This window comes from Hyalella azteca, unplaced genomic scaffold (assembly GCF_000764305.2).
Source record: "Hyalella azteca isolate HAZT.00-mixed unplaced genomic scaffold, Hazt_2.0.2 contig11647, whole genome shotgun sequence".
Classification (NCBI taxonomy): Eukaryota; Metazoa; Arthropoda; class Malacostraca; order Amphipoda; family Hyalellidae; genus Hyalella; species Hyalella azteca.
The window spans coordinates 117,646-189,734 of record NW_025941636.1 but is presented as its reverse complement, the minus strand read 5'-3'; the positions used below and the strand labels follow the sequence as shown (position 1 = coordinate 189,734).

The 72,089-nt window shown below is 38.3% G+C and overlaps 2 protein-coding genes across 3 annotated transcripts; one reads left to right on the top strand and one right to left on the bottom strand.

The window, feature by feature from the left end:
• The first annotated feature begins 17,497 nt into the window (after positions 1 to 17,497).
• LOC108668156 (disks large homolog 5) lies at positions 17,498 to 59,028 on the top strand. 2 transcript variants are annotated; one of them, XM_018155313.2, is made up of 26 exons: positions 17,498 to 17,601; positions 19,944 to 20,377; positions 25,670 to 25,784; positions 27,937 to 28,048; positions 28,680 to 28,797; positions 29,445 to 29,546; positions 37,367 to 37,531; positions 37,935 to 38,075; positions 39,867 to 40,013; positions 40,695 to 40,790; positions 41,356 to 41,537; positions 41,891 to 42,048; positions 44,624 to 44,840; positions 45,289 to 45,472; positions 45,901 to 46,025; positions 46,380 to 46,516; positions 46,857 to 47,026; positions 47,395 to 50,253; positions 50,500 to 50,738; positions 50,949 to 51,437; positions 52,070 to 52,206; positions 52,416 to 52,635; positions 52,969 to 53,145; positions 53,350 to 53,492; positions 53,898 to 54,130; positions 54,315 to 59,028. In XM_018155313.2, the coding sequence occupies exons 1-26, from the start codon at positions 17,598 to 17,600 to the stop codon at positions 54,675 to 54,677; spliced, it is 7,467 nt and encodes a 2,488-aa protein (XP_018010802.2). In that variant the 5' UTR covers positions 17,498 to 17,597; the 3' UTR covers positions 54,678 to 59,028. The 2 variants fall into 2 exon arrangements, with proteins under 2 accessions (XP_018010802.2, XP_047738895.1); XM_047882939.1 differs by lacking the exons at positions 17,498 to 17,601; positions 19,944 to 20,377; positions 25,670 to 25,784 and adding an exon at positions 25,925 to 26,485.
• A 1,060-nt stretch (positions 59,029 to 60,088) lies between these two features.
• On the bottom strand, positions 60,089 to 71,889 carry LOC108668157 (85/88 kDa calcium-independent phospholipase A2-like). The gene is made up of 17 exons (XM_018155314.2): positions 71,706 to 71,889; positions 70,894 to 70,992; positions 70,109 to 70,215; positions 69,776 to 69,870; positions 69,396 to 69,522; positions 68,791 to 68,968; positions 68,211 to 68,315; positions 67,362 to 67,502; positions 66,707 to 66,997; positions 66,132 to 66,373; positions 65,143 to 65,330; positions 63,712 to 63,862; positions 63,031 to 63,149; positions 62,672 to 62,789; positions 62,342 to 62,513; positions 61,188 to 61,283; positions 60,089 to 60,807 (listed from the first exon to the last, which is right to left on the bottom strand). The coding sequence occupies exons 2-17, from the start codon at positions 70,990 to 70,992 to the stop codon at positions 60,580 to 60,582; spliced, it is 2,457 nt and encodes an 818-aa protein (XP_018010803.1). The 5' UTR covers positions 71,706 to 71,889; the 3' UTR covers positions 60,089 to 60,579.
• Positions 71,890 to 72,089: the final 200 nt, after the last annotated feature.

The window sequence follows — 72,089 nt, the reverse complement described above, 5'->3', positions numbered from 1 at the left end:
GCCGACACTTCTATTCTATTCTAAATCAAAACGGTGAGTGCCGTGCGTGCTTGGCAAATATTCAGCATCGTTATATGCTCCATTTACAGTGAAGCCTGAATTAAGCATAGTCATAATTTCCGTGGACTTTGAGTGGTCCACACGTGTGTCTCTCATGCACTCAAATATTCAAGGCAATAAGTCTAGCTGTTCAGAACTTAGCAACAGTAATCAAAGGACAGAGTTCAGCAGACGACTTATCTTTCTCAAGAAGGAAGTCTGTGAAGTTGCGGGGTCGCTGCAGCCCATTTATCTCATCGCGAAACTGCATGCTGGGTTGACTATACAATAAAGTGTTGTACGGCTGCTGCTGCTGCTGCTGCTGCTGCTTCAAATTGAAATTTCGTGCCTATAATCTCCAAATAAGAACCAAATTTTGCTTGTGGCTGATATTATTGTATACTATTACGACTTCTCGCTGGAATAACCAAAGCAGTTTACTATCGTGACAACATGTGAGGCCAACACAAAGCATTGAGTATTTTGTCTACAAAGTGTTGCAGTTGTCATGAATTGAATCAGTGTTGTCTCGGGAGCACGGCAACTTCGTGCGCGCCATCTCGCCAAGTTTCCTATAGACGAGCGGCGCTGAAGTGCGAATGGCGACCTCATCACAGGTTATATCTCATGTCGGCCCTGGTGGCGCCAAAGCATTGAGAATATAATATACCAATAAAAAACACATTGGTATATGTTTTATACTCATAAAATATTGAAATAAAAGTATGTAAGTACATAACTTATTGCTGCGAGCCTAGAACTTTAGATTTTTTCAATGTACAGTAATATCACGGAATATTATAATCAACGCATTAAGGGAAGGAGAATAGCAAGATACCATAAGAGTTTGTCATTACCTTTAGCACATATGAGAAAATATGACTACACTAATAAAACTCGGTGGTGAAGCAGAAAAAATTAATGTGAGTTGTATTACAAATAAAAAATCAACCAGCTACATGGGCTTCGGAGTATTTAAAATAGGTATTTTAGTATCTAAAAAAATATTTAAACTAGGAGTATTTAAAATAAGATACAGCTATCCCAACAGGAATTCTTCATCCAGTTGCCTGCCCCTATACCTCTGACCAAAATCGTTGAATTTTTTATAACGTTATAAATTTTCGCAAATCCAATAATCTGGCAGAGCAGCAAAGAAATACAAATTCGTAGAATTCCCTGAGCCCGATATCAGGTAAGCGAGCCACAACCATTTCTAAAGCAAAAAATAAACTTGACTGTGGGTCGATAGGATTCTTAAGCTCTGCAGAACAACATTGCCGATTTAGAAAATATCACCACACACTCGAAAATATTATCATTGCTTCGACAAAATTACAGTGTCCCTCATTTTCGAGAGCGGAGCTCTTGAAATTATCCAGTAGAGATGATCTTTTTTATTTTTTGAGAATATGAGAGGCATTTCGAGTCAGTTAATTTTCGGTTGCGATAGCATGAATTCGATGAGTAAAGAAAACCAATTTGTGAAACATTTTGAAGCCAAAGATCAAATGATAATTCCAGTGCGGGTAAATAAAGTTATTTCATCGAAATTGTTCCAAAATTGAATTCCAGATGCAATTATTTTATTCTGAAATTCATTGTAAAATGGCCTTCATAATCATGATACACTAAGATCCATTTCTAAAATCTTACTGATTGTCATATTAATTATTTTAATCAGTAAAATACCACCTCCATTAATCTGATGAAAATTTAATCGCTCGGAATTAATTAACGATACTCAAGCTGACCCTCGACGCATCTGAAGCCTTGGATGGTTTTGATTGACGATATCAGTCGAAACAAGCTGCCTCCAGAGATTCTAGCAGTGTAAAAAACTTCCTTCTTGCTGATCGGCTCAATTATTAACCCTTTCTTGACAATGCAAAATACCACACTGCTGAAATTTATTCAGTGAAAAAATTTGCCAGGCGATGTATATGTCCCTTGGTCAAAGGGCAGCCTGAAATTAAATACGATATATTTGTCCAAGTGAACGAATGCGCCTCATACATAAATCAAAACTGACATTTTTAAAGGCAACAAGTGTACAGCTAGACGCTAAAGGGTTAATAAATTCAGAGTAATTATAAGAATTACATCCTATTTTGCAAATCTTTGTCATTGATGAAATAATCTGCATTCTCAGTGAGCACTCAAAAGATGGATTCCATTTCTCACTGAATTGGAAGAAGATAAAAATATTTCTGGTTAAGAAGAAGCAGAAATTGCACGTTTTCTGTCAAATAATTATTTGTCACGCATATTAATTGTAAACTTGTCCGTTCCTTTCACTTTACTATTTCGCTAGATAAGTGACAGCTCCCCGTATTTCGAAAAAAGCTCCTCTTTCTAGATTCCCTCCTGTGCCGTAGATTCCTTGTCGTTCTGAACAATCGGTGCGTAATTACTTCGTTCTTAAAATATATAATTATTAAAGTGGCAGTTTCCAACTCCATAAAGTTGACTGCAATCGCTTGCATCGTAAACCAGTACGCTATGCTTGTTCCAAAATAAAGCTAAAATAAATACAGTTAAACAACAGAGAATTCAAAGTACATTTCGAGTTCAGTGCTGGGCTCTTATGCAATACTTATATAATGAGGCACTCTGTTTTCCGGATAGGCTTCATAAAAAATTAACCTTGTCATCGCGCAAATCTAGAAAACTTTGGTCAATTGATTATTATACCATCAAAAGTAAGTGTGTGTATATTTCCTCCACAATACCCTATCAAAGTTGATTTCTTTCCTCTACAAAGCTGAAAATATTTTCAGTAAAGATTTGGATCAAAACCATTAATTATTCAACCAGTGCCAACTGAACTTCAAACGTGCCGATTAGTCGCCCTAATATTCGATGACGCCCTAGAAACGCGACGCTGTTAGCGTTCATTGGTTTCTTTAATTGGAAGCCATATCGGTCTGCCGCTTGACTGTCCCACGGAAGCAATATTGCACACACGTCTAAGCTTGAAATTAGGGTAAAATCTTCAATACATGGAATTCAAGAAATTTTCTTCTAATTCAGTATGATAAGTACTCACTTATCATACTGAATTAGGTTTGATAAGTAAGTCACCTGAATTAATTCTGTACAAGCTAGGCTTGCGCTGCCTGCCTACAAAGCAGTTTTATTTTGGCCGTTTCATCCTACTTTCTATTTTGGTAAGATGAAATGCAAATGGCGAGTACGCAAATTACTCGAAAGCTTATTGGAATCTTCACTTGTCATTAAAAAGTGTGAGGAAATAAATTTTATTTTTTCCTGGTCACTCGATTTCTTTTAACCACGATGTACGTACAATGTTCGCACGTAAGTACGAACATTGTACGTACGAGTACTCATGCATATACGCGCCGAGCGAGTATATACATGAGTACTCGTTCATGCATCTGGTGCTCAATTTAAATCTGCAAAATGTAATCTCGGGATTACGACGGAGATTTCTATGCGTGGAGCGAAAAAGTGGCAAGATTTGTTCTAGACGATTATATCCTGAAATCAATAGTGAAGGTTTCAAAGTTGCTGCTCTCAATTTAAATTCCTCATTAATTCAGTTTCATCTGATGCTGAATCGCGTAATATTTCCACTTTATTCTTTTTTTCTCTCATGTTTGTGTTTCATATTGTCAAATTTAAATATTAAATAGTAGCGAGAATTATCTTCAGAACTCGAGCCAAAACCTCTCATGAGTCTGTATGTGCGAGCTATGATTGAGAATTTTAATTACAAATAAACTATGCTCGTTCTTTTTCCAGATGTCGATATCATTAAATTCGTAATTTCCAGAAAACATTTATCGAGTGTAGCTGCACTTTTTGTTAGCGTCGAGCTACATCAAACATTTCACGCTGCGTCAATAAATAAAATATTTGCGCGAGAAGGTTTTTCTAACTTGGCGCTCCTTTTTTCCATATCTCAGCCACAAAATAAATTCTTAGAATATTGTCTTTCATTGTTTGCATTCAGCTCTATTGATATATTTTCACATCTGATTGTCAAGAGATTCAACAAATAAAAGTGCTACGAAGAGAACAATCGAGTCCCCCGGCCGTTGCACGCGTAATTCAATGCGACCGTATTTGCATATTACAAATGAATCGAGTAGCCTTCTCGTTCTCTTGGTTCATTTGATGAAACATCAGTGAAAGCATCCATGCGCATTGATGGAAGCCTCGTCAATGCATCTAAACCTTCTACTTGCCATTGAAATCCTAAATTAAAGCCGAAAATCCTACTTGACGTTCTGGCTGGATGACCTTAAAGCGAATTCGATATCTCGAGCGCTATGATTAAAACCTGCAAGTGTAGCCTTATTCGGATTTTGAGATCAATGATCCTGAAGGATTGGCTCCTCGTCCAATATTTCTACCCAAGACTAAATTCCATTACGAAAATGCATGGAATAAAGGCAGAGAATATTCGGCGTTATGCGAGACATGAAGTTCCATCTTGATTGAAATCTTAACCAATTAATAGTCGAGGAACTGTACATTTGTATCAATTATCTCACTACGTGCATTTTGATAAACCAATATTTCCTTGCTTAGCGCTTTGAGAATAGCCTCTTGAGAACATAGAGACCAGAATATTAATAATATATCATATTGTCTCTTGTCCTATTAGGTACACAAGTTGTTTCTCTTGTGCTATGCGAACTTTTATGTTACTTGCACTAGAAGAATTTTAATGACGAATGCAAATGTGAGGCAAAACGACCTCTTTCCGTGCAATGCGCTAATTCTGCTCTAATAATGGGAAGCTCGCGTTGCTTTTTCTGGTGTGGCATAGATGTGAGGGGAGACCATGCCGCAGGTATAGCATAGATGTGAGGGGAGAACATGCCGCAGGTGTGGCATAGATGTGAGGGGAGAACATGCCGCAGGTATGGCATAGATGTGAGGGGAGACCATGCCGCAGGTATAGCATAGATGTGAGGGGAGACCATGCAGCAGGTATGGCATAGATGTGAGGGGAGACCATGCAGCAGGTATGGCATAGATGTGAGGGGAGAACATGCCGCAGGTATGGCATAGATGTGAGGGGAGAACATGCCGCAGGTATGGCATAGATGTGAGGGGAGAACATGCCGCAGGTATGGCATAGATGTGAGGTGAGAACATGCCGCAGGTATGGCATCGATGTGAGGGGAGACCATGCAGTAGGTATGGCATAGATGTGAGGGGAGACCGCGCAGCAAGGGATGCCGCTTCTTTATCGAACTATTCATGATAATCAAAATTAAATTAGGACGGGTAATAATTCTGTGCAATTCATCCCTAAATGTTTGATGATGATGTCGAAATTGAAGATGAATTTACTTTTCTATTAATTTAACTCATTCATCAGAATATCCGGATAAAATGGACATGTTATTTTGCAGCAAATAATAGTGACATCTTTTGTTTTGGATCAAATCAATTTCAGAACAAATACTCGTTCAAGCATCAGTTTCACAATCGTTTGGATTCTGTTTTATTTGGAAATAGTTTGAAGGAAGATATCACGTATCTGTTGTCTCTATTTGGTGATCGGGCAGTTTGAGATGGTCCATTAATTACAAACGTGCTAATTGTTATTTATTTAATTACTTTATCATTCATTTCGTAACATACTGTAATAGGCTTAATTCAAACAAAACACATTTGTATTTATTGAAAGAACAGACTAGGTGTCATTTATCTGTTTTTCACTTTTTGCTGAATACCGCACAATAATTTATTTTCTGTTTCACTTTCCTAAGCGTCTTTCTGTTCCCTTTAACTTTAAACGTATTCATACTGTAGTTTAAAAGCAACATGTAGTGTTTAGAAGTATTGACAAAGAGCCATTATTTAAAAACTTTTGAATTATTCAGCACCTTTTAAATATTAATTTTACTTATATAAAATCTTTAACTCCGTTCCGATGCCAATGAGCACGGTTTTCAATTAAATTCTATAATCTAATTTCGCAGCATGGGCCCGCATATCTGTTCATTAAACTCGGGTAGCCTATTTCTTAATCTTATTAGAGTTTGCAACCCTGGCTTTACTGTAGTATCCTAGCATAATGAGACCCTCATTAATTCAATTGCATTTTGCAGTGAGACGGATGCTGCACGCAGGCCGCATAAACTGCTCTGTGTTCCCTTGTATTTCTTCCCTAATTTGCAGAGAACACAAACAAGCGGGCAACTGCCACGATAAAAGTTGCACTGTACATGACCTCTGACGCGCCCATACGTATTTAGGTTGCTGTGTTTACGCGGGTTACTGCTCGTTGACGCCTAAATGCTTCAAGAGAACACAATCCAGCTCGAGTAGACACGAATGCATCCAGTTTGTTAGGTGAGCTCATCACTGTTTAAACGAAGAGCTCTGTCGGGACACAGGACTCCTGTTCGAAACGTATTTCTTTTCTTATTATTATTATTATTTTTATCAGATTACTCGAATTAGTATCATCTCGACGAGACTTCATGGTGGCAATAAGCGATAAGCTGTTCATTATTAGATTTCCTTCCCAGCAACGTATCACAATCACAAATACGAAACATCGTTTTCGTGTACATAACAAATTCCAGGCCTTAACTTTGATGCCTGATCACTTGATGGATTCCTACAGCTCTTCACTGTTATTTTATTGTTTCTCCTTTAATAATATTCATTTCAAAGAAGACTCGCGATCATCCTCTGGGAGATGCCCTGTACTAATTACCTTCAGAAGCTCATTTGAATAGCATGCCTATGCTCGAGATTATAATTGAGTCAAGAGTCTTAATGAGATATTCGGATAATGACTATAGTGACCGTGTCGGTAACTTTAACACTGTATTACATATTGCAAGGCAATACATTTTATTGAACAGGAAAGAAATTGAGTAATATTACATTGATAATATACTTGGCATAGAATACATATATAATAGAAAAATATTATGATAAGAGAGCTTCAAATAGTTTTTTTAAGCATAGTGTTCGAATTATGGTTTGATTCAATAAATCCAGAATGCCTGTTAAATACCGAATATACTACATGCAATCCTGCACATTTCTCAACAAAATTACATTGTGGCCACAGCTCGCCAGGTTTAGGTTCTGAACCTCTGAATGCATTATAACTTGATTATTACCTTGCATTACTTTAACCTTTTATCATCAATCACAAGTTTCTTTACAGCGAAATTATGCTATGGAAAGACCGGCCACAGAACATGCCTAATTAATTAATCAAGGATCAGAGTCCAGAACTTCTTCATGTTGCAGCGGCGTATTAATATCAATGTCAGGTGGTTGGAATGATTCCTTTACTTCGTCTATATATTATTGGGTTCATTTTATATTTAAACTGACTTCCTTCAATGTCCTCCGAACATAATGGACGAATATTAATTTTATTATTTGTGACGCTGCACCTGAGCCATGCTCTTTCATGTGCAGCCATGTTGCTCTTTATTAGATGATGTTCATTTTAAATGTCGCACCTCCATTTCCAATGCTGCCAAACCTTCCTCCAACTCTACGAGTTTGATTCAATTTTGTATTGAACTTCGAGTCCATCAAAGCCTGACGAGTTTCTGATGACCACACCAGTAAAAGCAAGCAAGAAAATATTCCGTACTTGAGAAGCCTTTGATCTCTGCGATGAAGCACACATTTCAATGACGGGAACAAATTGACTCAACGTACTTCCAGGAAGGTTTTGTAGAGACGCGACTCTAGGAAGTCCTCTGCTATGAAATAAGCAGTACAATGTTGAGTAGCTGCCCTCCGCATTTTCTTTTAAACTTAAACGTTAGCGATGTACATTTTTCAGGGAGACTTCGTTATGTCTTGATTCATTACACCATGAAACTGATGCTGGACATACTTTAACTTACAGGCATTAATATGGTGACGAAGGTCATTAATCTAGCGGTATGAATGCATGAATAATCAATTATATGAATTGGAATGCAAAAAGTCTAATGCCGGAACAGTCCTTCGTTTATTATTTATTTTATCATCGTTTTTACTTAAATCAGTGATTCAAGACATTTCATAGCCCAAATATAAATTATTATTCCCATAAACTTTCTTCGCTCGTTATTTACTCAGCATGCCACCCAAGTTATTAATCAAATTGCTCATATTCTTTTTGCCGGATACCTGCTTTGCCATGAACCACGAGCTCGAAAAAATTCGCAGCGGTCTCAAAGTGCAGCTCACTTAGCGATGGGGTTCGCTAAGACGCAGGTTTTATTTAAAGGCAACTTTAAAAAACCGATGTTTTGATGATGGTGCCTCAACGTGGTAGTATAAACATTTTTTGCCATAAATAACAACTTTATTACAACTGAAATCAAGCTTTAGTGTTTCACGAGGCCAATTTGTGTAAAGAAGCATAAATGATTAAGATACGCATTACCAGACTATCTGAACGGCTGGTTCCCTCCATATTATGTGCATTATTGAGTTCAGTTTCCTTCTCTCACGCGTTTGTAGTTTTATTATAAGACATAAGGATTATAACTGCAAAGTGGAACCAGTATGGTTACGCTTTGTAGCGAAAAGTGTCATTTGCATTCGACGTTACCAGCACGCTGATTTACTGAGCTGCTGCAATTTACTGATATTATGCATAAGTGTTCGTGTGTGTTTGCTTTCGTTTGCGGAATTTTCTTCGGAAGTACGGGACTATCTCCGGAACTTACCCACTTGAATTTACCCACTTATATTATACTGAAAAAAATGAACTAACAGAGTCAATATATGAATAAATTGAAGTACATTGCACAAATGTTGAACTCATACAAGAGAGTTTAATTGAAACACAAATTTTTCTGCGAATAATCGTTTAAAAAAACCATGTCTAGCGATAGTATAAGCTTTACATTGCATCATGTTCAGCTTATACTAACTCTATCTATACCATGTTATACATTACATAATGTTTAGTTTAGTATAAGCTATACATTACATCGTATGAACTATTGGTTCATACGACTTTTATTCCAAATTTGCTCGCGGATTCCAGTATAACGGAATTACCAAAGCTACCAAAGCTCCAAGTACAAGATACTGTTGAGATCAAGTTCACGACCAGGGGCCGTATTATCAAAACTTCGTATAAGTACGCAAAATCGACTTACGAGTGGCGTGAATGCTGATATGATGTAACTCTAGAGCACGCACCCGGAGCCATCCCTGAGTGATGATTTGCAGGGCGATGGGCAGCCAATATCCTAATACAAACTTCTTGTTCGATAAATAACTTATTTGCACCGAAATCTGAAATGAGAAAATCAAGCAGCACGCTAGATGCTATGCTTATCTCAGATAGATATTTTACTCATAGCTCATTTGAAAAAGCGGATTTAATAGAATTTCACAAGCCACTCGTGTCTCAGTGAACTGTAATACAGTATGCCATAACATTTATTTTATTTGAAAAAGTATAATTTATTATTCATTCAATATAGATTACGCAAACGACTAGCTAATACATATTTTTTAAACAATCAAACGATGTACGAGATCTTTTTATGCAAAAACAAATGAGAACGGTCGAGAAAAAATATTCCAGCAAATAAATTGTAATAAATGTATGCAAATTTCTTCAGTTTTTAGCCTTTGATAGTAGGCTAATAATATTAAGAAATTATGCAGAGATTTCAATTATTTTCTCGCCAGCACATCAGTGGTGTTCTTAAGACACTCCAGCTGAAAACAACTCAAGAATTCCCGGCCGCAGCATTGCTCAAATTCACAGTCGAATTCCAGAGCAAATTCCCTACTTCATTTTTGTTGCGTGCGAGTTTGAACCGAGGCAGGATATTCACAATTGAGCGAGGCATATTATTGCCCGCAGTGCTTTGCTCCGCAATATTTTGCGATTGAGAAATGGAGGAGAGTTATATTCCAAAAAATGCCCCAGGCTTCTCAAAAGGATCTTTGTTGCTTCACTTAATATTATAAAAATCGCTTAACTCAATATAATAGGAATTGTTTCACTCAACATTATATGAGCATTGCTATACACTCAATATTGTAGGATTTGCTTCGCTCAGTATTAGAATAATTGCGTCACTCAATATTATTGGGATTGCTTTACTTAATACCATAAGTATTTCTTCACTGAATATTCTAGTTGTTGATTCACTCGCTATTATATAATTTTTTTACACATGAATTTATTTTAGTTACTAAGTTTAGATGTTATTTTCGATGCTTTACGGTCAAGATTGAACTGTTAGCAACGATGCTCATCTAATGCGAGGTTTCGAGAATTCGTCCCATGAATGCATAGGCGAAAAATTGGGCTCAGTTGTCATTTTAATACTACTGCTGGAATTACTTGATTTATAAATTCATTTGCCTCTGTATATTTTAATAATTTATATTCAATCAGGTGAAATTTTCTTCGTTGATCTACCGTGTACTGGGAGATTAAAGAGTAATCTTAAAAAAGTATTGATAGTTACTTTTTCTAATATCCTTTCCGACTGAACAATATTTATCAATGCGAGTAAAATTATCTTAAAAAGCGCATCATTTTTCCACTAATAACACCGGCAGACATGAAACACACGAGATGTTTCAATTAACGGGATTTTTTAGCTCGCTGCACGGAAAATTTTTCCTGTGTTATCGTTGCTTCCGAAAACTGCCCCGCTCGACGCTAAACCGTGAATTGATTGCGCAGTCATAAGCAGATGTTCGTAGCACAGGAGCAGCCGCTGTAGTGCGACAGATGTCGCTAAACGAAGCAGTACAGCTTTAAGAATATGCTGTACATGGGGCTAAAGTTGCTACGCTCAACCTCTGTAGCACTTATAATAATTTCTCTTCCGATCTCTGTGAAGCTTAAGTTCAGGAATTCATGGTAATGAAAAATTCGTTACGGTCCTCCTAATATTGCTTCAGGGAATTGAAGTCGCTTTTGTTATTAACTGCAAGTCAGGTGCTTAGGTGAAAGAAATAACTCTCAGTTTTATACCGCTAGGTAAAAAGAGAACGACTAGACGGGTGAATGGCAGAGTTATTGTTTCTAAGTTAGCGAACTTGTGCATCATTCAGGAAATAAAATAATAACACTTTTTGGAGTTGATTATTGCCAAAATCATATCTGCAAAGGAGTCGAGTTGTAGTTTCAGAAACGCTATTAGGAAATTATACAATTTTAGGTCATAAATAAATTCTCCGACTTTCTTCTGCATCTTAATTTTGGATGAAGTTTGTTTTGATAAATTTCGTCAAGGTTTTATTTTGGCAGTTTACTTAAATAAATATCCAAAACTATTATTTAATTTTTTATTTTGAATGTAATTTTAATTTGAATACGTGTCAGCCTGTCAATCATGTTCGAAGAACGTAAATCATTTGAAAAAGCATGCCATCGTTTCACGGTTTCCGTCCAAATAAATTAAAAAACTTGTCGGAATTTCGAAGTAAAATTTCTCAGTCATTAAATCTAACTTCGGAACTGGTAATATTTTATAGCAGGAATCAATTTCATTATGAACTTCTAAACAAAAACTCGACAACGGGTAACTTTTATTATCCTCCGGATTATCTGCAGAAGCGTTCAAGTTTAATTAAGTGGTGTCATATATATACAGTACGGGGCCCATACTTTCAAAAAAAGTTAAGAGATCGCAAGTTTATCAGCCAATCATTGACGGTCTTTCGAGCAAAATCCACCAATCATAGACAATAAAATAGATCGGAAGTACTTACGTTCACTTAGCGAGTTTTGTCAATATGGCCCCGGGTCCGGAAATCTCGGGACCGCTGGCCCGACACTTGTGTAGCTTTATTTCTGAAATATCCTGAAACTTTATGTGATGTGGGACAAAACTTTTACCATCATCGTCGGGTTAGTGATCATTTCCTGATTTAAAATGAGATTCAGTCCGTTGCTGTCCGTTTTGATGCAACGAATAATTTTTAAACCATTTATTATTCTCTATCCTCATTTCAAATTTTTGTCCTTTCTGGATATTTTTATTCAAGATATTGTCCTTTCAGTGTATATCCTCATTTCATATTTTTGTTCTTTCAGGATATTTTTTTTTAAGAAATTGTCCTTGCAGGGTACCTTTTTGTCCTCTCAGGAAATTAGATGCTATACATTGTTGATAAGCTTGTGAACAACTGCTCAAAATATTTATCTTATAATAAAGTTTGTTCGTCAAAGAATGTGAAACCAAAGATTAACTCGATTAGCTATAACACTTTCATTCAATCTTGATATCCTTTACGAATTTTCAATCATCGACCTTCATAGAAATGCACTGCCCAAAAAATGTATCGTTATTTATTGTGATGTTTGCGTATTGAAGTAATGGAATATTCAACAACTTTATCTCGTGCACGTCTGACGGAAAAAAGCAAAAGTCTGCAGAAATTAAATATATATATTAATTGAATGAACTAATGCGAACTAATGCACTATTTTTGCTTGAGGCAATCTGATGTGCAATGTCCCCCTCTTTCCGGTCACGCAAATGAAATACTTTCTTATCGACTCCAAGCTCCGGAAATAATCCGCAAAAAGCCGACGCGTTTCATCAACATCAAAAGGGCCACAGCGTTGAAACATCACCAGTTATGACAGCTCAACTGAATTCAATTAAACATGCTAGTTAAAGCAGATTGCTTCAGAGTGGCTTCTGAAAGAAAGAATAATATGAATTTCAACGTGGCTTGCAGTTTTGCTCGATATCTTCCTCGAAAGATTATATTCCCTTCCACCGTAAGAATTAAATTCTTCCAAGGTTGGCTGACGCTTGTGCAACGTTCATGAGACCTACTCACAGTTATTTCAGGTATTGGAACGAAATTCAACTTATCTTTCTAAAGGTGCAGTTTCCATTCAATTAACAATACATAAAATTGTAGCTTAGGAATTTCTTGTCTATCACAGTTATACCCCGATGCAAGTAATGCTCGATGTGCGTAATTACAAGCAATGAAATTCCTGTGGTCCTGACAAAATTTGCCAAAATTTGATTGGGGAAATGCGTTCGGCTGCGCAATGTGGCCGCTTGCTTTTCATATCTAAGCTACCAGTTCTGTTCTAAGTGTCTTTATGTGTGTGAAAGTATATTCTAATGTTTTTTTTGGGGTTTCTAATGTTTTGGGACTTCTTTTTTACGGGTTTCATTTTTTTAATTTTTCAAGTCGCTTATGTGGCTTTTGAAGTTATTAGTTAGGCTTTTACCTGTCGCTCCATTTAGCGTAGGACCCTGTTGAATTTTTGGTTTGATGGACGAAGACATGAGGCATGTGGTCACTTTCTTCAACGAATTGACTGCACATTATTGGATAACTTTACTTAGTTTATGTACGTATTAATCCTGCAGTTGCATACCTAATTCTGCGGAAGTCCCGCAAGTGCCAATTGAAAGATTCCGTATTAATAAATCATTTATACTCTAATTTCAATGGCTAGCAATTTATAAAGAATGACTCAATCTTAGACGCTTGATCTGAAAATCTATCCCATTTGTCAAGATTTCTTTTAATCGCATGCCAAAAGCCACATATTACACAAATATTCTTCAGATCTTCAAACATCGCAAAGCAACATCTCGGCTCTCAATTTTTTAATTTAGGTATTAAACTTTTCATTAACTGATTTTCAACATTATTTTCAATTTCCTTAATAGATTTCCATTCTGTCCATTCTTCCTAGCAATGCATAAATGGTTGTAGTGATAGTTAGAAATCCGCAAAGAATGAAAGTAATTGAAAATTATCTCTCCGCTCCTGAACGGTGTATGCTACCGAGTTATTAATATCATGAGCCTCATATTAAGTAGCTGCGAAGCTTCTCTGTTTTTTTCTTTTTATTGCATTTTATTAATTCATTATTCGCAGACACCAGCGCTGCTTCTACGCTAAGGAGAAAAAGTGTCAATATTATATAAAAATATTATCTTATAAATCGACAAAGAACTTTGTACGGTAATACAGGCACGAAGTAGACGCGTTTCTTAAGGCGTTGAAGAAAAAATGCTACTGTATAAAAAATTATATTTTAAGTAAATTTAATTCTTACTTTATCTTCGCAACCCGATAGGTACTGTACCTGAATTCGTCCAAATATAAACAAAGTAAGACGAGGCAAATTATATTGACGATCAATTACAATAGCTTAAACAGTTATAAAAGTTTCCTACAGTTTTGAAAGGAGCGTGCTTCGTTCTAACACTGTAATTTAAATTCATTCGTAAAATCACTCATGATTAAAAAGTTGGAACACATTTGGAGTCGAGTTCTCTTATCATCCAAACGACTAGCTTTTTCTGCCTTGTTGGCCTAGAAAGTCTCGTTGCTCATGTTTCAAAGCCACTTCTAAGCCCTTTAATCGCAGATGTGGATTTTATTTCGAAGTTTTTTCAAACTGCAGAGTAAATTTTATGAGCTTCGACCCTTGCGATTCTGAGTTTAAGTCATCGAGTCCAGAGCAAAGTTCTCGGGCGTGTTTTACAGCGAACAAAACTCGAGAGCATAAATTTCTGGGAGGTCTTAACTTTTGGTGCAATGCATTTTACGTCAACTGCTCTTCTGGTGCTGTTGGTGCTACTGCTGCTGCTCTTGTAGCTGATACTGCTGATGCTACCGCTGCTTTTTCTGCTGTGCTGCTCTTGTGCTGTAACACATTATGCTACTTCTGCTGCTGCTGCTTTTGATGCTGTAATACTGCTGCTCCTATTGCTGTTAATGATGCTCAAATTGATGCTATTGCTGCTGCTGTTACTACTGCTTTTGATGATGTTACTGCTGCCCTTGTTGCTGTTACTGCTTTCTTGTAACTGTTACTACCGCTGCTGTTGCTGCCCAACGCGCTCCCTGAAGTGCAACTCCATCACCCGCACAGCAGCATATGCTTGGGCCGTCATGGACTGAGCGAAACTCCTATTCGCTCAGTCCTTGGGCGATATAGCCAACATTTAAGGACCTCTGCCACTTTTTCGTACACATATTAAACGCTCGTGCCACGACAGTAAGGTTTTTTACTCTGCCGATTAACTCGTCGGCATAAAGTTGGAGGAGTCGTGGCGAAGATTGAGTGGGGCGACCCGGCCACTTCTTTACGCCGCGTGCCAAGCTCTTGGAGCCGGCGACCAACATCCCAAGTACGAACAAGAGTGACACGGCATACCTTATTCCCTTGAGACTCCTATACGCCTTTTAAAAGTATCAGTAATTTCAGATATTATAAATATCAAAAACAGCTTCGACGACAAAGATAATTTTATGAACCAAATGTCAGTGTATCTTCTTACGGAGGCCATGCATGGTCAACCGCAACTCCACGCAATTGTGAATGTGTAGCATTATGCGAACGATACCATACCCAATTATCATTCTGCTATGTTAAAGTTGCTGCATTTCTTGTCTTAATAATAATTTTATATTAATCGGCTGATGAAAATTTTTAATTCCCAAGTTACATAGAGATGTAATCCTGAAAATATTACAGATGCGGACTAGTTAATATACTGTATAATAATAGTTTATACGAGACCTCGGCAGAGCGGTTAATTCGATTAAGTAAACAGGTAGACACGATTGCCCGGGATGGATAATTTCGGAATCCATGTATCCCAAATGCCGTTATCCCGAATCCTATTAATAATTGTTATGAAATGGATGTCCGTTAAAGAGAGGTCCGTTCACGCGGCGTTTGAAGCGCAATTGCCGTTACAATTCCATTGAGATATTTAACGGAAATTTTCATGCTTCAATTTTTCGATTAAATTTTACTTAGGATAAAATTTAAAATTTGGCACACTTTTCAAGAGAAACGTTCATTCACAGAGGTATATATCTTTCTATCATTATATTTATGTCATAAAATTTAGAACAAATTTAAAATTATTAGTTTCAGATAAGCTGTTGCTTAGTTGAAATAAAAAGAAGTATTTATTTCCCACTTCCCCGCCCTTCCTCGTTTTGCAATGCCGCATATCTCCATCACTGGCAGTAAAATTTCCCACCCTTTTAACATTCCACGATAGCCATTGTGGATACGAGCTCGAATAATCCATTTATATATTAATATTTCCAGCACAAGGCTTCTAACAAACGTTCGCAAACAAACTCGCACTTTAAAAACAGTACATGAAAGCTACCATTACATTTTTTTAGTTATTTCAGTTATAATATCTTATAACTGAAGACGGACAAGCGCACTTTAGACGCATGCAATCGTTACGCTAGAACAGCCGCCCCGTCAGACGTGACGCACGTGACTCAGGCGATGACGAAGCGACGTGAAAGTAACGTTGTCGAGACGTGACCGCGCCTCCAGCGTCGTCAGCGCGCAGCTTGTATAGGACTAGAGTGTCAGTGTGCTAGATGTCTAGTTCAGGAGTGCTAGTGTGCTAGAGGTGTGCGTCTAGAGTTCCAGAGCGCTGAGAGTCTAGGTCTCTAGGACCTGAGTGTCAGTGAACTATAGGTGTGCGTCTATAGTTCCAGAGCACTGATAGTCTAGGACCTGCGTGTCAGTGAACTATAGGTGTGCGTCTATAGTTCCAGAGCACTGATAGTCTAGGACCTGAGTGTCAGTGAACTATAGGTGTGCGTCTAGAATTCCAGAGCCCTGATAGTCTGGCTATAGTCAGCGGGCTATAAGACTTGTAAAGTCAACGTGCAAGGAGTCTAGATCTTGGAAGTCATTTTGCTATTAGTCTAAACCTTGAGTGTCAGTTACCTAGTAACCAGGGTCTAGGGTCATTACGGTAAACGTCTAGGTCTAGATTCTCAGCTCGCTAGAAACCTCAGTTTCTAGTTTTAGTTTGCTAGTATTCTAGTTCAGTAGGTTTGGTTTACGAGTAGTCAAGGCCTAGAGTCGAGTCAGTTTGCTTTATGCTACGCTATATGCCAAGAATATCTATGCACCACATGATTTTCAATTCAGAATAATTAAAATGATGGATTTCAAGTATAAATTGTGAACTGAATTCAAGGAGGGAAACCAATTACCAAAACTCTCTAGCTCTAAACACCTAACCCCTGATTAAAATCAGGCATTGCAACAAAAAGCGATGGCGAAAAAGCGTGTGTGTTGCAGTTCACATGCAACGCCGCGGAAGTGGCCAGCGATGCAAGCGATCCGTTAAATTACGTGACGCCGCGAAGGTTGCGGCTAAACGTGCGCACGCTGGACCTCTGCAAAGCGCTTATTTCAGCCGCTCGCACATCAGGAATAAGTCACTTTCAGTCTCTGCGTGGCCACTGAGCCACTTCTTTGTGTTGTGTTGATAGCGGAGTTTGAATATTAATTAACGAATGACGTTTATTTAAAAGCCCTCGTTAAACGAGGGCAAGCTCAGTATGTATTTCATAAATCATAATGAGATCCTGACATTCAATGTTTTTTTTACATTGAAAACTCTTATTAAAATCTAAGGCTTGCTTGATGTTTCTCAAAGGATTTGTGAACTTTTTGCCAGGTGAATCCTGACTGAAAGCTTAACTATGTGGCAACACAAATCCGATAATCTATATTATGTTATTCAAGCCAATTGAGGTCACTTGAAATTTGAATGTGATTGAGCGTCTCAGTCGCCATCGAAATGAGTAAGTACGAGTATTTCACAGAGCATGGAACAGATTTTTAATCTTTTCAGTGAATTGGTAATCTATTGATCAGACAATAAATAAGTGAAATATTAGTGTAAACTATTTAATTATTAGCGTATATTATTATTACATTATAGTTTTTACTGCACTGCAAATAATGTTTTTGTGATGCCTTGAGAATTCGTTTCTAAGTTGCTGTGCCAAAATATATTTTAAAAACGCAATTTATTGAAAAAGATTAAGTTGCCGAAATTTATACAAATATTTTTGCAGTCTCTGAGTAGATGCGATGAAAAAAGGCATTCACTATTTGTAATTAATTTAGGGAAGAATTTAATCTCTATCACGTATCTCTCTCGTATTGTCGTGCCCTAATTTCTCATATTTTATGAAGAAATAATACGTTAAGTACGCCCTGAGAATATGTATGGCAGCTTTGTATTTATCTCGTAAATTCGCCATGGAAAGCCTTGAGTGAAGGCGTAACTCCTGTGGGCGTCCACCGCATGTAAATGTGATACCGTCTACGGCTGCACGCTGTCTCACGCGTCACCGTCTACGGCTGCACGCTGTCTCACCGTCACCGTCTACGGCTGCACGCTGTCTCACGCGTCACCGTCTACGGCTGCACGCTGTCTCACGCGTCACCGTCTACGGCTGCACGCTGTTTCACGCGACACCGCCTAAGCCCCAGGACTGAATAAGGCCTTGGGCGATCCTACGAGTCTAGCAGCAGATCCTTCAGCTCACTGCGTGTTGGTGTTTATCTCTGCAGCGCCAACATAATTCCATAATAATAAAGTATAATCTCATATTGACTGAAACAAAAAGTATTTGTTAAAAAAATTTCAGAGTTTCTAATTAATAACTGTTGTACAATTTTTAGCTAAGCGAACCTCGTTTTGCGGTGAAACCTCCAATTATCGTTTTGCCATTCGTTTATTATCGACTTACCTTATTCCTTTGAACTCACTGCATGAGTTGTAAAATTCATCATCAAATGAGATCGCGTAATTATCGAATTCTGCACTGAATTCCAAGCCTCTCCTAATGCAGCAAACGAGTAAATAATACGATTATCGAGAGGGGTCGTGTTTAAGTTGCAATAGAATATAGAGACTATCAGGACTTGTCTTGAGGTATATATATAAGCAGTCGAAACTAAGGAAAACTAAGTCGCAGTCCACTGCTCCCTGCCGCCCGCTCCAGCCTCTCCACACCACGGTTAGTGGTGAGATGTCACGGAGTAATAGTGCGGGATATAGAGCATTAAAGGGCTAGAGATAATCAAGTATTGAGTATGAACGTATGAGATTAAATCAAGCAGTATAGAACCCCCTTTGTTAGCAAGACAATTAGAGTGATCTCTAGTTAGAGGTTCGAGTTCATACAAATCTCCAAAGTTCTCGTGTTAAGAGGTGTTGGCTGGAGCACAGGAAATAAAACGCCTATTTTGTTTTCCGTACGTCGATAGCTTTGGAGCGGACGAGCCAGTCCCTGGTCCAGGAACTAGATTTAGGACCGTAACCCTGCCTGTCGGAGACCAACACTGCCCAATGTCCGTTCAGCGCCTCATGAACTGAAATGATCACTTCCTCCAATAACGTAGCTTCCAACAATTTTGGTACATCACGTCATCAACTTTAAGCCACACAAGCCCAAACATGCCTATTGAATTAGACCAACCAACTTCGGTTGACGAATGAAAGAAACCGGGAATGATAAGGTCTCCAACATAAGAAATAATTTTTCAACTAACAGCCAAAGAGTGTAGGTGCCTTCTAGCATACTCCTCACCAATGTGTGTACTCCTGTATTCATCCCCGGCACGGAATCGGCCCACGATCGAACAGCTACTCGTCGAAGGACGATTGATCTTGGAACTTTAGTATCAGACACATGTTCTCAGATGTTGTTAGCTATAAGTTGCGTGATTCGCCAATTTTACCAATGTTCGGTCCGCGGCCTGGTGATGCATGGTAGGTTTCACGCAACTCCTAAGGAGGGAAGAATATACTGGGTAAACGGGAACGAATTGGCCAATTTAAATTTTCATTTCAAACACCTCGAATTGACACTCGTGTCACAGAGTAAAATTGTAAATTTGCAGGACGTATTTTTCTTTCGCTTGAATCGAGGTCTTTCTGTACTATAAATTCGTTGATGACCTCAATATTCGTATTATTATGGTTTTCGTCATTGCCAAAGCAGAACCCATTAATTGCGAAAAAAACACGGCGTTTACCATACATGTGACTGTAGAGTCACTCGTGATATATACAACTTGTCTTCATTCCTTGTACATTTTTTAAGTAATAGGAACTTAATTTTTATTTCAGGTTCAATCGGAGCGCTGACGTCAGACAGCGAGTGTGACGAGAAGAAAAGCTCGGCGTCTTCTGTTGGAGGAGGACCTGTGAACGTGACAGCATCGTCAGGAGTCCAGCAGCAGCCAATGCAGTCCTCAACAACACTAAGCAGCGGCTTCATCAGTGAGGGCAGAGGTGGTGACATCAGCAACAGGAGCAACAGTGCTGGCAGCATCAGGAGGGATAGTGGTGGCAGCAACAGGAGGGATAGTGCTGGCAGCAACAGGAGGGACAGTTCAGGCAGCAACAGAAGGGACAGTGTGGCTAGCAACAGGCGTGACAGCGGAGGCAGTCTGAGGGCAGGGGACAGCCGTCATGGCTACTCTAGCAGCTCCCCTCAGATGTCTTCCTCACACGACCCTCACGAACACAGCAGCGTGTCGCTCCTCAGGGCCGAGCTCAAGGTAAAGTCTTTTTAGTCGTAGCTTCATTTTATTAAATAATGATAAACGGCGTTGACGTTATTCAGGTTTTTTTTATGCATGTAAAATGACTTCGATTTCAACGTGCATGCGTGTTAATTGATGTGATTTCAGATTGGTCGCAAACTCATAGCTTGTGGGACAATGTAGACTATATTCAAGAAGGATTTGTGAGCTTAGTTGTAGTTACTAACTCGCATGCTATAATAGTCTGCATGACCAAGGAGAACCAGTAACGACACATAGATTCAAAACAGGTAAGTAAATGACTCACACTTTCAGCGACTCTGCATGAAGAAGAAAATCATGGTGGATTCATTTTACACTATATAACACGTTATTGGACATGCCATATCTCCTGAAACTGAACTAAATAGAACTAACAGAAAATCACCTCGTTATGACCCTACACTTAATGATTCTGACTTGTAAACGAACGAATGAAAACTACACTGAAAACACCTTTGTGGTATATTCTTGATTTGAAACAGTTTTCAATAATGCGCCATGTTTAGACCGAGCATCTAGCTTCAATATTATTTCTCCTTACCGAATAAATTACGTACCTCACATTTTTTAACCGCCGCGATAAAGCTTCTTGACAGAGAAATTCGGAGTACCTTAGGGAAAAACTCTTTAGATTGCAGCTACTGTACTCCTAAGAGGATTACCTCAAAGAATGTCGTGACACACTAACTCAAATGAGATGCATAAGAAACTCGATAGAATACCTAGACTTGAAATCTCGATCGACCTTCTCGATAAAATACTCTGAGAACCAATCAAGGGAGGTTAACATTCAAGATTACCTCGATCAAGTAGACTTTGAAATACCATATGGTAATATATGGTATTCAGCTGAATTAGCTCATCGGAAAAGCACCTCGATATAGCATGACGCTTATCACGTCCGAAACAATGAGGCCCCGACAATGCCTATCTCTCCCTCAGATTGCGCTTCGTGGCACGTAGCGGCAAACGCAGTCTCGTTCTGATTGCGCGTCGCTCGCTGACAAGTTAATTAGCTCGCCAGTCCGAACCTCGATTCTAACGAAAAACTCAGAATTATTTGCTATTCGTGCATGCCTAGAGATTTTATGTGAATTTTTTGAACGATCTGTTCTTCTCTATGAAATTATCACTAGTTTACTAATTAGTTAGGTTTCTATTGAAATCGTGTGTTTATAAAATGAGCATTTACCAGTGATTGAATGAGAAGAGGAAGACCTCTTAATAATATCGATACATTACTAAGCAACTGTGTGAATTATTTATAGGGAAACCTAACTGCTGGAAAATACGTAAAAATGAAACTCTACGGGAGCGTATACACGTTCATTTATCTTTACATTGCTTCGACAACAAGTTAGCCACAAATTCTAAAAAAAAACTTCTTCATCGAAAATATTTTGGAGACAAAAGATAAAGACTCCATGAGCTCTCGGAAACTTTTTTGATGAAGATTTGATGAATTTACTTGTCATTTTCTTTGCTTTTAAATTTGTGTTTAAGAGGAGCGGTGGCGGAAGCAAGAATATTCGGCAATAAAGCCACCCAGCGCCCGCTGCAGTATCGGCGACAGCGTTATTAGTGAACTTGTGCTGGGGTACCAGAGGTTGAAGGTGGTGCGGGGGCAAGTCAAGTATCAGCAGCCTCAAGTAGCAGCAGCCTCAAGTATCAGCAGCCTCAAGTATCAGCAGCCTCAAGTATCAGCAGTAAGTAGCAGCGACTGTAAACTATGACTCACCGGTACAGGCGCAGGCGGCCTGCTTATCAGCGTCGTGCAGCGCAGACCCGCAGCCTGATGCGCCAGTGGTGGGTGGGGCCAGCCCGCTCCCTTGCCCTCACTGCCCTCAGTTGCGATCTTACCCTCGCCATTGCAGTGTCATGAGCTCAGCTTCCTACGCGTCGTGCTGCCTCACATGAAACTTTCGTGTTTTGTGCAGATGCTGGTGACTTTTTGAAGAAAGGAATAAGTTATAGATAGTGTTAACCTCCAGAGTGTGTGATGTAGCCATAGATCAAGTGCCGTGTTTTTTCTGTCAAGGTTTATCATTTGTAGTATTTAGACGATGAATTGTTACGTGCTTCATGAATAGTGTGTTTGTGTTAGAGGGCGTGAGCGGTCAACTGCGCTTAGGTTGCTAGACAGCGCTTCCCGAAGATAAGTTCATCTTCAATTACAAACTTCGGGATGGTGTACATTGTATCAAAATTACTACTTCCTTCTAAAATGTAAATGTTTCGCTATGCCCTAAAATATTTAGACACTTATGTGGCCTATGCGCTATGCGGTCATGTGAAACAAAATCTAAAAGTTATTTGACAACAAATTAAACGCTATACCACTGACCTTGCTCCTCATAGTGAGATCATTCACACATATAGCAGTCAAGGGAAAATTCGTTTCCTTTTAATTTTATTACTACGTGAAGTTCTGGCTTTTGTGTGCAAGCAGCGTTTTGTGATCGACAAACTGCAATGAACACTGAACTCACAATGTGTTCGCTTGTTACCTCATAACTTTTACACCATCCGGGTTACGACGAACTTTTTCTGTAACAAATTCCTGGTGAGGAGACCGAGCAGACAATGGTAGGCGGGAGTTCATCCCTCCGTAGGGGGGCGGTGTCTCCTCTCTATCCCAGGTCGTGGAGCCTGGCACGTAGGATGAGGGCTGCCCGAAGGGACACAGCCCAGCTTGTGGCCCCAGCCATTTCTGCAGTTAGGTCGCGTCTGACTCGGCCGTCCGTTACGTGGGCCCAGTGGGTTAGAGGCACCGAAACACATCCTGTCCGAAATTTGTCCCCGTCACGACCTTCGCGAGCCACCGCGGGGTCTTCGGGTGGTCGGTGGCTGAGTTCGAAAAGCCGTTCCCCGAGTCAGGATAATCAGAGACCGCCGAGGAGCTGGTCGAGGTCTCGGGCTGGAAATACAACCAAAATTCGTTCGTGGGCTCAAAGGTCAAGAACGGAACTTTCCTATTTGTCTCAACGACTTCGTCGCACGACAGTGACTCCGGCGAATGCTGAATCAAACACAGATGATCAGTTGGTAACTCGCAACACCGCTGCTGATGAAGCCAGTGTAGCACTCAACACATCATCAGCACCAGACGTCCCTAAGGAAGCAACGGCAACGAGCCCTCCTGCTGAAAACTCGGGTGCTGCTGAGGACACAACCAATGCGAACTCTGGTGGAAATCGGGTACATTAAATATTATTGATATATGAATCATAGATATTTGTTTACCTTTTAATCAGTGGCAATTGTGAAGCATTCAAATTTTCAATAACTTTTCATTCATGAGTCGTCTGAATTAACGATTTGCAATTTCCTTATCTTCTTTATTTATTACTTCTGTCATTATTGTTCTCATTGCTTCCTGTTGCTGAGTTGTAAATTTCGTGTTTGGTTGGTAAAATACCGGCGCTTATTATTAAATCCTACTCGTAAGTACTTCTAGGTTGCGTAATATTTGTCAGAAATGTTTAGAAAAATTACCGATATTTCAAACAATGTACGTACCACAATTTCGCCAGCCTTCAAACAACCTTCATTTTTCAAGCTTAACTCTGATCAATTAAAAATGTCACTGTTCAAATTCAAGTAAATTTTTCCAGCGAATTGTTGTAATAACTTGAATCGTATTAAAATTATTTTATGAGTACTGTAGCAGCAGACCGAATATTATTTCATTTCTTACTTATGAAAACAAAACAGTTCTTTACATGGGACGCGTTGACACAAAGCCCGATGAAGCACGATATTACATTATTAGGTGTTAAATTCATCAAATTTCATTAACATTGAGCATATAGTTATTTCACCATGAACATTTTTACTTACTGTTCGGCGCCTGGCGACAGGCCTATTTTCTTCAGCTCAGCCACAATTATACCATGGTTCAGCATTGTCAAATTAAGGATTTCTCACACAATCAATATGCTGAAGTATAATACTACCATGCCATAATGCGCAAAAAGTATTGGCTTCAATTAGCTATTTTTTTCACCAAATCGCCGACCTCATCGTTTGAGATATTTTCCCGATCATTATCCCATGACTTCTACCTAAAGGCTGATCATAAATTTGGTTTTCAAGTGAGGAAACAAATGAGGGGGGAGGGGGAAGAAGGCTATAACCAGATAATTTTCAAATAAAAAAATAAGTTGGAAAATCCGGTCCCAGGATTCCAGTGATTGGGACGACTACGACCCACGCATGGCCGCACTGCAGCAGCTGGGCCTCAGTAAGACCACTCTAGCGAGTCTCAGGGCCAGAGGAAATTTTGTTAACTCGCGCCAATGGCAGCCATCGGAAATTCCAGCACCAGACATTAAGAATTATCAAGCTCAGAGTATGAAAACTGATAGAACTCTGGCAAAGAAACGAATACCGTACAGGAAAAACTCTATGAGAAAACAATGTTTGAACTTGAACAATACTCCCGAATTGCGTTCCACTCAAATTGGAGATACATTTTTGCCTGCATCAAATAATACACCGCAAGAATTCTTCAAGCCACAGCCTCGCAACCTCGACGCTTACGTATTAAGGGTATGTAGTCCAATATTTCTTATATTGTCACCTTGTAACAAACCTTCCAGCCTAAGGTACGTGTTTTTTATGCTGTGTTTATTTTTAGTATATTATATATTATATTGTGGCAGGGTGGCCCAGTGGTTAAAGTTCTGAGTATCAAGATTGGCGCAGAGAGGCGCGGGTTCGATCCCAGCTCTGTGCGCCAGTTTCTGGTCAGAATCGGCGAGGAGGCCGGGCGGTTAAGCACAGCATAATTGTAGCAGTGAGTTGCGAGTTCGAGACCGCAAAATACTGTGGATGTTCTGCGATGTTAAGAATCGGCGACAGGCCTACGGCCTAGTAAACGCTCAAACATTTATATTATATATATATAACAGAGAATGATATAGGGAAACTCCTATTTTACTGAGCTCTGTCGAGATAGTGGTCATATTAACAATGAAACAGTAAGTTAGAATCTAACAGGGATTTAACATTATTTTCCATATTGTATACATCTTTTGTTTAATATTCAACGAAATTGAGGGTTTTACACACCTACTGAATTCGTTCAATATGTGCGGCGCAACTTAGGTACATGACGATTCAATTACAATCTCAAAATTTGGCGGATGCAATCAGGAAAGCAATACACAAATTTCTTAATTTGCTCATTGCAAATATACTTTACAACAATCAAACCCTCATGGTTGTTACAAATTCTAAATGTTTTCTTTTTTGGCTGAGCAGCTCGTGAGCAAGGAACGGGACAACCTGAAGAAAGATCTAAAAAAGCTAGCGCGTGACCGAGAAGATTCGGTTAGCAGCCGAGGGTCTCTCTATTCAGACCGTCCTGCCAATTTCGGTTTGTTTCACATAAATTTATGTATAAGAAGCTACAAAGTATTGTTAAATGCCAAGATGTTTAGGATTTTTAAACACATACACGACTGCGTATGGCTCAACTCTAATTTAAAAATGCCTGAGTATTGATGCAGCCCCATGATCTTATCTTAATTCCAAGTTCATATCGTGAGAGATAGTGATTCCAGCGTCTGATTAAACGTATTTTAATTTCAAAGCACAATTCCAACGAATATATAACTTATATTTAACCATTTCTAACTTTACCAAACTTCTGGTGATTTCTATTTTCAAAAGGAAATCGCAGTTTACTCCACTTTCGCCCCAAGCGAAATTGCATGCAAGTTAGAACACTCATTAGAGTACATTTATCATTTTTAGTGAAAATATTGAATAATAAAGTTTTATTTGTGAAAATTTATTCGAATAATGTATCAGTATAAGCAATGAGTCATCAAACTCAATGATCGTATATCTCTAAGTAATGCACGATCGAATGCAGTATCTAGCTAGCCTATAGTCTGGATAGTCGGGTAGAAATTGTACATTTGTCCCTAAAGTGAGCATCGTTGTTGTTGTTTCGGTCGAAGATGAGGTACAGTTGACTTGTCCTTGTGATGCATAGATTGTACATCGGGCAGAAAAAAAACTAAAATACCTACAATGTTTACTTTGACTCTCCGTAGCGCGTTGTGAGGAAAAGTAAGATAATTGATTCATTTTTTGCATCATGATTAAAGCATCTATTAATTGACAGCCTATGAATATTATAAGTCTTTAATACTAACTTTGGAACGATCTGTGTGTGTCCAATTCAAGTTGTGACGGAATTAGTTTTCATGTGTCTAAATCCATTTCTCAACTTAATCATCTATTAATTTATTTACCACTTGAAATCAGCAAATACAAGTATACTTAAAGGATTCCTAATACATTCACAGACGTATTTAAAAGTCTCAAACCATAATATTCTTCCTATACAGTTATTCAGTATTCACTAGGTATTTGCTGTGTATTTGGTAGAGCAAGGTCAACTGTCAAATTTGACACATTTTTCGATGATCTCACTGGGTAGTGGGTAGCGTGCATTGTCTCTCTTTGGATCTCAATATTTTCCCGCTAGATGGCCAAGACCTAGTGTTTTGGCAGTAGTTCGATGCGCAAATGTATGACATCACCATTTCAACCATCAACAAACGCATGGAACTAAAACAAAGCTTAATATAAACGAAAAACTAGAGAGGTGACGGAATTACCCACGATGTCGGAATATACCGCATTTACCCTAAACGCGGTATATTCCGACATCGTGGGTAATTCTGACACCTCTCTAGTTTTTCCTTAATATTAAGCTTTGTTTTAGTTATAGAGATATATATTAGCTTAAGGCCAGTTGGATATGAAACTCTGGCTTCACGGATGAGAGAATCTTGAAAAGGAAACATTGCCTCTGATGTTCTTTTTTAGTGGACAGAAATTGGTAACTCAAATTTACTTTTTGCTTTAAATCATTGTCAGGGACCTCAATTGCATTGAAAGTGATCATTTTATCTGAAGGGTATGTGGTGTTTTATAGTAAGAGTTAGGGAAAAGTTTGAAGGAACTTGGAATACATGTATTAATACCTAACAAATAATGACTTAAAAGACAAATAACTTGGGAAAAATTGTGTTACTGCTATGGGAATGAACAAATGTCACTGAGGGATCTTGAAATGTAACCCCAATAATATTTGCAGCAATGCTGCCTTGAGCCTTCTATATCAGCCTGAAAAAATCTACAGAATTTTTCAGTGTCTCCTAAGTGTCTATGTATTTAGGTATGTAGGTATTATTAATATATTTGTTATTTTTTGTCAGAATATTTTGTAAGAATCACTCTGTTTTCCATACTATAAGAATTATTCAACTTTTGCTTGACAGCATATACGTAATAAAGAAAAGTTGATCAAGATGATTTTTCAAAATATTAGGTCATTGGTTAACATACCTACCATGGAATCTAAATGCATTCATGTACTGATAATCTTGGGACAAATTTTCTACTGGGCAATTAGTCTCACAAACACAAAGTAAATATGGTATATCTTTTATATGTGTCAATAGCTGATAATAATTATGCAGCAAGAATTAATTGATACTTAACTGTTGTAGTAAGCAGCAGCAGTGGGATCAGCAGCAAGCAGCCGAGCATTGGAGGGCGAGATTATGAAATTCTCAAGCAGCACTACGAGAAAGCACTCATGGAGATCCAGTCACTCAGAAAGTAGGTTAAAGATTTTCAAAATATATATATTGGTAAAATGTTATTCCAAAAAGGGATATTACATTCCTGTAAATTGATTACAAAATATTGTCATCTTATAATTTGTTTTAATTTGCTGGTGGTAAACTCACTTCGTACTCTTGCTAAACCTCTATCAAACATTGAAGTCAACAAAGCTAATAAATTTTATTAATAAATTAAATAAATGTAATTAAATAAATTTAATTTATTTAATAAATTTTATTGTCAAAGCCCATCCAAGGTATTGATTTGTTCAAGTACTAGCTCTTCTAACTCCATCAAATTGAAAATATGTCATACATGTACATTTTCTTTGAGGTCAATAAATCTGATTGACTGGCAAGTCTGGCATGCTATTGCAGGAAGATTTAATGTGTTGTTTGGTACACTTTGGACAAGATTTATCTTCTCAAAATAGTTGTTTGTTTGTTCAATTCTATATATAATCAATACCATAGTGCAAACTATGATTTGCATTATTCAAATATTCATGAATTGCTTATGGTTTTTCAATCTCAAGACACATTTTTATATTTATTGTTAAAAAATTGGTGCAATCTCTAGGGTGTAATTGTATTTCCTAGCCTTATGATATGATATGATATTTCAGGCAAAATCAAGAGATCACTAGAAAGTATGAGAGTGCTGCCAAGGAAGCTGACTATTACAGGAAGCAGGAGAAAGCAACTTATGGTTCACTCCAGAACTTGCGCATGCAGTATGAAGAGGTCTGTGTCCTGAGCCCAATGTCCAAATTTTGTTGCTTCTCTAAAAATTTTGTTGCACTAAATTAAAAGTATTCAAACAAGGAATTTTTATTTGTAGAAGTGTTATTTCTGTTATGCTTTGCTTCTTATGAGAGTTCAAGCTACTAGCCACTGCTATGGTTTGATATGGTATTTTTTTATCATAAAACTGTGATGTGAACATGCCTTCATTAGTTCATATCTATCACTATAAACTAATTTGTTTTATACCCTTAATGTAACGATTATCTACTTTTTTCTGGTCTCAAATCAAGTAGGTAGGTACCGGTACTTATTTCTGTGAAGCACATATTTTGAATGAACTAAACTTTGTTTTTATGCTCACAAATTGCATACGGTATGTTGGATAGTAGACAGCAAGAGACCAACAGCACTTCATACTTCTTATGCATTTATACATCCCTCTACAAAAAAGAATTACCTAGTTATGGTTAGTTCTTTTGACTGCTCTATAGAAATTAGGTAGTCTAATTTCAACAGATCATTTGTATCCATGAAATCTTAAATATGTGAGCCTTAGTATCAATTTATCTACAATTTATACTAATTTCCTTACATTTCTCCTTTGTATGCTGTTTTCATACAATAAACCAATATATATTCTCCAGATTATGCAAGAGAAACAAAAGCTTGAAGATGAAGTGACATCCTTACAGACTTTGATGGAAGACGACAGGAAGGAGATAGCTGAGCTGAGAAGACAACAACAGGTAAACTATTTACTACTTCCTCTACACCAATTATGCAGGCTTTAGTGTTTACCTATGCCTTCCTGGAAACATATATGCTGGAAAAATGTTTGCTTAGAAAAACTCTATTTGGAAAATTATCAATGAATACAAAAGAAAATACAATTTTGAATATAGTATGTCATTATCAAGGATGGGTTCTAAATGAGTGACAATATATCCTCATGCTCTTGAGTCCTGTTGCAAGATGAGTGTTATGCTTTTCATCCTCGTGTGGCTGTTGTGCACTTCTGAGTCATTGTGTCATGTGGACTGATGATCCTCAGCTTGGCTTGTATGTTTTGAATGAAAATCAATTGGTTTAGCTTTCCGTGGAAAATGTTTCTACAAATATGCAGCGGTCACAGCTTTAGTACCTCCTGCTGAGAAGAATGTTATGTTGGTGGCATTGAAGCAATTTTTGATTCAAGAAAAGTGGCTAAAATTAGAAAAGTGGCTAAAGTCTTGGATTGTTAGGATTGTTAGTGCTACAGTTACTTTAAAAAATCATTTTCAGATGACTTGCATGATGGCATTTGTTGATTAAATGATACCAGTTATGGAAATAAGTGAATTTCTGTGCTTTAGAATGCCATTGCTGAAAATGTGCATGATGAAAATCAGTAAGTAAATTGTATTTGTATTAACAGTGATTAAACGGATGAGACACATTTTCAGTTTATTCTACACATAGCCTGAATTCTGTCAGTCTGTTCATTAAGCCCACATTAACACCTAGGAAATGAAGGCTGATTGCAATTGGGAACAGTAGTACATTGAATGTGGTATTTTAACAATTTTATAAGGTTATTTCCTGATTATGGCAAGGTTTCAACAAGTCTCAAGATCCTTGTTAGAGCAAGGTTTTATCAAGTACTGTGATCTGAAATCTGCTACCAGAAAACTCGATTGTTGTCTATTTGGAAGCAAAGTTCAATTAATTACAATTGTTGCTGGGTGGCTTTAATAGTTTGATGAATATTGTGTATCAATTTTGATGGCTTCTTATATACAAGTTTATCAAATGATGGGTAGCTCTCTTTGGCCTGCATGTTGTGGGCTTGCTTCTGTCTAGTGTATCCCTCCTCGTATCCTGTATGCGTGTTGTCGTGTTCCTGTTATATTCAAAGCATATCTTGTACCTCCCTAAAACAGTTCTCAGCTCTGATGGTTCTGAAGGCTATGAAATTTCCAATGTTCATTCTATGAACATCTTGGATATTGCTTATCTGTACTAGGGGAGACACAAGCTCATATTATTGTGTTGCTGTAACAGCAAATGAGACCTGATGAATATCTGCAAATAAAATTGCAATTATTTAACCCCTTTTTGCAAGTGATCCCATTTAAGTTGATAACTACCGTACCTCCTCGAACAATATTGCTAATGAGTTCTTACTCTGTTTCTTTTTAGATTAATCTTTTCAAAAAAATAACATTCCAATCTCTTTACACATACATTGGTGACAGCTTCTCATTAGTCTTCTATTTGGTGCCTTGCCCTAAGTATTCATGCATTTACTTCTTGCATAATATCTAAATATTTTCAGGTGGAATTATTAACGATGAATTTGTCATGATATTCTGCCAATTTAGTTGCATTTTATAAAACTATGGAATGGTTTTGGTCTCCCATAAATGGTTTCTATATAAACGTTGCGTGTGAGTGAAGCTGCAGCGTATCAATGAGATATCTGCAGTCTTTCAGTTTTAGATAGCAATTCTTTTTCTGTTTTATTCAAAATTTTATCTATATCAGCTCCCAACATTGACAATCTGAAAACTTCATAATCACTGCCGAAGTGGAATTTTTTTACGTGATTTCATATCCTTATGAAAATTGCCATGTTATTTTGTCCTGGTTATGACCACAATTCTTCAGTTTAACACAAAATTGATATCTCAAGTGAAATATTAGCTCCCTTATTTGAAGCTCATTGAAAATAATTTTTTTTTTTCATTTAGGGTCAGGTTTTGGTATACACCAATTAACTTCTTTCTAATAAAAATATGGGTCAATGATGACTTTATTGCTGGATACTAAGCTAAGATAGGATAGATGCACCGGTAGAAAGATGCTGTAGCTTGAATTAATATTAGATGGCAGAGCTTAATGGTAGCAATGTAGTGACTGTTCCCTGTGCTGCTGCTCTGGACCAAAGATGTAGTGCGAGGCGCTGTAGTGCGAGCTGCCTCAAGTAAGCTCATACAAGATCTCTCTCTATTTTTGAGGCCTACTTTATTATCTCAATTTCACACTTCTGTTGAAGGATTCATTCTCTTATATAAGTCTCTGTAAATAGTGGTCTGCTGTGATAGAGCTAAGAATAGCTATCTTACTATAATACTGATAAACCATATACTGTATACGGTATACCTTAAATGAACTTAAATTTTGATAGTTTCTAAAAGAATTATAAATGAAATTTTTCTTTAAATAATGAAACAGTAACATGAATCAAATGGAGCATTATAAGCAGTTGAATAACTGTATGCATGCTTGTGCACTCTTAATTATGGTGTCTTTTATTTTATGCATCTTACTTCTAAACTTAGTCTGAAATATCTGATTCAAAAATATCTATAGTTTCTTACAATGAAGCCACCAGGATTCGTTCAGTTTGCTCAGTATGATGACTTTGGGTAAAAATTCATGTCCATATTTCATAGCCCCGACTGCCAGATTGCTTGCCGCATGTAGGAAATATTTGAACAAAATTGCATTGCTAACATCCATGAGTATTTTCTTGGTCAAGGAGTTAATTAAGACAATAATTGAAAATTGAGCTGACATGATTTTTGTTAACTGCATCTTACAATGTTTCATGAAAAATTTTATACGAGATTCTATTCATAAATATTTCATAATTGTTGGATTAAGAAATAATTTTGTTGAGAACGTATTTTTAGTTTGTGTAGCTTTTTTAAGTCTTCTTGAACTATCTTTCACTTTCTGTAGCTCACACCTTTGCTGAATCTCTTTCTATTCTTAGCCTTTAACTGAAGCCAGAATGTGAAAATGGAATGCATACAATGTTGCTTGGGTTATGGCTGACCATTTACCAATGTTGCAGGATGTGATGTCAAAGATTGCTTGAATATTTTTCTTTTATTTCATGTATTATCATTTTTTTAATTTCAGTTGAAGTTCTTGTGTTTTTCTTTCATTATTTTTAGAAAAGAGCAATTTTTACCTCAAACATGTAATTTGTAGTTTCTAAGTACCGTACGGTATATGTGGTGATTTGGTGATTTCCGGGTTTGTTCAAACTATGTTGGGAATTATTAAGCTTGTTCAAAAAAGTAACCTCAATTCAATTGTGTGAATAAACACAGTATGGTATTCAAGAATTATCATTTAGGATGTTGTGCACTGAAAATTAAGGTTAACCCTTTTGATTTGTCTATATCAAGCATTATTATCAAGCATAGTTTTCTATCTCACCTCATTCATGAAGTGATTGTGGAGGTTCTTGTGCATATATGTCATGGTGCAGACTGAAGCATGCAGACTCAGATGGGTTGGTCTGATACCACTTATTGCCAGTTATTGGCTAGTTAGCTGTACGTGCGATCTTCATTGATAATCGCCTTTAGGTTATTATTGGTGTTGCTATTAATTTCTACCTCCTGAGCTTAATGGTGATGATTGGAATAAAAATTCTACATTGTTTAGCGAGTGTAAAATGTGCACATGGCGCAGAAACATTTGTTCACAAGGTTAACCAGGTTATGCTGGCTAATATTGATGGTGTTTGTTTGGATCCCTTGTTATCATAATGGAATCTTACTACCAATGTGTTACAATGTAATAATGACAACATTTGCATATCATTGATGATTTTTTTGATGCCCAGATTTGCAGATCATGCAACTCTTGACGTTTGTTTTCTCCTCTCTTCTGTGCTTAGGTCAAATTCATACGAACTTATGCGCGAAATCTTGACCTGCTCCACTTTTAGCAGCCCTCCGCGCACCGCCCCTCGTATTGCTCACTTCAATTCTACTAGTGTAAGGGTTCGCTTCTCTCCAAGCTATTCATGCACTTATTACATCGAAAAGTCTCATTCAAGTATTTTATTGACTACTTAATACAAACCTTTATTTGGCTCTGTGCTTGCCAGCTTACTTCAAATTAAATTTATTATGAGCTCTTTTAATTTTTTATTAAAATTGTTGAAATTATGACTGAAGAGAAGCTTCAAGCATTTAAAATGCTTACCACCACTCACAGAACCTCCATGTTTTCTATGATTTCCCTGAAAGTTGGAATGCAAAAAGCCAACCAATTTTAATTTTTTTACTTCTTTCATTGTTGTCAATATTTGTTGCTCAGGAATCTCTGCAAATTTTACCTCATTTTCATGCTGTAAACTATAGTTAATTTAGACTTATAATGCATTAATTTCTAAAAGGCTTGATGGCCAAACTTTGTCCAGCTTCAAAATTGTTATTGGAATTTGAAGTGTTTCATGACAGTCTCCTACATGCTCATCTATCTTCCAGATAATTTTACAATTTTTATTGACTGTTCTTTATTCAGAATGTTCATAGGTCTCACTGCCCGATTGGATCCTTTTACTTGAGTGTTCCCATCACATAATTCACAACTCGATGTTATTTAAATAATACATCCGCATCACCTATAATACCAATTTTCTAATTTTGTTAAAATAATGTAATGTAAATATAACTATTTACTGAAACATTGTTGTTTCATTGCAGTCTGTTATATTTTGTTTTTGAATCTAAATTTTCTTTATTCCAATACCTTTTCAAATAAATACTTACCCAGAAGGTTCAAACCTTATTCCTAAATTTCCCAAATAAACTTTTTAAATTCACAGAAATTTTCATGTAAATTTTATGTAATGTGACCTAAACTTTGAAATTACCAAATTCTAATACAAATTCTAATCAATTTGTGGACCTGGTCATTCATTTTTGTACTTTAATGTGATATGTTCGCTAGTACACCAGATTTCCTACCTATTTAAATGTAATTTAAGTTCACTGCCGATTATTTGAACAGAAAGTGTAATAATTTGTGAAACTCATTTTAGAGTTTGGAAATTCGCTAATAATACCAAAATTATTTCAAAATCAGCGCAATTCTTTCACAGCAAGAATGTTATTGCACTGGATCTTTCCATTCTAGTGTAGGTATATATAGTATATACTGAAGCCGCCCTTGTATGTTCATTAAATTAGAATGATGGTCCCGATTTCAATGTTTGGTGTCACTTCCCTTTAACCTGCTGTTAAAATGTTTTAAAAATATGGCAGCAAATTACATTGGTTCAAATTTCCTCTACTTTTCTGCGATCTCAACTGCATTGTTTACCATTTTTGCTGGCTCAGTAATAAGCAGGTTTCTGGACATATGGCAACTGTCTTCAGCTCCTATTTAGTCTTTCTTCAAAGTGCACCTGGAAAAAAATCTTGTCAAATGTGTTTTCTTGTTATGATTTAAAGTCTAAAACTATGGACTATCTGCGGCACCAATTCTCAGCCTCGTTTTTTTGTCACAGGGTTTGTTGTGTTTGCTCAAAAAGTTGGTGTATTCAGTGTCTCATTGACATCATTGAGGAGGATGATGTTTTGTGATTGAACCCTTTGGTTCGAAATTCATTTATCGAGGTTTCAAACCTTTCCTTTGACTAATTAATGGTTAGGTATCACACGTGCAGCTTGCACAGTCAGTTGTATCTGCTTGCACTAGATCTAGTAATTGATACGTGGCTGCTGAGCTGTACATTTCTCGAGCTGCAGTTCATTCACCACTGTCTGAGTTTGAATTGTTGAATTACTTTAACTTACTTGAATACTTAATGCTTACTTGAATTATTTTAATTGTTATCTTCTCATTTCTAGTATCTATGTATTAATTATTTTAATTGATTTATAAAACCTCCATTTTTTCAGTTTATATTATACTATATTTTTACTTTTTTACTATTATTGAATTTGTTCTTAATTTGTAAATTTTTTACTGTTTTGTACATGTTTTCTTCGATTGCCTATTTCATTATAACTTTTCTTGTGTTTTTGATATGTGTGAGCCTGATGAAGTATAGTTGGGATGGACATGTTCCTGGTGGTTTCTTGTGAGATCTTTGCTTAGGTTTCCCTGTACTTTACTCAAGGAAGAGTTCTTCATCACGTTATTGGACACTTGATCTTGCAATGCTTTCCGTTTGTAAATTTTTATTCCCTTGACATCTTGATGTTTAATCAGATTTGTACGGGGAAACTCTCTGTTTTTACTAAAATCACGGCTCTCTAGTAATGATATGGAAATAAAAAATTATTAGTTTTTATAATGGATCTTCCCTTATGTGATCTGTGATCTTTCATTTTGCTTGTTTATATGATTACATTTTACATTTTACATGATTGATTTCTTTGTTGGATCTGACCACCCCTTTGCACGCCCTGTACCCTCAATACTTGATGCATGGTTTTGCCTTCTCATGTGATGCATTGTCTGATGTGGTGCTGGTCACCTCAACAATGCTGCATGCTCCCTTGACTCAATCTAATATCACACTTCAGATGATTATCTTTTATGAACATTTAGGCATGATTGGCGTCTATTTTGCACAAATGTTTAGCCTTCCATTGCATAAAATTATGTTTGGTTGGCTTTAATTAGTCATGAAATAAATAATTAGTATTAAGTGAAGAAATAATGCTCATGAAATTTTTGCAATATTTTTGCTCAAATTAAGAAGTATAATATCTTGACTTATTTGTTACTGAATTTTTTCTTTTTATCATGGCTGATCACAGGAAAACTTTCTAGTAAGTATTTGTCAACTTGATGCTTTCTCACTGTTTTGTGCAAACTTACTGCGTATCATAGCACTTGCTGGTTTTTGCCCATAACAAGTGTATGAGGTGCAGTCTTCTGAAGTGTGGTCTTGGGTTGCATCCATCTCAGTTATTATGTTATGTTCCATCTTTCACAGATTACATAGTGTTTCTTACCTGTGCATATTAAGTTATTTGTCTGATTATAACTTATGTTGAAGGCTTTACCCATTAGAGTGTTGTCAGAATTGTGTGTAAATCTACAACGAAATTTTAATTTAATAACATCATTAGTAAAATATCTCATTTTTTAATACACTCAATCTACAAAATTGCTAGTACCAGATATTGACCATTTCTGCATTAAATACAATAAATACAGATGAATATATTTCATCAACTAAATAATATTAATTAATTACTTATTTCTCATGAACATTATTATGTGTAAACTGGAGCTGTGGTTGGTTTTCTCTCATTTGTATTTTTTTTAAATGGTATACATATTCTCTTACCAACCTGTTCTGTGTGTCATTGTTTTATGTGGAAATTTTTTTTCATTTGTGTGCTTCAACGTCTATTAGGTTTGTAGTTCGTTTTGATAATTACCACGTTTTTTTTAATAATTCTGTTATCCTCTTTGCTTTGTTATTTAGGCTCTCTTTCTTGTACAGTTATTGAGTTCTACCGTATTCCTTCAACATCTCGATGCTGGAAGTGCCTTGACTGCAGAAAATAGCAATTACTCTCTACTAAGAACTAGGAACAACAACAATGCATTTTGTTGTTCACTTTCTATGCTTGTTATTCCCATTTCTAACCTGAACATTTTGATGCAGAAAATCAAACATGTCTTTATCTGCATGACAGATGAGGGAGCATCCCAACTGAACTATGATGCTGGAAGCATAACTCAACTGGTTTTATTATTGTACTTGATCATTACTTGTCAATTTCGTGTTGTAATAGAGAATTGTTATTGTGTGCAGGAGGCCATGTCACAAGAGGGTTCAGGGGAAGCCATTAATCAGCTCTACATGAGCACTGCACAAAAGTATGAAGATGTTAAAGAAGAATATGACTCACTACGCAAACGATACTCTGAATTAGCTGCTTCACACTCTACACTCACCACCAAATATGAACAAGCACAGGTGATTCTGCAATGATTATGATGAAAAGATGATGAAAACAGATAATTTTATCCAAACTTTTCTGCAATGATTATGATGAAAAGATGATGAAAACAGATAATTTTATCCAAACTTTGTGTTTTTTAATTAATGTCATCAGTAATATTGTGAATAAATTTTGTATCTCATCAACAATATGTATGCAAATCATTTACAAAATAAATGAATGCACTAAACTACAAAACTAGAACTGCAAATGAACTAAAACTGTTATTTAAATTCTCAAACAGATTTTTTTGAGAAAGAATGCATTTCCTATTTCTGCTTTCTGAGTCATTGGTCACTTTGATCATTTACACTCATTAATCATGTCTGTTTATGCTCCTCACTTCATTATGTTTATATGTAATTGTTCAATGTGCAGGAGGAGGCCATCAGGATTAAGAAGCTCAGCGATGAAATTCTTAGGGAAAAGAACTGCCTTAAGCAGCAGTGCACGGAGGCCATCAGGCAGTGGGACACGGCGCTCAGGGAGAAGAACAAACTCGAGGATGAAGGCCGCAAGGTACATTTTTTATTTGTACATTTCATGAAATTATACAGTGAATTTCAATCTTTTTAATTATCTGTTCATAATTATTGTATTATTATTGCCAGCCGATTATGTAAGATATCGATTGAATTTTGCTGCATCATATGTTAATGATGGGGCATTTGTTGAGTTCTGAGATGATACGTTTTGCAATAGAAATAAATATTGCATGGAGTACTTGATTTCACGACTATTTTTTGGAGCAGTTGTGGACTAACTTTCCATTATCTGCATGACTAACAACTTTCTCTTACTATAAGAAAATTTATTTCTTTTCTTGTTGCGTAGGTATGTACATTATTCAATTGACTTGTGAAGTAATAGATTTAGTAGTTTATCATGAGTAAAATTCCTCAAAGTCTCTCCTAGAATACTCTTTTTGAAGGAAGGTTTCGTCATTCGTGTATTTATCAGCGTTTCTAAATTTCTTAAATATTTTTTTTGGCTCGTTTTCTTCAGAAAAACTAAGAAATAGTAACAGACGGTATATTCTGCTTGCCAGCTCATGATATATTTGAAGGCATGACCTACGCTTGACAGTGTTGCAAAAAAAAATGTTCTTTTGAATGCCCAACCCACCAGGGTTTTATTAAGAAATTCAGGGTTTTTTAAATTGCCCAACCCACCCAGGTTTTATTAGAAAACCCCGGGCTAAATGGGTAAAATTGTTTTGTTACTATTTCCACTTATACCCTTTAATACCTAGCTTTAAACAAATAATTTGACTTAGCGTTTCTAAATTCGTACCAAACCTTGAGGCTTCTAATACGGTATTGTACATGCTCAAAAATTTACTGGATTTTATTGCTGGTTCTTTATAACTCGGAAGTTAGAATATGCAGAACTGGAAAGCTAGATTATGCAGCACTAGTAATTAAAAATTCTTAATTAAAAAAAATTATACTTGTTTTAAAGACTTTTGAGTTGAATATCATAAAAACATATGGTAAACATGAATTTATAGTCTCAAAAAGTATGGTGTAAATAAATATCATCGTAAAAATATATAATTGTTTTTTCTTTTGGGCTAATGTAGGTTTTTTTTTTTTTTGCTATTCCACATTGAGAAAAAGAGTTAATAATTTGAATTAACTCCTAAATTTAAATTTATATTAAACCTACAGTTTGGGTAGTGCTAACATAGTTACACAAGACATCTGTTGAATATTTTTCTCCAGCGATGTTGTGACAAAATTGCTAAAAAAGCAACAAAGAATTAAGACAAAATTTCAAAAATCACAAAATCGACTTTGATATGAAGATATCTACTAGCGGTTCCTTATTTAATTTCATGATATTGTTATATGTTCTAAATAACTTTTAGAGACCCAAGTAATATTTTAGAAACTTTATAATTCATGGGTACTTTTTAGGACTCTGATGTGGGTTATTTACGAGGCTTGCACTATATTTATATAGGATGACTGTTTATCTTCAAGAATGATTAATAGATATTACCTTGGTAGCTTCCATCCTGTATTATTGCAATCTAAAATTCAAAACAATAAAATAATTTTGATGTATTCTTCAGTTTTCTTTGAAATCCGCTTTTTACTCCACAGTTTTTTTTTCAAACCTTGGTTTTTGCACTGGTTTGCCTGGATCCAGTGGATAGGTGGGCTGGAAAGTAGGTGGAAGTAGGGCCACCCAGGCTGGAAAAACCCAGCCCGCTTGGGCAAGTTGGCAGCTCTCCAGACAAGTACCTAGTGCAGCCCTGACTTATGATCACAATAATTAATTATCTGACGCTTATAATTGTTGCAGGCTCGCGAGAAGTGCGAGGAGCTCATGAAGGAGATGAACGGACATCTGCTGCACCGCCAGCACCTCGGCAAAGACGTCAAGAAGCTGCAGGAGGAACGCAACTCCGTCATGCACGAGTACACGCTCGTCATGGGCGAGCGTGATCAGGTCATTTATTTATTCCATCCTATATCATGAGTTGTAAATTCTTTATTAACTCTTCAAAACGTTATTATAACTATTTACTCACCGCAGTACGGTTTATTTTAGCTTGAGTACACTCTTGACGATCGAGCGTGGACAAAGTCATTCATTTATTCCATCCTATATCATGAGGTGTAAATTGTTAATTAACATTTGAGATTGTGTGACATCGATTTGCCCTTTAGAGTACAGTTTAATTCAAGTCATTATTTAATTTTGTGCATTTTTCAATCATTTTATGGACTACATTTTATCAGTAACTGCTCAATTGCACTAATTGTACATGAAATATTACAATACTCAAAGTGCATTTTGGTAAATGAAGCTTTTTACCTAACCATTACCTTAGTATTAAAACGTTTGGTACTTGTATTGTGGACAGACATTCATTTGATTTTTTCGCTTGTCTAGTTCATTGACGTTTAATATAAGTGCAGCATGAAGTAATCACGCCTTTTTGCTCCGAGAGCCTTACAAAATAACTTTCTGTTCAGAAATTTTCCACGCTTATTCTCATAATTCTTCAGGGATAATCCTCGCAAGGATTGGTAACATGTGGAATTGTTAAACTAGGGAAATGAACTTTGATATGAAGATGATATCTAGCGCTGAAACTTGAACCTAACGTCACCGTGCATATTGCAGGTGCATAAAGAAATGGACAAGCTGCAGGAGGAGTTGAACCAAGCCAACGCCGTCATCAAGACCCAGCAGCAGACGCTCAAGGACCGTGACAAAGAGGTGCCCCTTATTTTAGTTTAGTTTATCTCTGCCATAGTGTGCATGAAAATTTAAAGTTTGAGGGCTATTTTGTACTTGTAGAGTTGCTAGGTGTGAATTGAATTAAACTTGGACAAAATTTGTAGGTAATTTATTTTTATCTGGATGTTGTTACTATATTTGATTACTCTTGAATCCATAAAATTCGTCCTGACAATGAATGTTGTGTAAACAAATTTGTTTTAGTTACAGCTGCTGTCAAACAAGTTTCGTTTGTTTTCTGATAGTTGAATTTTTTTATTTCTGTGTTTATATGTACGTAGCTCAAAATTAGTTATTTATTTTCAAATCTCTACTTGAACAAGAAAATGTTCATCTTTTCGTTAACTCAAGTACCTAGCATACAGTAACAATGCAGTCAGCGACCGTGATACGATCTATTGGAAATTATTTATTGATTGAGACCGCTTCCATTATTTAGGATGTGGCTCAAATAAATGGCTTATAAGATTAAAAGATGAAACGGGATCATCTACTCTGTTTGTTTGCTATTTAATTTTGACCGTTGATTGCTTTATGTTGACAGAAAGAATCGCTGCTGCTACAGCTGGAGACGCTGAGGCGAGAGATCAGCTCCTCGCTGCAGGACCGCGACTCTGCACTCAAGGAGCTGGCCGAGCTCAGGGAACGCACAGGAGCGCAGGATGCAGACTCTGACAAACACTGGGACATCGCTTATAAGGACTACAACCCCTACGCCCAGCAGAGGTGCTATATTAAATGCCATCAATGAATAATTAGGAATCTACAATAGTACCTATAATGCCAATGGTGAATTTCGTTTATTAACTTTGACGAAAAAAAATTTTGGTTATGAACTTTGAGAATCTCAATCAAAAGTTAACAACACAATCAGAGTGTCGTTGTAAAAAGTTTCATTGGGAAAATAAGCAACATTCAATTTTGTAGAAAAACGCTGTCTAGGTATGAATGAATATTTGGTTACAGCCAATGAGTTTTAGAGCTCTATATATCAATTATCACTCAAATAATATAAACTATCTCCATTGCCACTGGCATGGCCAAGTGGCTCATCTAAATGAACGTAATTCTTTCTTCAGAGCACAAATTCCTGAAGTCTCATCGCTTGGTCAAGCAGGCGGCAGCAGCGGCCACAGCGGCCGCGGCAAGGAGCAGCGACTGGACGACCTCGATCAGGCGAACCAAGAGATAGAACGACTCAGGAAGACGGTTGAAAAACTTCAGGGCGAATTGCAAGGTTAGTTTTATATCTTGGTCTTATTTCTTAGGTATGTGTGATACGTTCAAGATATATAAGTGGACACATGATAGTCCTGGTTGTGGATTATCCTCCTCTATGATACAAATTTATTCAACCGATGTATCTTAAAACCGCTTCAAAATCATACATTCGCCACCTTGTATCAGATAATTTTACAATCTTGATATTGTTTATAATAAAAATTATTCCTCAATGCACGCAAAGACGCCATTCGGAACTTCCCACACAAGCTTGACATGATAGCCGAAGAGATGTGACTTAACTTCTTATCTTTTTGTCTGTCTTCTCTCCTGACTACTCACTACACTGCTTCTCCCCAGCTTCCGTTGCTTGTCATGACTGTCGCCTCGCTGACATAACCTTACCTATTCCTTGTTCGTCAAGTGTTGCGCGTGCAAACATTCTCCTCAAATTGCTTAACCTCTCAATTTTTTTTCATTTAGCGTGAAATGGTACAACTAGAGAACATCTGACACATACGTACATAAACGTCGGACGTATTAGAACGTCTGAATAATGCGTGCATTAAATTTCTGCCTCCATGTTTGTATTTCTACGGTTCCAACAGTTTTTTCTATTCATTTGTTTCATAAACTTACGTCTTTAATGCCTAGCTGAACATTGATTAATACCGTAGCTCTCATTAAATATTAATTGATTCTGATGGAAGTCTGCCACCGCGCTGTGTTCTGTGGTGCTGTATGGTGTGCATGTATTGTAAGTGGCATTGATCTTGTTATAATTCCGCTGGTGTTACTGTTGTTGTTGTTGTTGCCTGTGTAACATAATGTGTATAATAAACCCGCCAACCCGAGTCTTTCACCGTTTGTCGTAGCTGTTATGCCTAGTCTTAGTCTAGCTACCTCAAGCACTTCTTCCCTATGAGAGATTCCCGAAATGAAATGGCCTCATTGTTGAAGTTTTGCATACAGTTATTGTGCTAAGAAAGATTTATGCCCAATGGCAAATTGGTTCTGCTTGTTGATTTCATATTCAATATTTATGCTCCTCTGATTCTGTCCTAAGTAAATTGTTATGCTTACAGTCTCATAAGCTCATCAAATTAGGAGCATTGGTAAGGATTTTCGTTTAGTATCTGCTAAGTTTAAAAATTGTCTTGAATCATAAATATTTGTGATGACTGAGATTTAAATTTCATCAACTACTTACTATTTGATGGTCCAATAAATGAGTTATGTCGAAACAAATAGAATTAGATGGGGGAGAGAATTTTGTGAAATAAGGTTATTGAGTGTGAGTTTTGGAACTGGTTTCATTGATGGACTCGCTTCAAGGAGCACATGATCGCCGGCAATGTGTCTGCTCTCTTGCATTCTGTCTTGTACGTAATCGCAAGACAACAAATACAGTGGAACCCCGCCTTGCGAACTTACTCTGCTACAACCGATCCGCCTTACAAACTGTCACACCCGAAAAATTACCATGCTTTACTGTACGACCCTGGCCCTGCTAAAAAGCAGTGCATCGGCATAAAAAGTATTGATGTCTATTGATGATAAATTAGACATCACCAGGAAACATGCAGCCTTCATCCAGGTTTTCGACTCGGCCGAGGATTACTGACTAAATAAAAGTATGATATCCACTATATTGGGTTAGAAAGAAAAATTATAAGGCACCTCAACATAAAAATCATCATTTTTTTATCCTATTGGAAATACAATAGGTATGTATGTAAAACAGGTTACTCGTGCAGAGGCCCATCACAGATCGGAGTCTTTTCCATTAATTTTAATGGGAAAAATATGTTTGCTTTACGAACCCAGTTCCTGCACAAATTAAGTTCGTAAGGCAAGGTTTCACTGTATAGATGTGAATAAATAAGACTTCTTAAGACGTGTCTAACCGAAATGGAAGCACAGTATTAAATTGAACTGCAAGACTGGATGCAGGTCAGCAACACAAAAGTCGGAATCATGCAAGAGTTAACTGATGAAATGTTAGCACGAACGAAATGCTTTAAATCCATGTGCCCGTTACCTCGTAGCTTAGATGGCATGGCTCCTCAATGGATGTATAATTCCTTCTTCCGACTGCATCCTTACTTTCCAACCTATTTGTAATACCGCCTCCATTTGCGTTTCGAACTTTACTGTTCAAAATTTTGTTTTTAAGAGCTGTTGTCCAGTTCGCTGAACGCTTTCTTTGTCTCCATCTCCTCTACTTCGCATTTCTCTACTAACTAAACAAACTAACCTCTGCAACAACTTCTGATTTCCACACGATTATTTTCTTCTATCTTCCCAATGATATCTTCCACGCTCTCTACTTTGAACTGAAACATGTGTGAGTATTGCAAGAAACTGATGGTGTTTTTAACTGTACTGAACATCTCTACTCTGATGTGTTATGGATTAATATGTCCCAAAAGATATAGGATTTTATGCAAACATTCTAATATAGTCATTTAATGAGACGCTCGGTGAAATATCATTAATTAATAAATACATTAGACACGTGTACTTTAGTCTGTCATTTTCTATATACATAAGAACAATTTACTCAGTACTAATTTGTCACTCACTAACAGAAAGTCAACGCGAGGCGGAAGTGTCTCAGAGGAGACGCGACTGGGCGTTCAGTGAGCGCGACAAAATCGTGCGCGAGCGCGAGAGCATCCGCGCGCACAGCGACAAACTGCGCCGTGAGAAGGACCGCGCAGTCGCCAAACTTGCGGAGGCCATGAGGGACTCTGACGACATGATGAAACAACGCGACGAGCTTCTCAAGCAGCTCAAACTTGCCAAGTGAGCTTAGTTTTTGTGTGGGAAAAAATAAAGTTTAATAAATAATTCTGCTATGAATGTTCAAAGAATCCTTTTTCTGGACTAACTTGTTAACTCGTTATTCGCCGTTGTACGGCTTCATTCCTTTTGATAGTTTAAATTAATTTTGAATTATAATTCTATTGTTTTCTATCTTTTGCATTCTTTACAAAACAGTCATTGGGACTTTGTAAAAACTGACAAGATCAGTACCTCATAGGCTCATCTGTAATTAAATGAACTCGTTTACTTTCTATATATCACTCAATTGAAACATGCGCTGACAATGAATATTAATTGCAACAACGTTTAAGATGTTAAGTTTTTCTATGAACTGTGGTTGCAGTATTTCTCTTGTCCCCAAACGTGTCGCTTAAAAATGCTCGATAACTTGAGTAATCATTTCCCATAATTTCCCATTGTACTCCAGAGAGCAGTTGGAGGACCTGGAGCGGTGTAAGCTGAGCACAGTACGCAAGCTGTGCTCCAGCAGTCGTGGCAGCTCTCGAGACTCAGCCATCCACACGACGACGCCTCCAGCTCACCACAGCCCGCCTCTGCAGCCTCACATCCAGTCTTCCACGTGGGATACCCACAACATAACTGTCAAGCTTGTACGTTATTCATTTAGTTTCTTCTTAACTTGATTAATTACTTTCTTAGTTATATCTAAGACGAGTTCTATATTCAAAAGTTTAATTGATTTGGTTTGATCATCCCAACTTTGGTCTGGAAGAGATTCGTTTGAAAAATTAACAAAATAGTTTTACTTGTCTCAGGGAAGCCATAATGAAGGACCAGGCGCTATTATAATCATTTTAATTGTCTCAGGGAAGCCATAATGAAGGACCAGGCGCTATTATAATCATTTTAATTGTCTCAGGGAAGCCATAATGAAGGACCAGGCGCTATTATAATCATTTTAATTGTCTCAGGGAAGCCATAATGAAGGATCAGGCGCCATTATAATCATTTTACTTGTCTCAGGGAAGCCATAATGAGGAATCAGGCGCTATCATAATCGTTTTTCTTCTTTTCTTAGGGAAGCCATTATGAAGGACCAGGGGCTGGACGTGTTGGTTTTGAAGTTCAGAGTGGAGACAACGAGATACCGTCTGTGTTTGTCAGCAACGTTTACAAGGACTCTCCATTCTATGGCAAACTTAGGTAAACGTTTTATGAGTACTACTGACCACCATGTGTGCTCACTGCAGTATTTATTTTCATTAATAAATGCATTGTCAGTATATTCTTTGATTCAATTTTTTATCTCATCCGAAATTTCTCTACGTATTAAACTCTCACCTCAATGTATGCGTATTATTTTATTGAATATAACTAAGTTGTTGGCAGTGAATGGAATTAATTTCGTCAGCAAATGTGGCTCCTTGTCAATAAAAAGGCAAATATGATTATACACATTTATTATCTATTTTACTGAGGTAGGTAAACATCTATACCAACATTTAGGCTTCCGTTTGTATAGTTATTGTTAATTTAACCTGAAATTATGATATGCAGGGTTCAGGACGAACTGATCCGTGTGAACGGTCTGAAAGTGGGTGCGATGACCGACTGCTCGTCTGTGTACAGCGCTGTGCTCGCCGGGGGGGAATACGTCAGTATTGCTCTCCGCAGACGACGCTCGCAGTCATTGGGTGCGTAAACGTGATGGTAATTCAGGTTTAATATTAGAAAATGCCTGGTGATGATATTCCCCGGCGTAATCTTGAAAATTACAGGAATTTTTTGGATAAAGCAGGAACTGCATGGAGCGCTATATTATTATTTAGGTTTAATATAATTGAATGTACTAAATATGAGAGTAATAACACTCGTAGTGATCTTGAAAGTGATACAAAGTATTTTTACAACACAGGAGCTATAAGGAAGCACGGTAATAATTCAGGTTTAATATAAGGAAATGCCCGAAAATTTCAAGTGATGATTATCCTCGTAACGTTAATAGATTTTTTACGATGCATTTATACAACACAGGAGCTGTGGGGAGCGCGTATCATGGGCTGCTACACACCACACACCTGCACTGCCCCAGCGGCGTGTATCACGGCGTGTCTCTGCTGACAGGGGTGTGTGTCGCGGCCATCCAGCCTGGCTCTCCTGCTGCTGCTGAACCCAACCTCGCCCTCGGGGATAGAGTGATCAGCGTGAGTGATGGTGTGATCAGCGTGAGTGATGGTGTGACAAGGCAGTGATGGTGTGATCAGCATGAGTGATGGTGTGATCAGCATGAGTGATGGTGTGATCAGCATGAGTGATGGTGTGATCAGCATGAGTGATGGTGTGATCAGCGTGAGTGATGGTGTGATAAGACAGTAAATAATGGTATGATCAGCGTGAGTGATGGTGGTGCGATAAGAGCGAGAGATTGTGTGATACGAGTGAGTGAAGAAATGATCTTGTACGGTTGTCCTGATATCTGGCCGACCGTTTGGCTTTTTGAATAATACAACGATGGTAATACTAAACTGTTGAAGAATTGCATGCTTTCATTATTGATATATTTTTATTGCAGGTGAACGGTAAAGGCATAGAAGGAGCGGACATCACGTGTAAGGAAGCCCAGCAATTGCTGGATGCGGGTGTGGGAGACGTGGTCCAGATCACTACCCTTAAGACGCTGTGTTCTAATTGCTCTTCAACTCATGTCAGCTGCACCAGCAGTGGGCAGAACCTGGCGTCTGAAAACCAAGATGACTCCGAATTTTGCCACGACTCTTTCAATGCTAAGAAAAATGAGTATGTTCATCACCACCACGAAGCATTCGCCGGCAGCAAGAAGCCGGTTGGGTGTGATGTGCTGGGCGTTGGGAGCAGTGCCGGAAGTCGCGATAATCACAAGAGATTCATGATCAGTTCGGGCTTAGAAGATTGTTTAATGACAGGCGGTCGCAAGTATGGGAGTATGGAGCGCGGTGTTTACCATGTAACTAAAGTAGCTGCGGGTAAAGGCTCTGGAAAATGGGATCAACTCAAGAGCATTGTGAGGCCCCGAAGACACAGCAAGGAGCGAGTTACCAGTCCAGAAGTAAAAGAAAAGCACGCCAATTCGCCTTTTTCTATGGATCAAGAAAAAGAAAATGCAATGGCGCAGCTTGACTCAGTTATCAGTTTGTATCATCACAAATGCAGTGGTATGAGCGGGACTTCTCCATCCAAGTCTAAAGATCGAGACAAAGAAAATAGCGGTGGCACGTGGCCAAAGTACAAAGGTGGTACTTTAAGTGCTTGGGACCCTGAAGCTGTTGGAGCTGTCAGCACACCGCCGCGTCGTGAACGAACTCCTCTTCTGTTACATTCCCCCTCTGGAAACAAACGACTCGACTTCCCTGATATCAAGGAAGGTTTCGACTCCTATCGCTCCACGAAACTAAGTGACACTGCCGTTGCATTGCTGTCAGCCAGCACCAGAAGCAGTTCGAACAGCCCTCAGGCTCATGGTTTTCTCAAAGCTTTGGAAGACAGAGCTGCTGGGACTCAGCATTATGGACCTGATATTTTGTACTCAGCATCCAGTGGCCTGTACACTACTCCTCGTTCAAAGCAAGTAGTTTACAGTGGTAGTATGCGCCAAAATGTTGATATCAAATCTGAAGAGATCGAACGAGAGAAAAGGCTTGGTTCTCTTACTCCTTCAGATACCTCCCTCGATTTCAGCGTACGTTCAGGTAACGTGGGAAAAGAAGAGCTCGAGTATTACGTAAAGAAAAATATAGTGAAATGTCCGCTCAGTGATACTGAAAGCAACGTGAGCAACATTGACATGCATACTTCACCACAGCCCTTGAGTCTTCCTGCTGCTTATGGATATCGTAACTACCAGCTACGGCAGCTGCAAGAGGGCCGCCTCACGCCCACTTCGAGGCTGCCCATTCATCCCCACACTGGTCTGTACTCCCCCTCAAACAGTGGGCTTCGATCTCCTCACAGCTTCATTCCTTACTCCTCACATAACCACTATTCGCATCACCATCCTCACACAAACGTTGGTGCTGCAATCACGAGTGTTTCTCCACGTTACTCTTCTCCCACTCTGCCACACACCACCCCTTCTCCTTTTTTAAGTGCATCAAGGAGTGGCGACTCCCTTCTCTCATCACCCAGCCTCGGCCGGGACCCTATTGATGGCCATGGACATTTCGAACAACGAATTTTTTCTTCTCCCGTCCACGTTTCGAATTCTGCGTCACACGAGCTTCCTTGTAATAAAGTCTCGCTTGGCAAACCTGCTGATGGATCCGGTTTTGCTGGCCAAACGAAACCCGTCTCGCAGTCCGAACACCATCACCACTTCCAGCCCAAGGCTCGCTCCATCCACCCTTACACAGGTGGACTGTCAGTACTGCCGTCCTTCGCACCAGCTTCTCGCACTCCAATCGTGGATGACTCAATGCTCCATCTTACACTCCTACCGTCAGCCAGCTTACTCCTTCCGCCAACCACGTGTCCACCTTCCTACCAGGACTACCACAAAGAGCGAGCTTTCACCACCATGCCGCGGAAACGTGACGAGGAAAAAATTCGTCTCTCAGCGACTCTTGGTGGCCTCATCAAGAGCAGCTCAAGTGAGAGGAATACACCTGTGCCGGACAGCGCCTTAAGAGATAATGGACCCACACCACCTCCATCTCATCACCTATACCACCATCATCACCGTCACTCGTCACCACCTTCTTCACTTTTAACTGCACCCTCAGTAGGAGGTGCAGGGTCTCTGCGTCCAATAGGTGGGCAGGATCCTCAACAGATTTATTTCTCAGTCCATAATAGGCAACTGGGCGAGCATCAGTGGCAACGACGCCCCGAACCAGGAGAAATCCGCAACATCGTTATTGAGAAGGACAGTGAGCCTTTGGGTATTCAAATTAGATGCCTCCAAAACGGAGGTGTCTTTGTCTCAGCAGTGACGGTGAATTCCTTAGCAGAACTTGTGGGAGTTGTTGTGGGCGACCAGCTGCTAGAAGTGTGCGGCATAAACATGCGCTCTGCTACTAAAAAAACAGCTTCTACTGTATTATCGCAGTGTGGCAAAAGCGTAACGATGCTTGTTCAGAATAATGCTGACAAGTACGAAGAGTTGGAAGGATGGCAAGGCAGTAGCAGTGGTAGTAGCTTGCTTGACGGCGGGCGTTCACGTTCAGGCACACCAACACCACGCAATTCCCCTAGATCTGTGAGATCTGCAAATGTGCACCACAGACCTTCCCCTCACCATCACACCGGCCGAACTCCAGACCTACTAGATCACCACAGGTCGTCACCTCGCTACTTCGCAGGGGACGATACGCAGCGCCACAGCGCACTCGTTATGCTGGGTCCAGACGGCGCTCCGATGTATCATGAGCACGTGCTCGTGGATCGTGATGCCAGTCAGGTATGTCTCGTTCGTGATAATTTTATGGTTTTTAAACAATTTATTTCATTTGGATCTTTTTCTTGTGGCATTTTTATGTATACATGATCATTACCCTTGGTAGGGGTAAATTGAATATATCTCAATTTTTTGAATGCCTCGGCTAATCATGATATAGTATGTTCTAAATCGTATATGATCTCTTGATCGTTCTTATTTTCTTGATGTACGGTATATTCTGTTTCACCTCAATTGGATATGTTTCAGAATCGGCACCACATCAGCAGTCCTCATGCTGTTCAAACGTCTCGACGTCACGACGAGGCAGACAGAGAAAATGAAGACAAGGAGGAATCCTTGCCTCCCTCCTCATCGTCAACCCTGCGGTCCCCCCTCCACCTAGGGTCAGGGGAACATTCCCTTTCCACATCCGCGCGCTCCACCCTAACGCGACCACAAATTGCGCACGCCCTCGCCACTCTTACCCGCCCAGATACATACCAGCGGTAAATTATACTGTTCTATAAGTATTCATAATATTACAGAGTATAATTTCTCATTAATATTTGATTAGGTGTCTTTGCTCATCTATTCGTAAAATATCCTCCCTATTCAATAAATATTTTAGTGCAAGAATTTTGTGTATTGCTGGATTTCTATCAGGTAAAGAATATATTTTTAAACGTAGAATTAATTTGAAAATCCATTAATTTCAGAAGTCAACAGCCGGAAGCCGAAGATTCCAGGGATTCCAGGGACGAGATAGGCGCCATGAGCAGCTGCACTGAAGGAGGTCAACTGCTTCAACGCCAACAAGTCTTACGTCACTCCGGTGGTCACGGCACTGAGGGCGGCAGCTGTAAACACAAGAACGGTAACAGCCGTAAGAACAGCAGCTGTAGTAGCAGTAGTGGTGGTAATACTGCAGTGAGCCGTGGCAGTAGCAGCCGTAGCAGTGGAGGAGGCAACCGTAGTGGTATCAGCCGAGCCAATAATAATGGATCAAGGAGCAGCGGCAGCCGCAACAGTGGCGGCAGAAACAGAAGTTCCATTGACCGTAAAGGCCGCAGCGGCAGCGACGCTGAGGAGCCGCGTGTTGTGTATCTTGAAGTTAACAAAAGCTCAAACTTGGGCGTGCGGATGGTGGGCGGCAATGCCTTGGGCGTGTTCGTCCATGCCGTCATGAAGGATTCGCCCGCCAGCCGGTAAGTTTAATGATTCCCTTGACGCTTTGTTTATGGATACGTTTAATGTCATCGATGATATTTATATCTAAAGGCTTGGTAACTAGCGATACAAACGGTAAATAAAGTTGTTAGAGCCTTTTTTGCTCGGGGTCAAATTGATTGCCTACCGCTATTTAGATAGTTTAGATTATGTGAAATGTAGCGTCTTGAACTTGAGTTGCATTCACATTTTTGTCACAGTTTACGACACTTCTCTTTAACTTCACTTCTTATCGTTTGCTTGTCTACTACAAATCTTAAAGGCGCCATCTAACGCACTTCTACTTTTCCAATCGATCTGAAATTTTGCACACTTGCGTAAAGCCGAAGACAATGCATGAACCAATTTACAGAATGAATAATTTTAAAAAGTTTAAAAAAAATTAATGTTGAAAAAAATTAAAGAATAATTTATTGATAGTTAAAAATAAAATAAGACATTCATTGTACATGTGTAACATTGAAGACACTGGCCTCTTTAGAAGTGTTGTCTTTGAAAAGTAATTTCTAAATGCATATTTTTACTTCAACCTATTGACAATTTATTTCAAGTGTTCAACTGAAACGAAGTTTCTTTACTCCTTTCACATGACATTTTTATAAATTTTCAGTGCAATGCTTCGTCCTGGTGATCGTATCTTGGAGTACAACGGCCATGACCTCCGCTATGCTACGGCTGAGCAAGCGTCCTACGAACTCGCCAAGCCTGCTGATAGCGTCGCTATGCTTGTTCAGTACGACCCACGCAGTGAGTTGTGACATTCTTGAGTAGGATATTAATAATGAGATTGATTCCCTGATTTTGCGTTTCTTGACATCTTTAATGTTTTGTTAAAGATTTTATCTTGCAGAAAAGAAATAAGAACTACTCTAATGAGCCTTCCCGAGTTAACTTATCAAATAATGAATAACCATAACCACTAAGGTAAACTTAAATATCCTCATGTTGTTGCACAGCCTACGCAGTGGTGCAGGAACAACCTGGAGACAGCTTCTTCGTGCGTGCGTTGTTTGACAACGTTGGCAGCGAGGCCTCAAACGAGCTCACGTTTCACAAGGATGACATCCTCTACGTCGACAATACATTGCATAATTCCGTGCCCGGCGTGTGGCGTGCCTGGTTGCTAGATCAAGACGGTCAAAAACTCGCATGTGGACCCATACCAAGCAAAGACAAGTGAGGCTTCTTGCTCTGGTGACCTTTATTATGATACTTACCTTTGGAATATTCTCCGTGCATATGAGGTTCGGCATTAAACAATTTTCATCTTAATATGACATGAAGCATAAGAACAGCGAGCATGAGGCGTGAGTATATTTCCGTGGAAAGGGATCAAGAGCTTCTGATTATTATAAAGTGTGGAGCCTTATTCGTAGCTGTTCAAGATGACATTCACTTTCTAAATTTCATTTCACGTAAAATGCCGATGACTTGTAAAATCTCACATAATATTTCATCGGTCGTAACTGATGAGTGTTGCTAGAGAAATGACCGGCGCACTAATTGCAGGGTGGAAGAGGCGATGCTGCAACGTGGCTGTGGCTCGGGTATTGACCTGACGACGCTGCCCTTCAGTGGAGGCACCGTCTTGAGCAGCATCAGTGGCGCCAGTGCCTCCGTGGATCCCAGCAGGAGAGGAAACACCACCGCAAGACGCTCATTCTTCAAACGAAAAAAACATTCCAGGTCAATGAAATAAAACTCGTTTTGTTTATTCGATCTTCTGTTTAGCGTTTTGTGAAATGGTATGAAATAAAAGTGTGAAATGGTATGAAATAAAAGTGCAGAAAAATGGAAAAATGTCATGCTGTATGTTATATAAGCAGCACATTTTGAATGAATGACTTAAATGATTTGAAATTTGCAGCTAACTTACTTTCTCACGAACAGATCCTCGTCCAGAGACAGTAAAGAACTGGCCAGTTTCTCGGACGCGTCCCTGAATTCGTTCGGTGACTGTGGAGCGACGAGCTCCTCCCTGGCTGAGGAGGCGGGGGCCTCCATTGCCTACCTCAGGGTCGAGCGTCTGGACAGTGAGTTACTGTGTTAAGTGGGCGGCGGCAGCGTAATACCTTAGGGCGTAATGTTTTTATTGTGTTGAATTTTCTGTATATTTTCATGCTGTAGCAGTTAACGGTTGGGCAATGCCTCTGAGCCTGTGTTTTTATGGTAATTAAGTTTTCACTATTTCATCGGCAAAAACCACTTTAGTTTCTCCTACATGCATTCAAACCAATCCTGAACGTTATTATGCTCTTGAATTAGTGCTGAATTAGTGCGCAGCTGTGAAATTTTGATGCCTCGCTGCTTTATTTTGAAAAATTTATCAGCATCCCATGATTTTAAATGCGTTTAACTGACATTGCTGAGACTGCAACTGATTAGCCTTAATAAATAGAATAATTTTGTGCATGTGCCAATACGATGATTCTACACAGATAATGTTCGTCGGCCAGTCCTGCTCTTCGGGCCGCTGGGGGAGTTCGTAGCAGATAAGCTGGCATACGACTATCCTAATCAGTTTGTACGCTGCGTGCCTGAAGTAAATCAGCGCGCAACCGCTGAGCAGTTGGAGGCCGCAACTGCAGGAGGCCTCGTTGTTGAGTACAGAAGGCGGGGGCCTGCGTGGGACGTTATCACTGTTCAGCAGGTCAAAGAAATTGCCGAAAAGGTGAGACTTCGATCATGATCTGAGCTCGTGGCTGAACATTTTTTGTCTTAATTTTCCCAGGTTTGAAAATCAACTCTGTGTTACTGTTCAGTGTGAAATGACATTTCTGCAATTATTTTCTCTTAAAATGTTTCGATGCTATCCTTTGAAAGAAATGAACTGCAATATACTTCTTGCACTTCAGGGCTGCCACGGTCTCCTGGACGTGACAATCGGCGCAGTGGAGCGCCTCCAACGCCACCGCATCTATCCCATTGTTCTCATCCTCAAGTTCCGTTCGCACAAGCAGGTGCGCGAAGTTTGCGATTCCCTGCAACATTCAATAGACAAACTTCCCTCAAAACACGCTCTTGACAAAAATTTACCGCAGAAAATATCACAGAAAGAAGCAAAAGAGATGTTTGAATTGTGTAATAAGCTCGAACTCGAGTACAAGAGCCTTGTATCGGCCGTTGTCCCGGCAGTGGTGAAAATGTCGTTTATGTGCAATCAAGTCAAAACCTGTGTTGAATCTGAACAGTCAAAGACTCTGTGGGTGCCCGCGTGAGTGGATTGTATTGCGTGGACCTCGCCCGTGTCAGGTGGTTGCAACGTGCACTGTTGTTCGAAGCTTATGAAATTTCTCTACAATCTTACTGAGGAAGGAAGCGCCTCTCACACTTATGAACAAACTATACCGACATTCAAACTTACATACCATACGTAAGACGTCTATGACATGTATACTAATCTTTCAGAAGCTATTATACAATTGATAGAAAATAAATGAGAAATATGCAAATACCGGTATATGCACTCTTGCTTGGGTCAGGATTAATGGATGATCTTTTTTAGTATGTATCTTCTATTTGCCCAAATGCGGTTGACTCGCTCACGAGTGTTGAAGCCGAGCTGTATATTTCTGATGTGCTAGAAAACTTCTTGAAAGAACTCATTGAATAATATCGATGATTGACCGCCTTATAGTTTTCAAGTTGCTTCTGACTTTATACTCTTTGATTCACTTTGGTTGGCCATTGTTTAATGCAATAATTAATTCAATACTATAATCATGTTATCAAGAGTATCTATCATCTTAATTATTGTGTTGTATGTATGCAGTACAATTAGACATCTCGGCTTATTCATTCCTGATATTGATAAGCATTTCTTACGAATGCCGCTGTAAAGCTCTTCAAAAAGAATTTTTTTCCTTACGATGTAATGTCTTTTATGATATTTTTAGGTTGAAACAAAGTTTTAGTTAATGACGAATTTTAGTTTTTTTATTGATACCTCGAAAGTGCAATAGGAACATAATTTGCTACCTTGCTTCTCAGTGTCCTTTTTCGCAGTTTCTGATGTACGTTACTTACAATCTATTTTAAGTGTTTCTTAGATTCATATTTGTTCTTTGTAATTATTTTCAAATTAATTGTCCTCTGATGACGCCTATTACTAGGTAACTGATTTCAAGACATATCTTTACTTTCGTTGAACAAACTACGAATGGCTCATTACTTCTCTAACGCAGATGCCATTGTTCTCTTCATTATCGAATGACATCTGTCCCGGCAATGCGTATTTTGTGCAATATATTCTATTGATCTCTATTGAATTCTCAGTTATTCGAGACTGGTGTATTTTTTCATGTAGTATTTCATTCAATTTCCCATCGAAGATCTTATTGTTTAAATGCAACTTCCTCGACTAAAGAAGCCAGTCCTTTGTACCTCCTTAGGTCGCGAGCATTTCTGTTTGTTTGATTTTCTTTGAACTGCGCAAAGCTAACCCTATGGTGTATACCTGCTGTGAGTAGTTGAACTGTGTAGCTCACTAGGTAGTAGAAACTCTAACTTAATAGTAGTCTTACATTGCAGCTTCAGAGCTCCTATTCTTCTACTTAGACCGTGAAGTAGCAAATTATCAGCAATTAAGTCCCGCTAATTGCGATGAGGTTGAAAAAAACGCGCTAAATTAAATTATTCTGTACAGCGTCTTTCAGATCAATCAGCAAATTTTTTCCCTTTCTGCTGATCATTATGAAGGATTAATGGTACTACTAGGGAAAATGCGCACGTATTTCGGTAGATCTCTGCCCATTCCCACTGCACGTGGTAGTAATTTTGGCGTCAGCGACCTTACTGTTAGCAGAGCCAATATCTGATGGCAACGGTGAGTGGGCAAAGAGGTCGCCCTCTCCGAAGACGCCTTTCCCTTACGCTTGCTAGTTTCTGGTGCACATTGTGTGGTTGACTTGAGTGCTTGAGAAGGCAATCGAGCCCACCAACCGTAAAAACTTCTATTTTAGAACTTATTTTATCTGAACCGAATTTCCGTCGTCCGTTTTGTTAGGAAATGCTGCTTTCATTGACAGTTCGAAGAAATCGAAAATGTCTTGTGGAGAAATTCGAGGATTTCTTGCGTGCAATATTTTGATGCCTCGTGTATTGTCTATTATCTCTTCTTGGGCCTTTGATGCCATTTTTGGGACTGGTCAGAAAGTGAAGAGAGTGCATTCCATCTTTACTGATTGGCAGCTTACTTGTCATTGTCGGAACGATAGAAACTTTATAAACCAATGTAGACTCCGGGTTCAATAAACTTGTATCATGTTTGAGAAAAATCAATATCAGATGAGAGTTAGTTCTGATGACTCTTAATTTAGCTGGGATTGTTGATAATTTAAAAGGCGGTATAGAGTGCGTTGATGGAAATTGATTGGTTTTCAAATTGGTTGTCGTATTGATGTTTTCATCGCGACTAATTGACTGGTCGGCGTATCGCGAGAGTTTGAGTCGTGATAAAAGTTTCAGTTGTTTGCAAGACGTAACCTCATAAAAACTGACGATTTCATAACAAGTAAAGTATTGTGAACAACTACTTTATTGATATTACAGGTGATTGCATCTATGCGATCAATAGTAAGTAGTGCCTAGAATCATGAACATAAGTACTCTGACGCTTATACAAGGCAGCTGAATGGCTAACAAGAGAAATATGATTAATGGGCTATTCATATTATGAACTGGAGAATATGACCGCATAATTATTTAAAATCGTCATATAGTTGAGCGGAAAAATTGTATCCATGAAATTCAATCAAAGTAGAAACTTCTCATATCATTTGTGGGAGTTGGAAGGGAAGATTAACTACAGGTATAATATTTGAATTTTTGATACATGGCCTCGAGAAAGTTGTGTTAGTTTTAAGGCTCGTTTAATAACTAAGAGTCCCTGTGGTCCTGAGGCGATGTTTCTCGCCGAGTGTTAGCCTGTGCCCTTACGACTGTTCGCTCCTGTAGGGTATAAGAACCAACGACAATAGGCATAATAATAATATCCTGTTATTGTGAGCTATAATATCTATTTATGGTTGTTGCTGTGGAGTTCACGTTGATCTATCAAATCCTGTAGTATTTTCGTACCAGCCCTTGATGCTTGAGGAAGTCCAATCGTATTTTTCTAAATCATGATCTGCTCGTCGTCTTCGACCAGTCTTACCTTAAGCGAAAATGTAAGCTAGCTAATTTTAACGTCATTCATATCGATTATCGAATCCTTGACTGGCTTCACGATGAGCAGAAGTCTTTAATTTCTCGCTAAAATTTGTTCTTCAAAGCTTACTGTGTAGCCGTGCTTTGAAGGCTCTTGTCACAGATTATATTTCTAGCTATCCTAAAAAAATAATATCTTTAATTGTTCGTGACAATCAAAACTGTAAATCTGATTTTATTTCCTGCGATGAATGGAGAAAGAGTTAATTGAATATTCTAAACCTTGCAACTTTTCTCGTCTCTTTGTTCACTATGACTGCCGAAAATGGGACTTCTCTGCTTTTGGAAAAAATATATTGCCTCTTTCGCTTGAATGTCTCAAATTAGCACGAATTAGTTCTCGGATGAACCTTATGGTTGTGTTGTCTTTCGACTACTTTGAGGTTTAAACAAAAACTATTTCAGAAATTATAGCCTTGTCTTCTGCATAGAAATATTCATCGATCCAAAACCCGGTTTTTTCGTCATTGGTGATTAGTGTAGTTTCATGTAGTCGTTCCGACCACCAAATATGTTTGTGAGCAGCTCTCTCTATGTTGGTCTATAATAGTATTGGCTGAAGTCTCGAGTTTGTATCCGCATCCTTCCATTGTAGATCAAAAAGATACCTAAACGTCGGCGGTTCAGACGCTAAATTACAATTTTACTCTAGCAAAAAAACCATCTAATTGATCCAGCGTAGATTATTGAATTGAATGCATCCATACCTAAAGAATTGTTCTCTTTCTCATTAGAGGCACGTGCTATTTGCTGTTGTTGGAAATGTTTCATGAATCGTTCAATTGGATAGAGTAGAACCTGTTGTGTAATTCTTTCATGGTTGTAACCGGCAGCTTGTCACCTAGTAGCAACCTTTGCAGGCGTTCACGTTCTGCTCCTTAGGTCGCCTTTTAGCAGTCATTTTTGATAAAAATGAACTAGAAACCTGTGCCCTCGCCCTCTCCACATGGGATGATTCTACGTGCACCGGTGGTGATCAATACTCTAATCTTACCACTTTGGTGCTACACGAGACCATTTCATAATGCCACTCAAAAGTTTATTTTACTATGACGCTGGCAATAATTTGGAGATCTTGGCTTTAAGCTTTTGCCTCGAATAATTGTTTTGGCAGAAATGTTGAGTCTCTTCGCTAGCAATGTCATCATATCGAAGGGCTTCATATAGCATGTTAAGGCATTTGAAACGCTTGTTCAAGCAACGCAGGCAAGACAACGGAAGTTAACTGACACTCAGAGCTCATATCTCTAACTTGTTCGGTCTCCCTCGTCTATCCCATGTAAATTGTAAAAAATGTTATATTTTATGTGTAAATTTTCTTATGCAGCGTATGTACCTATTCAAATAAAAACATATTTTATATTTATGTATTGTTCATTTTAACAAATTTGCACCTTGGGAAATAGGAATTCTGAAACTGCATTTGTGGACGCGTGTTGTTGGCTCCATTATTTGGACGAGCAATGTCTTGTGTAGGTATTCGACTATTTCATCTGGATTCGCGTAACTGCAACGGTTGGGGGTTCTTAGCATGTCTTGTTGATGCTATCATTATATGAACTAGAAAGCAATAATCAGCGACGTCTTGCGAGCACGACATACATTACGTGTGATAAGTTATCATGAAAGTAATGTATATTCGTATCAGTGGCTGTATGAACTCCTAGAAAAGCTTCACTTTTATACAAACCCCCCTCGTATAAACACTGATTCTCTCACCGTGGGAAATATGAAGCATCGACAGAGTTTATAAGCGATGTGTTGGTGTGAAACATAATTACGGGTGAACATAAGCTAAATTCATTCTAAGATTATAGGAATTGCTGAACTATTTGAATTTCATTCGCAATCTTTTCAAGAGAACTATACAGTCAATCTAATTTAGTTTAATCATAATTGTAATGACTGCAGCCACAGCGATAAGCGTCAAAGGCCTGAAACATCGCAGTTTTTGAAAAGCATAACCTCAATAAAATTTCTGGTAAGAATACATTCTTTACTACACGAGTTTAGTAATGAAAAAGTTTTTTCCCCATGACAAAAAATCACAGATTCAGTAGAAACTCGGAAATTTTCAACGAGGAAAGATGGACAACAAAACATATCCGAGTAAAACAGATCAATATTTCTAGTGCTTGATCTCTGGGGTGTTTGTTGCTAAGCTTCACGTGAACACGTTCAATTTATTCAGCTAAATCGAACTAATGCCCATCTTCATTATACTTGCACGCTTACTTTCTCTTATTAACACTTTCATATAGACTATTAGAATATCTATTACGCAAATCAAAGTTAGAAATAAAAGCACTATAAAACCGTCTTCAATAAGTTAATATTTAAGACTTCTCTAATAACTAATAAACAATTTAATATATATTTGACTGCAAAAATGGAAAATATAGTCTATAAAATGCAATAAAAAACATTTTTGACTGCAAGTAATAAATTATAGATGGAATTTCTATCAAAATAATACCCACATTCAATCCAACACCTCCTGTAACTCCTCACAAACAGCAGCCAGTAGGCGTATCATTACCTACACACTAATTCTAACAAGCTATTTTCTTTAAAATGCACGCAGTTCAAAGAAGTTTAAACATACAATTCATTTGAAAATTTATCTGCACTCTTTTACGCATAGAATACTAAGATTGGTTCCAGAATAAAATAGCTGGCGCTTAGTTTCCAGAAAATAGTGAAAGCACGTGTTTCTACATCGACTCGTTAAGGAACGTGATCGTGAAACGTAGCTAACCTTCTCACCTCCAGACTACTGCAATCTGTAGCGGTTTGACTCCCAACAACATCATGTATCCATCGCAATACAAATAACATTTAAACTACTGTCATCAACGTGAACACAATCGAGACAAAAAATTAATTCAATGGACATTCCGTACGAACAAAACACTATATGTCACTGGATTTAGTGAGTAGTTTGGCTAGCTTGTGAAGCTTATCCTTCTTAGAGACACAGAAAGCCTCGGCCTCCCAAAGCATGTTGAGAAGGACCTCGTCTCTGGTCTCGTCGAGCTGCACGTCAGCCGACAGCAGCGGTGAGAGACGCACATAGCGCACGTTGCTGGTCTGGCACCAGGCGCGGCATCTGTCAACGGTGTGGTTGTCTGCCATCGTTGCCTGGAGATTAAAGTTTCTTTGAGTTGATGGATTAATATTGACTCAAGTTGACTGATTGAAATAATTACATGCCATTTTTAAGTAAGGAAAAGAGTATGTACTTTTTACAAAACAAATCACTACCGTAGCCATTGAAAAATGATAAAATAAAATTATTAGACATGGAATAGATCAAAATTAGAAATTATACAGTAATGACACGGACACCTGAGATCAAGTACAAGAGATCCGGATGGATGAATGCCGAAATCTGAGCGAAAATAACATTTCTTAGGAAATACCCGATTTACATTTCCATTGCCGTTACAGAATAAATTCAGAAATTATTGTTCAGTAAATGGTCATAATAGAGGAAAAAGTAAATCTGCGTAACATCTCACTTGATCTATCAGTAGCTTGGCCATGTTGGAAAGACCAAATGCCATCTGCAGCGTTCCGTACAGACTCTCCGGCCGGAAGCAGTCGATCGCGTTCACCTTAAGAAAAAAGAAAAATCCATCCCATGACACACAATTTGTTTTCACCTGGCTGCTACGACCTACCATTATATTCAAAAATGCTACTTGTAAAACTGTTTAATTAACTAATCACCGAGTTAGGTGTTCAAAAATAAAAAAATGAATTAAATAAAAAAATATTAGTTAGTAATAGTAGTAATAAACATATTATTTTGAATCGAAGGTGCGATCTTCTGTCGGGTCACATTATCAAATTTCTTCGGCAGTACTAGGCTTTTTTCCGGCTATAGGTGCTCTGAGTCAGGTTCTCGGTTTCCATAGCGGTGGTTTGCTCAAGCTTTGGTCACCTCAGTTTAATTTGCCGCTCATTGTCACGGAAGTTTGTCTGGGCAATGAATTATTCGTGTGTAGTTTTTCTGGCTTATACCTTCACAGAGTCGCGATAGATCTCCGGTGGCAGAGATCATTCACTCAAATACCGTCTAAGGTAACGATAAATGATGCTTCTAAAATCCTCCTTCGGCATCCTATTCGGTAGGTGTGTGGGGATAGCAGTCAGACGTTACTGTAGCTATGCCATTGCAGTACTGTGAAAGGGACCTGGCAGTCGTTTCAGGATGCCATGGAGCGGCGCTCAATCCGGTAGCTGTCTGTGGGTGAGGCGTGTATGGCCAATCCTCAATCTACACAGAGCGGCACTTTCACGTTCCAAGCATTTATACAATCCGAAAACGGCCGCAGTATATTTTCTCTAATGTTCAGCCACAGCTAACGCCATATGTGGCAAACATTAGCCTCGATGATTGGGTAGCAGTCGTGGCATAAAACCTCCTAACTGTGAATCGCTGTCCAATAAAGCAGCGCACACCGCCGCCATGTCCGACGAAGCAGCATAAGGATTCGCTACGTGGGAGTGGCCTCAAACGTTTCAGGTATAACCTGCCTCTGTTAAACCTGGGCTGCCGCAGACAGTATTTCGTAATCTTCAGATGACGATATTTTGTGTAAAAATATGTTTGCTCGGTCTTGGGCCATAACACGGAGCCATATTGAAGATGAGGGAAGAAGAGACTCACAGCTTCTAGCGGAGGTCTGCCAGTGCCGAGAGAGACCAGAACTGAAGGTCTGGTAATTTCCTGAGGTCGGCCCAGAGCTCGCACGACGGCGTTCCTTTCGCTGATCTCAGTGAGGAGGTCGAGTGAAGGATTGTTGGCAATCAAACCACCGTCGATGAAACGACCGTACGCTCTGCAGAGTAACGTATATTTCATATACATGAAACAGTCTAGAGAGCAAAAGTGCAAATCCAGTATCGTTTCAATCTCATTCACTTCGATGGGTAAGATATCGAGTCAACTTACGAACATGCAAAGAAATAACCATAAAAATTGTCCTGATCGGCCGACCTGAAATATGAGGGGGCGGCCCCCGAGGCTCGCGCAGCCTCCCACACGAGCTGCTGAGAAGGGGGCTGCGTCGCGACGAAAGATCTTGGCCCAACACCAGAGGGCGACGTAGCGACCACTGAAAATTTGTTTTAAAAAATGCATATAATTAAACCTACATGTGGCGAAGACATTTGAGTAACACCAGATCATCGATAAATTCCATTGGAAAGATGTAATTATTCCGCCGTTGCACGTCCAAATTTCAATTCAGAAAAAGTAAACTTTCTTCCTACTTAAACAAATTCTCGCATTTTAAGAATACATGAGATACGCATTCGTGAAAGAGTATCGGCAGGGCAAAGCTGGACTATTTTTACCGTTGTCAGGAGACATTAGCGGCCTGTGCGTCCTGAGCAGCTGTTCCCCGCTGTCGTAGTTACGGAAGAGGTGAAGGTCTGCAGGGTAGCGGTCTGCTAGCACGCCCGTCACCACAACTCTTCAAAATAAAGTTACTTATGTTACCTCTCAATTAAGGGCGACAGACGTATCATTAGGACCAATATTTACAAGCACCTCGCCTATTTTTAAAGTCTGATATTTTTTATTTTACATTTTTATTCATACATTTACTATCCAATTAAAGGCAACAAAGGCACAATTCAGATCAATATTTACATACATCTTACTTTCGTAAAAGTCAATAACGGTTAGTTATTAATTTTGGCTTATAAATTTCCATCAAAGTTTTGACCTGAATCGCCAACAATTATAAAGTATAACGATTTTTTAAGGACGCTGGATTCACGAGGGTATATCCGTCACGTTATCGCATTATTTAATGCATGACTCACTTGACGCCGGTTTATCCGTCACGTTATCGCATTATTTAATGCATGACTCACCTGACGCCGGTTATATCCGTCACGTTATCGCATTATTTAATGCATTACTCACTTGACGCCGGTTATATCCGTCACGTTATCGCATTATTTAATGCATTACTCACTTGACACCGGTTTTATCCGTCACGTTATCGCATTATTTAATGCATGACTCACTTGACGCCGGTTATATCCGACATGACCGTCGTCTCCCCCAGCTCCCGCTTGAGGACGTCCTCAAGAGGTCCTTCAGGATAGGGACGAGTTCCCTGGAACACCTGATCCTTGAGTCTGAAGTACAAGCCCAGTGCGTAGTCGGGAGACTTGTCTGAAGCCAGCAGGTATTAATTAAACAAAGAGCTTCAGGTTACATGGGGGCATTATTAGCATTTAATGCGGTGAACGTATTGTCCAGGCGTATTACATCCCTGGTGATTCACGAAAACTTCCTGATTTGAAAGCTCAGTAAAAAATAACTAGCGATGATATCATTAGAATACAAATTTTATTGAAAAATACATTACCTACATGAATTTGGTTGGCATCACTTAGTTTCAAAGATGACATCGGACAAAAGACGACCCTCATTGTCAAGCCATGCATTTTAGTTAGTTCGATTAATGAAGTTCCGTTCAACCCCATGAAGCATATAGACGAGCATGTTGGCGATGGCTTGGCGTAGGTATGTTGTTCTTCACATGAGGTAGATTCCTTGGACAGTCATAATTAACATTGATTTACGATAGCCCTATAAAAAATCAGCCAAATAAGGGGATCGAAATCAATAAGGGGATCGGGCCGGCCAAAAAAAGTCACCTCTCAAGGAGATGAGGCGCTCTGCAAAATGTTGTCTCAGAACATCCATTGAACCTTAAGCTGTGTGGGACGTGGCACCATCATCCGTTTTCGGGTGATGTGGCAGTCCGCCAACCTCCAGACCCTCTTGCATTTACACTTCCACTTGCCCTATATGTGTTACCCCACCGTACGTAACAATCGATTTCCGATCAGGAATCCGACTTGAAGGGCGGATACGGGATGCTCGTAGATTAGCGATAATAGAACGACCATTTGAAAATTACGCCTCGACAGCAAACATACGCTGCTCACTTGCCCAATGCATAGTGGCAAATGAGAGAGCAGGACACAAAACTTCATGACCTTGTCTTTCATTTTAAATACTCCCAGCACTTTTCCTACAACACCCGGCTGCTTGGCGCCTAATACGAAAAAGGAAGTTTCCGTGAATGCAACCAGATAAATTCAAATTCAAAAACTATCATTTTAATAAAATTATCACAACAAATTTGCAATTACAAAAATTAATGAGTAAATTGATAATGCAGGAATAATTAGTACATTCCTTCAAGCGAAATCATCCATCCCTATAAGTTTAGACGCTCTTTATCTTCGTATTGACATCACCCACCAAAAATTAAAAGTTAAAAACTCAAATACTAAAAACCAAACATGGCCTAAGCCTTTGAAATGTTAAGATAATTTGAACCAAGAAAATAGTGGTTCTTGAGCTAAGCATGACTGCTTATGCTTACTGCTTATGACTGCTTATGCTTACTTGCTGCTTATGTTTACTCTCGGCTGACGTACCAAGAGACAGAGCCAGGGCGAGGATTGCCCCCGTGCTGGTGCCGGCGATCCAGTCAAAGAGTCGCTTGATGGGCGCGCCGAGGGCATGTCGCTGCAGGGCGCGCAGCAGCACAATCAGCACCAGCCCGCGTATCCCGCCTCCGTCCAAACACAAGAGTCGAGCGTCCACATCCTCCATACTCGCATCTCTACACGCATGCAGACAAATTACTTTTATAGGATTATTTTATTATCTGCTTATTCTAATCGTGTATTAGAGGAGCGTTTATCTGTTATGGATATGCCAAACTCGAACTGTGCAATTATTCCCCCAATAAGATCATCAAGTGAAGTTAAAATTAAATACAACCCGTTGTTTTTGGAATTTTCCTACATTAGAGTTCTAAAATACAATATTTTTACAGCAAAAAGCAACATTTTAGATCCAAAATGCAACATTTCAGTCCCAAAATGCAACATTTCAGTCCCAAAATGCAACATTTTCACTTCCAAAATGCAACATTTTCACTTCCAAAATGCAACATTTCAGTTCCGAAATGCAACATTTCAGTCCCAAAATGCCACATTTTCATTTCCAAAATGCAACATTTTCAGTTCCAAAATGCAACATTTCAGTCCCAAAATGCCACATTTTCACTTCCAAAATGCAACATTTTCAGTTCAAAATGCAACATTTCTGTTCCAAAATGCAACATTTTAGTCCCAAAATGCAACATTTTCAGTCCCAAAATGCAACATTTCAGTTCCAAAATGCCACATTTCAGTCCCAAAATGTCACATTTCAGTCCCAAAATGCAACATTTCAGTCCCAAAATGCAACATTTCAGTTCCAAAATGCCACATTTCAGTCCCAAAATGCAACATTTTAGTCCCAAAATGCAACATTTTAGTCGCAAAGTGCCACATTTAAGTCCCAAAATGCAACATTTTAGTCCCAAAATGCCACATATCAGTTCCAAAATGGAACATCAAAAATAACCACGACTCACGGATCGTCGAGGCCACACATGGCGTCGTCCAAGAAGGCGTCGTACGGTGAGCGCAGTCGCTCCCTGGCGTCGGCGATGGCTTCAGGCGGCACGCCGTTGTAGCTGCCCACGGGACTGCAGCCGCTGCAGCACGAGTCGTGATGCTGCAAGCATCGTGCAGCACCAACAGCATGCAATGCGTACAGCATTTCAGCTTTGCCGCGAAATGTGCTGTTGGCTATTACGTGACGTGCTGTTTCTTTCTTACAACAGACATAAAATAAATATTAATTAGCATCAAATAATCATTAAAAAATCACATTACCGTACAAATATGCATAAAATTAGGAAGAGCAACACACACTAGAAGAAGTGTTGTAATCGTGTATGAGTTTCATTTTTTGCGCAAAATTATCCAGTACTTGGAAACATTCTGCAGTTATTATTACAGACACATAGCCGAATCACTTAACCACAATAAAAACATAATACATGACCAACTTCTAACGCAGAGATAAAGTAAATCAACTAGATTCTTTCCTTCACATATTCTAAGCCACGGCACGACACAATGTCCCATTAACAACACCACGCACCAAAGAATTCATGCAGTTCAGAGGCGCCCCGAAGACAATGAGAGCGTGCAGCACCGCGACGCTCTTGGCGAGATGGAGGGGCGTGTTGCCTTCCTTGTCAGCGATGTCAGGACGGGCGCCGTGGCTCAGCAGGGCGACCACGCACCCAAGTCTGTCGTGGGCAGTCATGAGGTGAAGGGCGGTGCGCCCGTCGAAGTTCTTGGCGTTCACGTGGCACTTAAGCTCCACCAACGCAGTGATCATACGCTTTGATTTGGCCCAGTGAAGGGGGGTTCCGCCCAGCTTCATGTCCTGACAAAATAAACAAAAAATTATAACATCACACATGAAAAGAATATTAAGTAAGAATAAGACTAATTAATTATTTATCTGGTTATTTTATAATTAAATGATGACTGGCTATTTTCAAGCATCCAGAATAATTTCATCAAATAATGCATCATTTTCAAAAATTGTTTAATTATTTTATTTGATGACAAATAGTATAAAATCATAATCAACAATCAAATTAATTACAATCATTTGCAGGATACAAAGGCAGTAAATTATAATAAATTCAAACAAAATATTGCAATGAAGTTGGCACCACGACCATATCCATTAGTATAAAACATGTACTCAAGGGAACGTAATATTATAATAGATAAAGATGTACCTGAACATGCAGCATGTTGGGGTGACGCTCCAGGATCTCCCTAGCACACGTGTCGCTGTCTGCTGCCATGGCGGTGTGGATGGCGAGGCACGAGTCCTGCGTCGCCGCCACGTTCACGTCAACGCCCGCTGATAACAACGCCTGCAAACTCAACAAACTTTAGCATCAAATACTCGAGACCTCAAATAAATAAAGAACTAAAGACTTTACGCATAAAGACTTTCTATCATCAAATACTTGAGACCTCAAATAAATAAAAAACTAAAGACTTCACACATAAAAACTCTATCATCAAATACTCAAGACATCAAATAAATCTAAATCTAAAGACTTTACACATAAAAACTTTATCATCATATACTCAAGACCTCGAAAAAATCAAAAACTAACGACATCACACATAAAGGCTCTATATCATCAAATACTTGATAGTCATAAAAACAAAAAACTAAAGACTTCACACATAAAGACTTTCTATCATCAAATACTGAGACCTCAAATAAATAAATAAAAACTAAAGACTTCACACATATCCATATATACGAAAATATTTGAAGTCGGCGAAATTACAGCATTTGTTTTGACACAAAATTACAAACACAAACACAGAAATCTGCAAAAGCTAAATTTTCATCATCAGCAAAACATTAAATACTATTTAATACCGAAAACATAGGTAGGCTCTTCCACACTGAAAATAACACTTAACAGAATTCCATGATATTATTGAAGCCAAATAACTACAAACATACAAACGTTGCAGCGTGTAAAATTCCTTAAAGAAATAAAATCTGCCAAAAATAAATCTTCAGTAGACATTTTATTCTTTGAGAAATAAATTTGACTCACCGTGACACAGTCAGGCTTGTCGGCCTGACATGCAATGTGCAGAGGAGTTTTCCCAGCGTTGTTAGGCGCATCCATAAGGATTGAGCGAGGCATCTGCATTATCAACTGTGATAGCGGAATGTTTAGTAAGTGCATTGTGGGAAAGTCCCGGAAAAGTTTTATGCAGGGTAAACAATCTTCAGTTTTGAAAAGAAAAGAACAAAATACCAACCTAAGTCAGTCAACCACTACAGTTACGAATTATTTTGATCAGAATAAAAGAAAACACAGAATTGTATCTTAACAGTGAAATATGTGGTAATAATCCATTAAAAATAATAAGATTAAAGCGATTGCGATTCGGCAAGAATTTGCACCGTTTTGATCAAATTTGAATAACCTTGAGGATTACACAGCACTTTTGATAGAGCTCTTCCAACATGAAAATAGTATGATAGGTATTGCAGAGAAGGAATTAGATCAGGGAGCATAAAAACCCAAATAAATGAATGCTAATCAAGTAGTTGAGAAATCATAAGCAAGGTAATTTTATTCAAGATAAATTGATGTCAAATAAATTTAACAAATTGACGAGACACACCTCAATAATTTGTTTGTTAGTTGAAGCAGCAAGATGATACACAGAATTTCCTTTCACGTCAACTGCATCAGTGGACACCCCCATCTGCATGAGGGCTTTGATCACTGCCACCTTCTGCCCTCTAACTGCAATGTGCAGTGGTGTCTCTTGTAAGTCTAGCTCGGCTACATTGCAGTACCTGTAAAAGTTTATTCGACAGGATTATTAGAAGCCTATTGGCTAATTAAGAGCTGGTTTCTTGGAGGCATTTTCAAAATCTGGCTTGAAAACAATTCATTTAGATGATTTAGTTACACATTAAAAACAAAAAGAGAGTTAAATTCAAAACAGAAGCAAACTAGAGTTATTAAATGAAAGATGATTGTCACAACGTTAGAGTGAGTGTGCATAGTTGTGTAATTGAAAAACATCGTGCATAAAAACACCAATAAGTAACAACATACAATAGAAGTTACAATAATAATTTACAACACAAATAATTAATGGAAAAGGTGTAAAGGAAAAAAAAACATCATATGCTTGACTATGAATCCCTGTGAAGCTGTATGAATACGGTGTACATCTGAAGGCACATTGTTCAAGAGTGACATTACAACAGCACGTACTGAGCCACAGATGCGCACTGCATGAGCTCTGCATCCCCCAGTTGAGCTGCTATATGCGCAGCCTGCCAGGTAGGATGTTCTCGGTGCAAAGTCATCAGTTCTTGCATACAGCGAACATTATATACTCCTGCAGGTAAAAGTTTACAGTATTTAATAGTGGCACACAAGCGCTTTGGTATAGAGGACAAGCATATGCAATATAAGTAATGAAATAATTTTTTTATTATTTGTAATTATTTCATTGTACGATTATTGTGAATAGCGAGATGTAAAAAGTTTAAACATTTTTCTTCTTTCTCAATTTTTCTATTGCAATCTTTATTACGTACTTCATGAGCTCTTACAATCTTATTGTTAAAACCTGGGAAAGTGGAACCAACCTTGTTGACGTCCAGAAAATAGAAGTGGGCGTAAAAGTTCTCTTAGCCGAATGAAGCGCTCTTGTGCCGACTGCCGATTTGTGAGGCGGAAAAGGCTGCAAAGAGTTCCAAGATTATGCAACTGGTAACAAATTTTGTTTGAAATATTTGAAAAAATAGGTCATCAGTCATTGCAGTAATAATGATTAGTAATTCTTGAATCTTCACAAAAATATATATGTGAATGTAGTTTTGCTAGACTTGAACTTTTTCTTGATTGAGTGGAGTGAGGAATGTGATGAAGAAATATCATATAGAAATAGAACACCATAAATGCAAGTCTTCTCAACACACCTGATGGCAGTCCTAGCATTGGTTTCAATAGGCTGTTGAAGGATAAGTTCATACTTGTCATCTTTGGTTGGACCATACAAGAAGAGGCCTTCCTCACGGGCTAAAACCTTGAATACAAATTGGGAGGTAAAAAAAATTTAGGTTGACTTCAGCTTATAATTTTCCTGTAAATTTGCAAAATCAGTATGCTATCAAATCTACTCAATCAACCAGCTCATTATATCATAAAATATCTTTCAATAAACTACTGGTAAACAAATTTGAGTTAATTACAGTTATCTAAGCCATTAACAAGCAAGTTACCATACCATTTACAAAACTTGAAATCTCAGCACCAATGACCCATTACATCTAGTTTTTATACAAGGCTAAGTTATCATGATGCAATACATTTCAGATTCATTTAAAATCTCATCTTAATATTAATCTCAATGTTTGATTTCAGTGAGTATAACACAATTCAAGAAAATATTTCGCTCTAAACTATCAAACATATTCTAAAAAATGTCAACATTGCTTAGTAAATAATCAAAATTAATTCAAAATTTATTTATGAATATTAAACATGTACAAATTGCCATGAACCTATAAATATATACACAGATATAAATTACTAATAAATCAAGGTTATATCAAATAGAATATACTCATCTCCCAAGAAGATACTCATCATCTTAACTAAAAAAATTAAACTCAGACTAAATTTTATTTGTTCTAAGAAGTGTTTTTTTAGCAATTAAGACTGAAGCAGGAAAATGAAATGAGCAACAATTATCGTACCACACCTGGATATTTGCAAATGCAGCAATATTCACTTCAACTACTGCTTCAGGTGCTACCTCTGTAGTTAGGAAGCTCTTCACAAAGTTCCCCACGAAATTCATCTAAAAAACAGCAAATGCATCATTAAAATAAATTATTGAATAGTTGCATACAGTAAGTGGCCATATTATACTGGTATTAGGTTTAAACTTATATATTTTTAGAGAGTGGTTTTCAGCAGAGTAACCGAGAGCATTTCTAAGAAATTTTTCTTTCATACATGATTTACAGAGCTGTAGACTGACCAAACCATTTTTCCACAAATAATTTTTAGCTGCAGGGTACAAAGCAAGCACTGCATTATTGCATACAAATGCAACTGAAACTAAAATTTTAATCTGTTTCCAAACCTTGACCAGAATATCTTTAAAATTGCTCCAATCAATCTGTTAGTCAAAGTTATAATCTGTGCATGATTAAAGACTGGCACTAAAGAAAGTTTAGTTAGAGTACATAGCTACAATATTTCTACTAGTACATATCTTGCAAATAAGTCCCTACATCTACTCGGAACATGAACATTAGCTTTATTTTTGTTATTTATCAGTTTTAAAGATTCAAATGTACAATATTTGAAGGTTACTTGCAAGTAGAGAAGTCTTTCAGTGCATTGATCAACTAATAGAACTGATGAAGAATTACATGTTTATTACGTACATCTTCATGCAAATATCTGACATCTCTGACATTCAAGCTTCAGTGCAGTAAAAGTCTGAAAATATGTTTAAAAAACTGATCACACTATATTGCATAAAATATATATACTAACATTCACCTTGACATATTGGATGATTGTGGGTGACTGGGTCAATAAATAAGCACCATAATCTGGAAAACTTTGAGAAGCACAAATCCTCAGTGTCAGTTGAGTATGTGGGCTAAAATGTATCACAACCTCCTCTATAGCATCTTTTGGATGAGAACTAATAAACTGCAGCTTCTAATATGCATCTTCTGGTTGAACCTAATAAGAGAATTGGGAGCAAGTGTCAATAATCCAGTCACTAAAATAACAAATGCAAACTCAAACAGTTAAATAGAAGGTCATTTTATCAGTAAAATAAAAAGTCTCCTCTCAAGAGAAAACTGAACACTTCACACAAGAATCCTGTATGCTACACCTCATGCAAAGCACTCAAGTCACAGAAACAAGCCAATA

Excerpts from the sequence above, each read along its gene's own strand:
- LOC108668156 (XM_018155313.2), top strand. Across the intron at positions 28,049-28,679 it reads GAGATCCAGTCACTCAGAAA|GCAAAATCAAGAGATCACTA; the intron begins GTAGGTTAAAGA and ends ATGATATTTCAG. Across the intron at positions 40,791-41,355 it reads TCAAGGACCGTGACAAAGAG|AAAGAATCGCTGCTGCTACA; the intron begins GTGCCCCTTATT and ends TTATGTTGACAG.
- LOC108668157 (XM_018155314.2), bottom strand. The coding sequence starts at position 70,992 with ATGAATTTCGTGGGGAACTTTGTGAAGAGCTTCCTAACTACAGAGGTA. Across the intron at positions 69,871-70,108 it reads AATGCTAGGACTGCCATCAG|CCTTTTCCGCCTCACAAATC; the intron begins GTGTGTTGAGAA and ends AACTCTTTGCAG. Across the intron at positions 68,969-69,395 it reads CAGTGCGCATCTGTGGCTCA|GTACTGCAATGTAGCCGAGC; the intron begins GTACGTGCTGTT and ends AAACTTTTACAG.